At 49.6% G+C, this 72,089-nt stretch overlaps 1 protein-coding gene across 4 annotated transcripts; it reads right to left on the reverse strand.

The window, feature by feature from the left end:
- Positions 1-10,763: 10,763 nt before the first annotated feature.
- Positions 10,764-41,557, reverse strand: LOC138295252 (zinc finger protein 420-like). Of its 4 annotated transcripts, none has more exons than XM_069233444.1 (2): positions 41,414-41,557; positions 10,764-13,889 (listed from the first exon to the last, which is right to left on the reverse strand). In XM_069233444.1, exon 2 carries the CDS (start codon positions 13,466-13,468, stop codon positions 12,116-12,118), a length of 1,353 nt encoding a protein of 450 aa, XP_069089545.1. In that variant the 5' UTR covers positions 13,469-13,889; positions 41,414-41,557; the 3' UTR covers positions 10,764-12,115. The 4 variants fall into 4 exon arrangements, with proteins under 4 accessions (XP_069089545.1, XP_069089547.1, XP_069089546.1 ...); XM_069233446.1 differs by lacking the exon at positions 41,414-41,557 and adding an exon at positions 29,099-29,260; XM_069233445.1 differs by lacking the exon at positions 41,414-41,557 and adding an exon at positions 28,098-28,745.
- Between the last annotated feature and the right edge of the window lie 30,532 nt (positions 41,558-72,089).

The following is a 72,089-nucleotide window of genomic DNA, read 5'->3' on the forward strand; positions in this document are numbered from 1 at the left end:
TCTGTTTCCCCACCCCTTTTTGTGCTCTCCCTGTTCTTTTGTGCTTCAGCATCATCAGGCGGAGGTACAGTGGCACCGGAGCACGAGGGGGCTGCATCCCACATGGCCATGGAGGGCCACACCACGGACTCAGAATACACCAGTGGGACGGAGGGCGAGGGGAGCTTCACGTCGGTCACCCGATCAGCAACCAGCGACACGGACTCGTCCTCCGATGGGAGATCCCTTGTGGTGGCGGCAACATCTGTGCCCCCCACTTCTACAGGTACAGCCGCCACCCCCCCTACCAGCACCGCCCTCCCAGCAGCCCCTCAGCCTTCGCCCCGTGCCCGCTCATCCAGGAGGGTGGGCAGCGCCTTCGCCCCAGGCACCTCAGCCCCTGCCCCTGTCACCCCTGCTGCCCTCAGTGAGGAGGCCATTGACCTCCTCAGGTCATTCACTGTTGGGCAGTCTACCATTGTGAATGCCATCCAGGGTGTAGAAAGGGAGTTGCAACACACTATCGCATTCCTGGAGGGCATTCATTCTGGTCAGGCTGCCCATCATCGAACCCTACAATCTCTGGCCTCAGCACTGATGGCAGCCATTGTCCCTGTGTCCAGCCTCCCCCCTCTAACTTCCTCCACCCAGACCCAATCCCCTGTACCTCTGCCTATCCCAAGCACACCATCAGACCAGCCTGCACACACCTAAACATACAAGGGCAGCTCAGGCAAACATAGGCACCACACATCCCACAGGCACTCACACAAGCATCACCCACATACAGACACAGCAACATCCACTGCCTCCACTGTGTCCCCCTCCTCGTCGTCTCCCTCCTCCCTCCCAGTGTCGTCTACACTCTCACCTGCATGCACTACCACTACAGCCACTAGGACTCGCACCAGAACACCCAGCACCACACCCTGCTCACCTGCACTCACCACCCCCACTACCTTTTACAGGTCCCCTGTGTCCTCTCCCAGTGTGTCTGTGATGCCCCCTCCCAAAGTACATAAATGCAGGCACACACACACCCAACATCTATCCACCTCACGGCAGCCTCCAGAACATGCACCTGCACCCAAATCATCAAAAGTTACACCTCCTACAACCACCTCCTCTTCCTCCACTCCCAGACCCCCTCCAGCTACCCGTCCCAGTGTTCGTCAGAAACTTTTCCTGAGCAACGTTGACCTCTTTCCCACCGCCCCCTCCAATTCATAGGTCCCGTAGTAGCACCTCAGCCAAAAAAAGTCCGGTACCAGTGGTGCCTGTTAGAGGTATGTGGAGTGCACCAGGCACCAGGGCAGCCAGTGTGACACGGAGCCAAACACAGCCAGCCCCCCCCCTGTGAAGCACCAGAAGTTGGACATTGCCCGACGGGAGAGGGTGAAGACTAATGCCGGCAAAGCCGCTCACAAGGGTCCCGGGGGGAGTGTTGAGTCAGCTGTGACTCCTCCCAAGGTGGGGAAGGGGCAGAAGAAGTCGCCAAAGTCTGGGAAGAGCAGCATGGCGGAGAAGGCCGCCATCATACCCGCTGCCCAGGACGCCACCGCCAGCCCCATCGTCACTGGTCCTGAGACCACCGCCAGAGTAGGTGCCCAGGAGGGCAGCACAATCGTCACTGGTCCGGAGACCACTGCCAGAGTCAGTGCCCAGGAGGGCAGCACAATTGTCACTGGTCCGGAGACCACCGCCAGAGTCAGTGCCCAGGAGGGCCCCAGCAGCCACAGCCCCGCTGGGCAATGAGGGACCACCATGGCACACACCGCTGCACAGGTCAGAGACAGCAAAGTCAAGCACCGCTGAACAGGGCAAGCACCGCTGAACAGGGCAAAGACTGCCATGGCAAGCACTGCTGAACAGGGCAAGCACCGCTGAACAGGTCAGAAACTGCAAAGTCAAGCACCGCTGAACAGGGCAAAGACCGCCATGGCAAGCACCGCTGAACAGGGCAAGCACCGCCAACTCATGCATCGTTAGCCCATGTGCGGCAGGGGCAGTGATGGTACTGGGACCGTCACGGGGAGCGTGATGCACTCTGGGCACCAGCCCCCCTCCAGAACCAGTGGAGAACAGCATCCACTACCTGAGTCCTTAACAGGATGAAGCACTCTGGGCACCAGTCCCCCTCCAGAACCAGTGGAGAACAGCATCCACTACCTGAGTCCTTAACAGGATGAAGCACTCTGGGCACCAGTCCCCATCCGGAACCAGTGGAGAACAGCATCCACTACCTGAGTCCTTAACAGGATGAAGCACTCTGGGCACAAAGCCCCCTCCTGAACCAGTGGAGAACAGCATCCACTACCTGAGTCCTTAACAGGATGAAGCACTCTGGGCACAAAGCCCCCTCCAGAACCAGTGGAGACTGTTATCCACTTGAGAGTCTGTGGCTTTGCACTCCCCAGGATGGTACAGTGGGCAACCCACCCACTGCAGAGACTTGAGAGACTGTGGCTTTGCACTCCCCAGGATGGTACAGTGGGCAAACCACCCACTGAAAAGACTTGTGAGACTGTGGCTTTGCATTCCCCAGGATGGTACAGTGGGCAAACCACCCACTGAAAAGACTTGTGAGACTGTGGCTTTGCACTCCCCAGGATGGTACAGTGGGCAAACCACCCACTGTAGTGACTTGTGAGACTGTGGCTTTGCACTCCCCAGGATGGTGCAGTGGGCAAACTACCCACTGTAGAGACTTGTGAGACTGTGGCTTTGCACTCCCCAGGAGTGTACAGTGGGCAGACCACCCACTGCAAAGACTTGTGAGACTGTGGCTTTGCACTCCCCAGGATACATCAATGGGCATGGAGCCCCGTCGTGGATCTGGCGTGGTGCTGTCATCCGGCTGAGGTGCCCCCCCTTCCCTTCCCCGAGGTGCCTGTTGTATTTCTATCTGATGCCCCTGCAGTGTTCTCTCTGTTTCTGGACAGGTATCATGTGTGGGCCTCGCCCATGCATTTTGGGCAAAGTGGTCCACGGACATTGAATGGTGCATACCTGCACTATTAATCGTGATGTATATTTTTGGAATGTGTATATATTTCTGTATATATTTGATTACTGTATTTTGAAACATTACAATGGTTGTATTGATTTCCTTTTGTCTTTGCATTCTTCCGGGGTGGTTGGAGGTTGTTACTGTGATGTTTGGAAATTCATTGGTGTGTGTGTTGTAGTGTGCGAGGGTCGGGGTGGGGGTGTTGCGTGTGTGTGTCCCTAACTTTTGCCTCCCCTATGTCGTAGGTGCAGTACTCACCGTTGTCTTCGGCGCCGGCGTTGCTGATGTTCGTAGAGGACCAGGAACACTATCACAGGGAGTATTTGGAGTTCCGGCTCCATGGTGCCCTCCTTCCTCGTGGAGTGTGTTAAGGTGAGCGTTTTCCCATTGAAATGGCTGTTTCCGCCGTGTTTTTATCCACGGTGAATCCGCCCCGGAAAAGGTGGCGGATTGGCCTGTTGTAATACTGTGGGCGGTACTTTGTCTACCGTCTGTCTGTTGGCGGTGACCGCCGCGCTGCTTGTCTGTACCGCCGTGGCGGTCGGAGTGTTAAAGTGGCTGTCTATGTTACCGGTTTCCGCCATGGTCACAATTCCCTTTTTTTTTTATTGCCGGCCTGTTTGCGGTATTACCGCCGCTTTAACACCATCCGCCAGGGTTGTAATGACCCCCAAAATGTCAACGATAAACAGTAAGAACATAAGATACTAGATAACACACAATGGGGGTCATTACGACCTCAGCGGTCTTTTCAAAAGACCGCCGAGGCCACGGGAGACAGAATACCGCCATTGCCGGCGGTATTTCTGTCTCCCTATTATGACATTTCCGCTGGGCCAGTGGACGGTAACAATGTTACCGTCCGCTGGCCCAGAGGAAATTTCACATCAACATTACAGCCGGCTCGTAATAGAGCCTGCGGCAATGCTGATGTGCAGCAGGTGCAGTAGCACCCGTCGCGCATTTTACTGCCCGAAATTCAGGCAGTGAAATGCGTGACGGGGCTATGCCTGGGGGCCCCTGCACTGCCCATGCCAAGCATGGGCAGTGCAGGGGCCCCCAGGGGCACCCCCAGTCCACTTACCGCCAGCCTTTCCATGGCGGTGTGTACCGCCATGGACAGGCCGGCGGTCGGGGACTCATAATCCCCAGGGCAGCGGTGCTTGCACCGCTGCCCTGGGGATTATGACCGCCAGGCGGAATCCTGGCGGGAAAGTGGAGGGGCCGGCGGTATGGCCGTGGCAATTCCACCACGGTCATAATTGCTGGCGGAACACCGCCAGCCTGTTGGCGGTGTTACCGCCAACATACCGCCGGCCGGCAGGGTCGTAATTACCCCCAATGTCCCCAAAACTGTGGATACGAGCCCTAGTGGGCCCTGCAGAACAAATCCTACATAAATTAGTAAATAGGCAGAGCCAGATCTCATCATTAAGAAGCCAAAATAGTCCTTATACCACAGTAGACTGGGAACAGGCAAAGAAATCTGGCTGTTGCTTTGTGTAACATCTGCATTCTGTCGAAGTTTCATGCTCTCTGGAGTTTGCACATTGTCACCTCTGTGGGAAAGGGAACAGTTGTCCTGGGACCTTTCTGTTCCTTTTTTTCACATTTTGTTCAGGTATTTCATTCCCCCTATTTCTGTGTGCAGGTGTGGCTTTTTGTTGACGTAGCAACTGATGACTGTTTCAAATGAAAGACTTTCCAATCAGTACATCTTAAACCCTGGTAGTCTTTTCATGCCTCAGAGTGTCTGGTAGGAAATGCTCTTTCACATTTATAATATTGAAATGGATTCTCCCTTGTGTATTCTTTCTGATCAATAGTAAGCTATTTCTTTGTAAAGGATGACTTGTCACACTGAAGACAGATACAGTTTCTTCCTGGAATGCATGTAGACACATTAGGTTCCTCCTGTAAAAAAATGCTTTGCAGGAAAAGGTTGTATCTGCCAATATGACTATCTGATCAGCATCTAGTCACATTGATTGCATCAGTTACTTCCCAGCGTGGATTTTTCGATTTTGCATTATTAGTCCCTTTGTAATGATTGTTTTGTCACATTCAGTATATTCCTATGTGGTCGCTCCTGTGTGGGGGACACATATCCCACTAGTAATGACTTTCCATGTTTGTATTAACGTTGCAAAGGATGCCTTGCCACATTGAGTGCAGTGATATGCGTTCTCCATCATCATGACTTTCTCCTCTATCTTGGCTTACTGTTGTATCAGAAGGGCCTTGCAGATAAATAAATTGTCACATTCAGTACATTTATATGGTTCTTCCCCAGGGTGGAGTTTCCGAAAGTACATTGGGTGTGCCCTTCTTATAAATGCCTTGTCACTTTCTGTACATTCATATGGTTACTTCATTAAATACACTTTGCCATTCTACAGGAGGTCACCCCAGGTTCTGCCATGCCACCTCGGACTTCATCGCCCAGCTCGCCACAGCCTCTGAACACTACATATTCTTAGCAGATCTCAACTTCCACATGGACAACCTTAAAGATGACAGCACTGACAACCTTATAGAAGGCATGAGCAACATCAGCCTCCACAAACTAGTTACTGACCCAACACACATCACAAGGCACACATCTGACCCCCATCTTCACCTCTAGTGAAATAATTAATTAACACCTGTAGGAGGCTGGACTGGCTTGTAGTGAGTACCAAGGGGTACTTACACCTTGCACCAGGCCCAGTTATCCCTTATTAGTGTATAGGGTGTCTAGCAGCTTATGCTGATAGATAATGGTAGCTTAGCAGAGCAGCTTAGGCTGAACTAGGAGACGTGTGAAGCCACTACAGTACCACTAGTGTCATATGCACAATATCATAAGAAAACACAATACACAGATATACTAAAAATAAAGGTACTTTATTTTTATGACAATATGCCAAAAGTATCTCAGTGAGTACCCTCAGTATGAGGATAGCAAATATACACAAGATATATATACACACACAATACCAAAAATATGCAGTATAGTCTTAGAAAACAGTGCAAACAATGTATAGTTACAATAGGATGCAATGGAAACACATAGGGATAGGGGCAACACAAACCATATACTCCAAAAGTGGAATGCGAACCACGAATGGACCCCAGACCTATGTGACCTTGTAGAGGGTCGCTGGGACTATTAGAAAATAGTAAGGGTTAGGAAAATACCCCACCCCAAGACCCTGAAAAGTGAGTGCAAAGTGCACTAAAGTTTCCCAAAGGACATAGAAGTCGTGATAGGGGAATTCTACAGGAAAGACACAAACCAGCAATGCAAGAACGATGGATTTCCAGTCGAGGGTACCTGTGGAACAAGGGGACCAAGTCCAAAAGTCACAAGCAAGTCGGAGATGGGCAGATGCCCAGGAAATGCCAGCTGTGGGTGCAAAGAAGCTTCTACTGGACAGAAGAAGCTGAGGTTCCTGCAGGAACGACAAAGGCTAGAGACTTCCTTTTTGGAGGATGGATCCCCCACGCCGTGGAGAGTCGTGCAGAAGTGTTTTCCTGAAGAAAGACAGCCAACAAGCCTTGCTAGCTGCAAGTCGTGCGGTTTGCATTTTTGGGTGCTGCTGTGGCCCAGGAGGGACCAGGATGTCGCCAATTGCGTCTGGGGACAGAGGGGGCATCGAGCAAGACAAGGAGCTCTCTCAGAAGCAGGCAGCACCCGCAGAAGTGCCAGAACAGGCACTACGAAGAAGAGTGAAACGGTGCTCACCCGAAGTTGCACAAAGGAGTCCCACGTCGCCGGACACCAACTTAGAAAGTCGTGCAATGCAGGTTATAGTGCTGTGGACCCAGGCTTGGCTGTGCACAAAGGATTTCCGCCGGAAGTGCACAGAGGCCGGAGAAGTTGCAAAAGTCGCGGTTTCCAACAATGCAGTCTGGCGGGGGGAGGCAAGGACTTACCTCCACCAAACTTGGACTGAAAAGTCACTGGACCGTGGGGGTCACTTGGACAGTCTTGCTGGATTCGAGGGACCTCGCTCGTTGTGCTGAGAGGAGACCCAAGAGACCTGTGATGCAGCTTTTTGGTGCCTGCGGTTGCAGGGGGAAGATTCCGTCAACCCACAGGAGATTTCTTCGCAGCTTCTGATGCAGACTACCCCCACAGGATGCACCACCAGGAAAACAGTTGAGAAGGCGGCAGGATCAGCGTTACAGAGTTGCAGTAGTCGTCTTAGCTACTTTGTTGCAGTTTTGCAGGCTTCCAGCGCGGTCAGCAGTCGATTCCTTGGCAGAAGGTGAAGAGAGAGATGCAGAGGAACTCGGATGAGCTCTTGCATTCGTTATCTGAGGAATCCCCAAAGACAGAGACCCTAAATAGCCAGAAAAGAGGGTTTGGCTACTTAGGAGAGAAGATAGGCTCCTTCAGGTGTTGCTAGCCTATCAGAAAGGAGTCTCTGACGTCACCTGCTGGCCTGGCAACTCAGAGCAGTCCAGTGTGCCAGCAGCACCTCTGTTTCCAAGATGGCAGAGGTCTGGAGCACACTGGAGGAGCTCTGGGCACCTCCCAGGGGAGGTGCAGGTCAGGGGAGTGGTCACTCCCCTTTCCTTTGTCCAGTTTCGCGCCTAAGCAGGGCTGAGGGGTCCCTGAACCGGTGTAGACTGGCTTATGCAGAATTGGGCACATCTGTGCCCAAGAAAGCATTTCCAGAGGCTGGGGGAGGCTACTCCTCCCCTGCCTTCACACCATTTTCCAAAGGGAGAGGGTGTAACACCCTCTCTCTGAGGAAGTCCTTTGTTCTGCCATCCTGGGCCAGGCCTGGCTGGACCCCAGGAGGGCAGAAATCTGTCTGAGGGGTTGGCAGCAGCAGCTGCAGTGAAACCCCTGAAAAGGCAGTTTGGCAGTACCAGGGTCTGTGCTACAGACCACTGGGATCATGGGATTGTGCCAACTATGCCAGGATGGCATAGAGGGGGCAATTCCATGATCATAGACATGTTACATGGCCATATTCGGAGGTACCATTGTGAAGCTACACATAGGTAGTGACCTATGTGTAGTGCACGCATGTAATGGTGTCTCCAGCACTCACAAAATCGGGGAATTTGCCCTGAACATTGTGGGGGCACCTTGGCTAGTGCCAGGGTGCCCACACACTAAGTAACTTTGCACCTAACCCTTACCAGGTAAGGGATAGACATATAGGTGACTTATAAGTTACTTAAGTGCAGTGAAAATGGCTGTGAAATAATGTGGGCATTATTTCACTCAGGCTGCAGTGGCAGGCCTGTGTAAGAATTGTCAGAGCTCCCTATGGGTGGCAAAAGAAATGCTGCAGCCCATAGGGATCTCCTGGAACCCCAATACCCTGGGTACCTCAGTACCATATACTAGGGAATAATAAGGGTGTTCCAGTAAGCCAATGTGAATTGGTAAAATTGGTCACTAGCCTGTTAGTGACAATTTGAAAGAAATGAGAGAGCATAACCACTGAGGTTCTGGATAGCAGAGCCTCAGTGAGACAGTTAGTCATAACACAGGTAACCCAGTCAGGCACACTTATGAGCACTGGGGCCCTGGCTGGCAGGGTCCCAGTGACACATACAACTAAAACAACATATATACAGTGAAAAATGGGGGTAACATGCCAGGCAAGATGGTACTTTCCTACAACACCACGTCACAGAACTCACCTGGACTGACCACTCCATCGTCCACTTCATCATCACAGGGCACAACGCCACGGAAACCAAAGCCAAACCACAAAAGGCACCTCAGCACAACTAGAAGACTGTCTCAGAGGATAACGGAAACAACACACTCCATGCCAACCGGCTGAACATAGTTCCCGACCTGAAACAGGCCATCAGGAATTCCTCAGACTGGATCACAGACTGCGTTGACGGTCACCCCACCAAGTCGACCAAGATCAGAAGATCCTCAAAGAGGGCCAACTGGTTTACCCCGTAACTTCAGAACTCTAAATGAGAATGTCATTGGCTAGAAAGAAGATGGCGCAACAGTAAGGATCCAGAGCAGTACACCTCTTTCAGGACATCGATCAACCAGAACCACCTCCTCCTTAAAGAAGCAAAGAAAAGCGCACTCACACGCCAAATAGGGAACCAGCTCAAACCACAGCAAGGAGCTCTTTTTGCCATCATTATGAAATTTAGCAACCAGGTGGCCACTGAGAATATCATCAATCCCTCCCAGGATATGTACAACATACTCACTGACTACTTTCACAACAAGATCATAGTCATCTACAGGGGCTTCAAACCTCAGCTCTCTGCCAATGACAGCCTCAACAGCCTCACACACTCTGACACTAACCCTGATCTCAGACTCACTACCTGGAACCTCCTCTCCATGAAAGATACCCCCCCATCATGAACTCCATGCACTCTGCGGCACCGACCGAACCATGGCCCCACCTTATCTTCAACCTCAGGAGCAAGACGATCAGCTAGATCACAAACTTCCTGACCACATCCATCGCCATGGCCTCCTTCGTGGAACAGTGGAAATACAAAGAAGTGAAATTCTTCCTGAAAAACCCTTTGGCAGACCCAGAACAACTGAAGAACTACCTACCGATATCTGCTCTCGTTCCCAGCCAAAGTCCTCAAGACGACGATCAACAGTCAGTTGACACCTGGAGCACAACAACCTCCTGAACTCCTCCCAGTCCAGCTTTCAAACCAATCACAGCACTGATACTGTCCTGATAGCAGCTGATGACAACATCAGAGCCCTCTTGGACCTTGGTGAGACTGCAGCCCTCATCCTCCTCGACCTCTCGGCCACCTTCGACGTGGTCTCCCACCAAATCCTGATCAACAGACCCCACCACATCAGAATCAAAGGAGATGCCCTAAAATGGATCACCTCCTACCTTACTGGAAGAATTCAGAAAATCTGATTTCCTCCCTACTCCTTGAAGCCCAGGAACATTATCTGTGGCATCCCACAAAGATCCTCCCTCAGCTCCACCCTCTTCAACACTTGCATGACCCCTGAGCCCCAGCCAACATCATCAAATCACCCGGGCTGAAGATCATCTACTATGCCAACAACACCCACCTCATTCATTCTTTGTCAGAAACCTCACCACCTGCAGAGGCAACTTCTATAGGTGCATGGCCAATGTCGCCGATTGGCTGAAGCGCAACTGCCTCAAACTGAACACAGACAAGACAGAAGTCTTCATCTTCGGTAAGTATGTCTCTCCTTGATGCGACACATGGCAGAAATTGGACCCTCCCTCACCCCTATCAACTACACCTGTAACCTCATTATTGTCCTGGACAACAAGCTCCCCATTAAGAAGCAAATCAACACAATCTCCACCACCTGCTTCCTCATACTGCACATGCTCCACAAGATCGTCAGAAGGCTCCCTGCCAGCACCAGACAAATAATCACCCAGGCCCTTGTGATCAGCTGGTTTGACTACAAGAATACTCTGTACATAGGGTTAACCGCTCACCTCCAGTGACGACTGCAGACAAAACAGAACACAGCAACAAGGCTAGTCCTCGACCTCCCGAAGCAGACCTACATCACGTCCCACCTCAGGAAACTCCACTGTCTCCCAGCCCAGAAGAGATGCAAGTTCAAGATACTACCCACGGTTACAAGGCACTCCACAAGGAAGGACTGGCCTATATCAACAAATGCTTATTCTTTCACCAGACACCTGCATTCCGCCTCCCTCTTCCTCACTTACACTCCTAGAGTCAGACACAGTAAGCACAGTGGTGTTTTGCTTTCCTTATCTTATGACCGAGCTGACAAAACTTCTCTGGAATGCACTTCTTAGTTTAAAGACGACATTTATTATTACTTCAGCACGAGGTTTCTGAGAGACGCGATTAGTAAGTTGGAAGCACACGTTTAAAAGTAGTCACAGCAATGAGAGGAAAATATATCAAAGTACTTCTCAATTGCAATGTATACAGCAAATACATGTGATTATATTATAGCATAACTTCAAAGCAAAGAATAAAAGTCAAAATTCATCACCGTAGGGCCTATCACTGATCGTCATCTTTCTCATGCCTGCAAGTTGATGACTCCTGTTCAACTGCGAGAAAGAGATTTTCCACCCAAACGGGAGGTCAGGCAGCCGACGTCCGCTGCTGACTGAAGTCTTGGAAATTTCCCCTTGCTGCTGCCCAGGGACACCGTTTTATAATTAAAAAAGCCTGCTAACAGGCCCTTTCCTCTAATAGTCAAAACATGAGGAATTGGGAAGAAAACAAGCCATTGGAGGTTGGCCAGATCTCCTAAACCTCGCTCCTTCCCAAGGCGTAGCGAGGAAAACACAAAATATATGCCCTATTATCACGCTAGGGTTTGGTGTGAACACAATATGAAAAACACAGCTTGGTCTACCATGTGGAAAAACACAGCTCATCTGCAATGTCTCAACTGCAATGTCGAACTCCATGATAAAGCCAATAGGCAGCTAAACTGAATACAGAATGTAATGTCTAATGCCACGTTAAAGCTAATATGCAGCTAACCTAAATAACAAATGTAATGTCTAATGCCACGTTAAAGCCAATAGGCAGCTAAACTGAATACAACATGTAATGTGCTACTGATGAACATTGAACAACTAATATGCTCAGTGGTGAAACACAAAGTCAGTGGTCAAACACAATTAATGGCATAACAAGTGGCTTCTTCTTCTCCCACCTGGTCACAAAGATCTGTAACAAACTTCCCCTGCATCTTGGACCCACCTCATCATTGCATCTGTTCAGGAAAGGACTCAAAACTTGGATGTTCAATTCATTAGTCCTTCCGGACACCAGCTCCTCCCCCAGTGCCTTGAGACTGTGACTTGCCATGCTTAATAAATACCTATTGACTGATTCTGCACATTCAGATAGATTTTCCCTAATGTGGACTTTCTGATGTTGTTTTAACTCTCCCTTACTAATAAATGACTTGCTCACTCTATTTCTTATGATTGCATAGTCACATTCAGAACATTTATATAGTTTCTCTTCCATGTGAACATTATGTCATTTTACATTTTGTTTTGTATAAAATCCCTAGTCACATTCTGTACATTAAAATAGTTTCTCCCCAGTGTGGATTTTTTGATGCTACATTAGCTTATATTTCCTGCAGACTTTATAACATTCTGTGCGTACTTAGGATTTCTCTCCATGTGGATTGTCTGATGTTGCTTTGTGAGATTCAATACATTGATATGGTCTCTCCCCGGTGTGGACTTTCTGATGTTGTTTTAGGTTCTCATTTATTCTAAACGCCTTGTCACATTCAGAGCAGTTAAATGGTCTCTGTATAGTGTGGACTTCTGATGTCGCTTTAGCATTCCATTTGCTATAAATCCCTTCTTGATATGGTTTCTCCCCAGTGTGAATTTTCTGATGTCGCTTTAGACCTCCATTTGTAATAAATGCTTTGTCACATTCTGTACATTGATATGGTTTCTCTCCAGTGTGGATTTTCTCATGTCGCTTTAGATTTCTATTTACAGTAAATGCTTTGTCACATTCTGTACATTGATATGGTTTCTCCCCAGTGTGGATTTTCTGATGTTGTTTTAGCGCTCCGTTTCTCATAAATGCTTTGTTGCATTCTGTACATTCATAGAGGTTCTCCCCAGTGTGGATTTTCTGATGTTGTTTTAGATTTCCATTAGTTGAAAATGCTTTCTCACATTCTGTACATTGATATGGTTTCTCCCCAGTGTGGAATTTCTGATGTTGCTTTAGACCTCCATTTGTAATAAATGCTTTGCCACATTCTGTACATTGATATGGTTTTTCACCAGTGTGAATTTTCTCATGTTGCTTTAGGACTCTATTTGTTATAAATGCTTTGTCACATTCTGTACATTGATATGGTTTCTCCCCAGTGTGGATTTTCTGATGTTTCTTTAGACCTCCATTAGTTACAAATGCCTTGTCACATTCAGAGCATTCATAGGGTTTCTCCCCAGTGTGGACTTTCTGATGTTGCTTTAGTGCTTCATTTGTAATAAATGCTTTGCCACATTCTGTGCACTGATATGGTTTTTCACCAGTGTGAATTTTCTCATGTCGCTTTAGCTCTCCATTAGTTACAAATGCCTTGTCACATTCAGAGCATTTATATGGTCTCTCCCCAGTGTGGATTTTGCGATGTTGCTTTAGCTCTTTATTTGTGATAAATGCTTTAACACACTCTGTACACTTATATGGTTTCTCCCCAGTGTGGACTTTCTGATGTCGCTTTAGGTCTCCATTTGTTATAAATGCTTTGTCACACTCAGTACATTCGTAGGGTTTCTCCCCAGTGTGGATCTTCTGGTGTCGCGATACTTGTCGATTGATAGTAAAAGCCTTGTTGCATTCTGTACATTTGTACGGGTTCTCCCCCGTGTGGATTTGTTGATGAATATTTAGCATTGGCTTCCTTCCGAACACTTTATTACATTCTGTACATTTATGTGGTTTCTCCTCTACGTGGACACTCTGATGCTGCATTAGGTCGTTCATTACAAAGAACACCTTTCCACACTCAGTCCCTCAATATGTTTTTTTTCTCCAGTATGAAGTTTCTGATGTCGCACTTGCTCTTTCTCCGACTAATAAATGTGTTGCCACATTCTAGATATTCATACGGTTTCTCTCCTGTGTGTTCTTTCTGATACCAGGTTAGCTCTTCCTTCGTGATGAGCACCTCATCAGACTTGCTTCAGTAGGTCAGTGTGCTATGTCTTCAACGACTATCATCTGATGCTTAAGAGCTAAGTGCAGACCTCATTGGACAGTTTGGGTTTTCTGCTGTAGAAGACGACTTTGGCGAGGCATTAGCCTTGAAGGGAAGAGATTTCGAGGTATTCTGTTTGTACATCACTTGCTACATAAGTAAAGCTTAATGTCTTTAAATTTTCATTTATTAATGTATTTATTTCACCTGTTAAAATAAGAAAAAGAAACACTGAATAAGCTTAAATGCAGAATCCACCACAAAAATCTATTGGCATTTAATGAGACATTTAATTGTCCATATAGACAAGTACGCTGAAGAAATTCTAGATTACACTTTCAATGTAAAGATGCAAAAGGCAGAGAGTAAGGGCATACGATCCTTTCGTGATCTCCTTCTAGCGAGGAGTGTGGACTCAAGGAGTAACCAAGACACCAGAGAAGGTTCAACGTTCAGTGAGTAAGACCCTCTCCCCAACACTCTACAATGTTAAACCCATAGCGACAAGGTGTCTCCCTTCTTATCAATGGAAGGCTTCCTATTATCACACGGCCTAACACATAATACAAGATGGAGCCTTTTCAGTGAATGGACCATGCAACAGAGAGCAATAATGGCAGGAAACATAAGCAACTGCTGCAAGGGAGCCCTTTATACTATCAGAGAGCCTGGGATAGGACCCGGGCAGGTAATCTGAGCATCTTCTACATAGTGTAACTCCAGAGATCTGAGGCTCAGAGCAGAGCTACACAAGAAAAAGGAGGTTTACAACCATTTTAAGCACACATTGGAAAAGTACATAACATCAGATAAAAGAAAAACAAAAGGTGCATTGATGTGGATACTGTTGAATCCTCCAATAGGCATGCAGATGTTTATCCACAAATGTGCAGACCTGCAGAATGACGAATGCACCACTTTCCGTTTTTTGTCTGAAGTTAGGCAAGCCATTTTATTTTGTAAAAATTACATGTACAACATACGCAAATGGGCTTTCAGCTCTCCATCTATTGGTCTGCTGTTGTGCCATTTACATTTTGCTTCCACCCACTACAGAATACGGCACAGGATTCTGAGTCCGCCTACTTCAGCCACTGACTAACTTCACTTTGAGTGACTGCATTTTACTCTTCCAAAAGGAGGTAGTCCCTTCAGTGCCTGTGTTTTGGTTTGTACCTAATAATTATGTTAGCGCTGCCTTTGTGTTTAGAGGCTCGTGTGATAGCAGGACACTTTCTACCAGCTCTTCACAGCAACAGGGCACATTCCACATTTATCAGTTTCTGCCTCCTGACAATGATTCTGAAAATTCCTTTTGGAGCTGCCTTTGTGTATTCGATTGGTGCTATATTAGAGTTTATCAGAAGGTGTCCATTTGCATCTATTCTTTATAAAGTAAGTAACTTTTTAGAATGCACCCAATGAAGTACATTTATACCTGCAATCCTGTATGTATTTTAATTGAAGACTATTGCTGTGCTTGTAAACCAGCTAAATCTGTATGTCTCGCTAGTTTGCTTTCACTGCTTGTTTGTCGTGCTTATATAGATATTTAACTATTATATTCAATACAGTCAACCATCCAGCATTACTGGAGACACTCAATAACCGCACTGGTATCAATGGTAATATCCTGAGATCATTCTCAACAAATATAAATCCACAGCCGTCTCTCGAAGCCTGCACCAGTTCCACAAGGAGTACCTCAATGTTTAATCCTCTCTCCAGCTGCATTTAATCTCCCCTTGCGGCTGACCCTCACAGTTATTCTGACCCACTGTAATGATATTTGTGTTTTTACCACTGACTCCACGTTGCACTTAGCCTAGCAGCACACTGTCACATTAGTGACCACCAGCTTCATTTTGCCTATTGACTTTATTTCAGCATTAGCCATTAAAAGCTGTAAGTAATTTTCCACATTGTACAACGTGCTCATGTTTTTATTCTACTTGTTTGCATGTTCTTTCCCACCACGGGCTTAGGCTGAGAAGAATGTACTAGGACGGTTGTTTTGATTAAGGACACCTTGGGATTTTGGCCAAGTCCCAACATGTTCTTTCAAAGCTGGCCTAAAGTAACCAGCATTTTTTTAATAATAAACTTATGAGGAGGGAGTTTCTGGAATTGTACTCTCTTGTTTGTTCAAAGCATAAGAGGCTGAGACCAGATGGACTGGGGAGAGTGATTCAGATCTCAGACATGCTCAGGATGCTGAGGTGTGTCATCCTTCCCGTAAGGATAATTGATCTCTCTCCTCGATTGTTTCTGGGATCTGGCAATCTGATGCTGATAGGAGGGAGATAAAGCAGATGGGCCCGTGCCTCATGGTGAAGCATACTTTTTAATTCTTGCTATCTGCTTTGCATTGTGATATACATATACATATAGATACATGTATTTGCTATGTATATTGTAGTGGAGAATCATTTGTACATGTTTTCATTTCATTGCTGTGACCATTTTTAAATGTGTGCTTTCAGCATGCAAATCTTCTTTATGAACCTTGCGTAGTGATATAATAAATGTCTTCTTTAGACTAAGAAGCACATTCCAGAGATTTTTGTCAGTGCATGAGTGTTTCAGCTCGGTCATTAGTGAAGCAAAACACCCACCTGGACTCAAATATCACTGGTATGCGGATGACACAACTCTACTACAAAGTAACATCACCCAGAGACACCAGGCATTTAATTCCACACTAAAAAAGATACAAATACCTCAAAAAAAATAAAAATGTATTCCCCCTGATGATCATAAGACCGTAGTACAATCCCTAGTCCTCCCAAAACTTGACTACGGCAACGTCATCATCACTGGAACCCCGAAGACACTTTTCACATCCAAGAACAATTCTTAATGCCAGTACCAGATTCCTCACAGGAATTAAACGGTCCGACAACATCTCACCTGCACTCAAGAGCCTCCATTGGCTCCCCAAAGAAAGGAAGATGCATCTTCAAGACCGCATGTATCACCCACAAAAAGCTTCACACAAAGAACTCCAGATACCAAGAAAGCAAACTATCGAGAGCCGGAAGAGTCCGGTACTGAAAAGCTCCAACTCACTTCTTCTCATACCTTCAAATGTGAAGAGGGAATCCTCCCAGGCGCACTCTATCTCAGGAAATGCTCAGAGGATTTGGAACTCATTCCCTGAGGACCTCCGCAGAAACCCCTCCCTTTTCTTGCTTCAAACAGGACCTCAGATCTTTACTGCTGAACAATTCAACTTGCACACAAGCTGATCCACGTTTCCCAAAGATCCAACCCCCAGCGACACGATCCTCCAATGCGGGCACCTGACTCATGCAGGTTATAATCTGTCACTTACGCCATTACCTTAATGCTGTATTGTTATTTACTTTTTGTCTGACTCCCTTAATGTTGTATTGTTACTTACTTTTTCTTGACTGGGACTAACTTAACCCCTTCGCTGCCAGGCCTTTTCTCCCTCAGGTGCCAGGCCCCCCCCCCCCCTCCCCAGTGTGGAGCCTTTTCTTGGCTGTTTGGAACGGTTCGCGATTAGCCCCTCATAACTTTTTATCCACATAAGCTATCCACACCAAATTTGCGTCCTTTTTTTTCCAACATCCTAGGGATTCTAAAGGTGCCCAGAGTTTGTGGGTTCCCTTGGAGGAGACCAAGAAATTAGCCAACATACAGCTAAAACTTGTTTGGGGGTAAAGGGCCGCAGAAGAAGGCTTGTGTTTTTTTCCCTGAAAATGGCATCAACGAAGGGTTTGTGGTGCTAAAAATCACCATCTTCCGAGCTTTCAGGAACAGGCAGACTTGAATCAGAAAACCCAATTTTTCAACAAAATGTTGCCATTTTACTGGGACATACCCCATTTTTACTATTTGTTTGTGCTTTTAGCCTCCTTCCAGTTAGTGACAGAAATGGGTGTGAAACCAATGCTGGATCCCGGAGAGATAAACATTTCTGAAAAGTAGACAAAATTCTTAACTCAGCAAGGGGTCAGTTGTGTAGATCCTTCACTGTAGATTTTTAAAAGTAATATACTGTTACATCTGCTGAACCCTTCTAGTTGTGGGGGGTATATAGGTCTTGTAGGTTAATCAAGAACCCAAGGTACTCAAAGGAAGTAGGCTGAAGCACAAAAAATAGTAACAAGCATTTGCAATGCAATAAGTCTTGCACTTGCTCGAGTTAGCGTTATTAGCGTTGTAAACTCCTAACCGGACATTTCTTGCCACACAAATTGGAGAAAAAAAATAAAATAAAAAGCAACGGCGCTATGTAAAATGCAGTGCGATTGCGCTGCGTGGAAAATAGAGAAAGTAGTGCAGAAACATGTCTTACATTAATGAAAGCAAGCGATTTTTAAAAGGCAAGCCCATGAACCAATGAAAGTGACAGGCGTGGTTACAAGCCCAAAGAGTCATTACAACAGGGACAGAACGCTCGTGCGCGCAACCCTAAAAAGTCAAACACATAGGGTACAAACATGAAGTCTTGCAACAAGATACTAACAAGCAATCCCGAACCAGCAGTGTGGGTGCACAAGATGCCAGGGTGCAAGGGCAGATCCAGGCCGTTTCTACAGAATGGAAACCCCAGTTCTGCATGAAGGATGCGACCATTAAGTGATACGGAGAACTTCTGATGCAATATGGAAAGGGCACAGACTAAAAAGGTCAATAGTATGCCCGTCACGCATCTAAGCTATGTTTAGCTATAAGGAGTGATTGGCTGAGGTGGGGCGGCCGGTTCTGTGACTCTGCACCTTCGTCCGCCTGTGGGGGGCAGGGAAGGGAATCACAACATGGAGAGGGAGGGAGAGAGACTACGCGACCCAGTGGCAAGAAGCAGCACCAAGCAACACTAAGCGCGAGAACTAACCGAGCATTAGAAACAGGTCACGCTATTCTGGCTGATACACAGTCGCCCCAATAAAAAGACAGTACATCACTCGGACAAGGCATTTCACACAATCCTTCTGAAGGAGGCAAAACTTTTTTAAGGACAGAAAAAAGTCGGCAAACAGATTGGGGAAAGGTAAAAAACACTGCTAAAAGTGCAAGAAGGGAAACACCAGCATTACTGTTTTTTGGTGAACATATGTATTCTTGTTTAGCAAAAATAAATAAATCTTCCCAAAGTGATCCTCACGAGGTTTCGCCCTACCGTGAACAAAAAATACATCCTGTGCCCAAAATATGACCGCAATCAAATACTACATGGCATGTTAAAAGAGTTTGTGGTGGACCAGCATTTCCAAGTGAGAAGACCCTCATTGCAACTTTAACAGTCATGCATTCTCTCTGTGTCGATACTTAATTAGCTATTAAATTACCTTTGAATAATAGCCCATTTGCTGTACCGTGGCTTTATCTGCTGTGCAGTAAAAGTTTCATGTCAGGGGCGGGGCTTACACTGTGCATGTTTATTATTTTGTAGGGTGAGGAGCATATATGCGATGAATGGCTTTTAATGCTGTAGTCATGGCAGTGGCTATAGGTATGGCACGCAGTTACTGTGCCTAGTGTTGATTATTCTGCGCTCGCGTGCTGCCGTCCCTTACACGTCCTGACTCACAAGGCTCCTAAATATGGGTTTCCGAAGCGGAAGTATGGAGAGCAGGCACGTGTGTCATGAAAACAGCGGAGCTAGCCAGGGAGTGCGGGGAAGCCCGGAACTTCGTTGAGGAGAACGGTAAGTGAGCGTGCGCTTCACATACCAGCGTAAATTACTGACTGGACTTTTATTGCCACACAGACTGAAAATAACAAAAGGAAGAGAGCGAGGGTGAGTTGGCCCTGGAAAAGCCCCCCTCTGCTGTTGGTTTATGTTTACAGAGGGAGCTTGTGGGAAGGAGTAACTGAACAAGCATCCACACTGTTAAGGTGAAACAGGCAAATGCCAACAAAAAGTCCCTTACAGAAGAGATGAACAGGACATAGTGTAATTACACAGTACTTTGTGCTGCTCCCAAAGTGAAAAAAGGCAGGACAAAGAGGCAGAACTGACCACTAGCAAGCAAGGATTTTTGAAGGACACTGCAACTAACAAATGAGAATGCTGGAACTCACTCTATAGTACACTTAAAAGTATGCAGCAGGCCGAACGCTAACACTCGACCTAAAAATTGAGTATATCCCAGTAAAATGCCAAAACTTTGTTGAAAAATTAGGTTTTCTGATTCAACTCTGTCTGTTCCTGAAAGTTTAGTTTAGTTTGGGTAATTTGTAAAGCGCATGGCTACCCGAAGGCCTCCCAGCGCTGAAAGGTAAGTGACAGCTTAGAACAGAAAACCCAAGAAAAGAACTATGATGAAAATAAGAAGGTCTTCAATTTTTTTACGAAAAGGTAGTTCCAAAGGTTCTTGTCGGAGTTCTAGGGGAAGGGAATTCCAAAGATGAGCTGCTTTAACAAAAAAAAAAAAGTTACCTCCCCATTGAGATCTCCAGAATCAAGAGATATGCAGGAGAGTAGAAGATCTCAGAGTCCTTGTAGGAACGTAAAATGAGGAGTTTTGCCTAATAAATGTAGGGCCTTTATTATGAAGGGCTTTGTGTGTCATGCATAGGGCCTTAAAGTTAATCCAATGTCTTATGGGTAGCCAGTGAAGAGAGACTAAAGCAGGCTTAGCTGATAGATATCTAGGTAAGTCCATGAGTAATCTTGCGGCCGCATTTTGCATAACCTGCAGTCTCCTTATCACATAGCCAGGGGAGCTAAGAAAGAGGGAAATGCCATAGTCCAGTTTGACAATATCAGGGCCTGGATAAGAATTCTTCTGGCAAAGAAGAGGCAGGAGATTAAGAATTTTCCCTAAGGTTCTTAAGAGGCAAAGGCATGATGAAGCAATCTTTTTAGATTGCTGCTCCATCGTAAGGCCACAATCTAGCCAGAGGCCTAGACTCTTTATATGATCCTTAGGGAGCGGAAGATTATAAAAATCCTCTGGAAGTAGTGCTGGGAAGTTAGAGGGGGCACAGTTACCCACAATCATTACTTCTGACTTTCCATCATTAAGTTTAAGTTTGGACTCAGTCATCCACTTGGCTACATCTGCCAAACAGAGTGAAATGTTTGTATAAGAAGGGCCCTAGACGTTAGAGAGTGACACTACTAACTGTGTGTCATCAGCATATGAGACCACAGAAAGGCCGTGGAGTTCCACGACATTGGCTAAAGAAGAGAGACAGATATTAAAAAGTGTAGGGCTCAACGAGGAGCCCTGAGGGACATGTAACGGAGAGTGTTTTAGACAGAAACGAGCGGTAAAGGACTTGAAAGGTTCTACCTTTCAGGATTGAGGAAAACCAGCTCAGTACTGTGCCTTCTAATCCTATAGCAGAAAGTCTTTGAAAGAGGATTTTCTGGTCTAAAGTGTCAAATGCGGCACCGAGATCTGACAGGATGATGGCTGCGTGCCCACCGCGATCGAACAATTGGCGGGTGCTTTCTGTGACTGCTAGTACCGCTGATTCTGTGCTGTGCTGGGGCCTGAATCCGATTTGAGAAGAGTCCAGAAGTTTATGGTCTTTAAGAAAACATGTCAACTGATTATTGACATGCTTTTCCATAATCTTAGCCAGAATCGGAAGAAGAACAATAGGCATGTAGATGCTTAGCAATGCGGGGTCGATCTTAGGTTTTTTCAGTAAGGGTTTGACCACGGCATGTTTAAGGGATTGGGGTATAAATCCTGAGGTTAAGAAGTGGTTAAGAATATTTGTCAGAGGAGGAGATATTATATTGGAGGCCGGTGCTAGAATAGAGGGAGGAGCAGAGTCAAGGGGAGATCCTGATTTTATACTGTGGAGATAGTTAGTAACAAGCGCCTCTGTCAGAGGCTGAAAGACTGCAAATGGAACCGGTGAAGGCTGGATGCTAATATACGGGTCACCGTCTATTTCGTGGCCAGAAATGACAGGAAAGCAGGAGTAGATATCGGTGATCTTTTCCTAAAATAAATCTGCCAGATTGTTACTATGATCAAAAGAAAGCTGGAAAGATGGTGATTTTAGCACCACAAACCCTTTGTTGATGCTTGTAGGAAGCTGGCTCTGTATATACTATATCAAAATGAGATATAGTGTGCACAGAGTTCAAGGGTTCCCCTTAGAGGTTGATAGTGGCAATAATAGATAATACTGATGCCCTATTTGTGGTAGTGTTACTGAAAATATAGAAAAAGGAGAAGGCCCTCTTTTGCTAATGCATGAATTAGGAGCAAGATGTGCAGAGTCATACATGATCAGAGAAGAATACAGGCCCAGAATGCTCATGGCATCCCAATAGAGCTCAGGACAGGAGGCATGGAGGCAAGCCAAGGACAAACAAACATTTATTCAGAATGCAGCTGCATGTAGAAGGCCATAGAAAGCTTGAGTCATAACCTGATAACACACACACACACAGGGAGGGCACGCATTCCAATCCACATTCACAAGGGAAGATACACCATGGTGGTTTTAGAAAGCGAATATGATAAGCTTTGCTGTTGAAGGGCAGCAGCTGTGCAAGGGAGGCAAGACAGAAATGCTTCCAAGTCTGAAATTAGTCAAAATGTAAGATAAAAGACAGTGTGGTTTATTAACAAAACAAGCTCATGGCAGATGTGTAACCTTCGCTTTTTTGCAAGTGCGTAAGTAGATGCTTTCTCAAGAATAAACGTGCTTCATGCCAACGTAGGTAGAGACACCCTGCACCAAGCAGGCACTTCAATCAAAATGTATGATAAGTGATAAGACTTCAAGGTGTCGTGAACATATAAAAAAAGGCTGTTTGTACTGACAGAGCTGAGTGCGGTATCAGTCACAGAGCTGTGCTGCCCTCCCGGCCGTTATTCAGAAATCTTCATATTATTTGCCAAACAGAGTTGTGTCGTGCTTTTATTCCTGACCCTGAAACAGTAGTGTGGTCAAGCAGTAGGCTTATCAGAGGATAGTGTTAAGCATTTGTTGTACACAAACACAAGCAATAAGTGAAAACACACACTCAAAGACTTAACTCCAGACCAATAGGTTTTTATATAGAATAATATATTTTGTTAATTTATTTCTAGAACCACAAGATTCATTGCAGGTGCAGGTTCTCTGAAGTAGGAGACAGGCCGGTAGGGCTGGGACCCAAGCAGTTGTCTTCCTTCTTCTCTGCTGGGTTTTCAGCTAGGCAGTCCTTCTTCTTTGTAGGTCATCAGGAATCGGATTTCCTGGGTTCAGGGTCTCCCCTAAATACTGAATTTAGGGGTGTGTTAGGGCAACAGAGCATTAGCCAATGGCTACTGTCCTTGAGAGTGGCTACACCCTCCTTGTGCTCACTCCCTATTGAGAGGGGAGCATATCCCTATCCCTATTGGGCTAAATCCTCCAAAACAAGATGGAGGATTTTCTGAGAAGGGAGTCACTTCAGCTCTGGTCACCTTAGGGATGGACCTGGCTGAGAGGGTGACTCCTTGTTTTTCTCATTATCTCCCCGGACTTGGCATCAAACGTGGGGGCTGTGTCCGGGGGGAGGGGCATCGCCACTAGCTGGAGTGCCCTGGGTCACTGTAACACCAGGCTTGAGCCTTTGAGGCTCACCGCCAGGTGTTACAGTTCCTGCAGGGGGAGGTGTGAAGCACCTCCACCCAGTGCAGGCTTTGTTTCTGGTCACAGAGTGCACAAAGGCACTCACCCCATGTGGCCAGAAACCTGTCTGGATGTGGCAGGCTGGCAGAAACTGGTCAGCCTAGTACTAGTAGTTTGGCTAACATACATGGGACATCTCCAAGATGCCCTCTGTGTGCGTTTTTCAATAAATCCCACACTGGCATCAGTGTGGGTTTATTGTGCTGAGAAGTTTGATACCAAGCTTCTCAGTATTCAGTGTAGCCATTATGGAAATGTGGAGTTAGTTTTTCACAAACTCCCAGACCATATACTCCGTATGGCTACCCTGCACTTACAATGTCTAAGAATCGACTTAGACACTGTAGGGGCATAGTGCTCGTGCAGCTATGCCCTCACCTGTGGTATAGTGCACCCTGCCTTAGGGCTGTAAGGCGTGCTAGAGGGGTGACTTACCTATGCAACAGGCTGTGGGTTCAGGGCATGGCGCTCTGAGGGGAGTGTCATGTCGACTTAGTCTTTTTCTCTCCACCAGCACACACAAGCTGAGAGGCAGTGTGCATGTGCTGAGTGAGGGGTCCCCAAGGTGGCATAATACATGCAGCAGCCCTTAGAGACCTTCCATTGCCACACCACCCTTGGTACCAGTTACAAGGGACTTATCTGTGTGCCAGGGCTGTGCCAATTGTGGAGACAAAGGTACAGTTTTAGGGAAAGAACACTGGTGCTGGGGCCTGGTTAGCAGGGTCCCAGCACACTACCAATCAAACTGGTATCAACAAAAGGCAAAGGGTTAGGGAGTAATCATGCCAACAGTGGCATTTTCCTACAATGCCATTTTCAGGGGGAAAAAACAAAACACAAGCTTTCGTCTGCATCCCTTTACCTCCATTTAAAAAAAACTAAAAAAAACAACAAGTGCTTCCGAATGCTGTGAATATTGTAGTATGGTTACTATAATGCTTATAACAGCCGCTAGATGACAGCATAATAAAAATAGCATTTGTAAGAAACATGGCCCTGTTACCATACAGTTAGCACCTAGAGAGCATAACCATATAATTAGCCCCTAGAAGGCATAGTACATTGCACATTTTCAAGGATTGCAAGCCTACCACAATGATATTACAAACAAAACTCTTAAAACAGAAACGAGTCTCAGATGTAAAACAAAAGTTCCAGCCATGAGAGAGCTTAAATAAACACTGAATGTGGGAGGGGTTATTTTGGAGGTCCCCACTAACCTAGTGTGGGGACTCACAGTTGACCTAGACAGAAAGAGTGTGTTGTGCTGAATGTTTTGGTGGTGGCCCCATTATCCCAGAACCACCACAGGCTGAGATATGATGAAAATGGTTTGAAAAAAAAAATAATCCCCCTCAAAGGATTATGGGGCGAGTTACGTTGACTGTAATGCTCAGAACAGCCCCTAAAGAACAAAAAAAGAGGTCATTATCACATGAAAACAGAATGGCAGAAAATAATGCAGAGCAGCCACATATTTAGCCCTAGAGAGCATAGTGCATTACACATTTTCAGGGCTAGTAGGCCTACTGCAAGGATACTACGAATAAGACCCTTAATACAGAATCTACTTTCAGCTGCAAAACAAAACTTCCAGCCATGAGAGAGCTTAAAAACACACAGAATGGTGGGAGGGGTTATTATTTTGGGTCCCCACTAACTTAGTGTGGAGGCCCAGAGATGACCGAGACAAAAAGACCAGGTCGTGCTGAATGGTTTGGGAGTGGTCCCATTGTCCTAGGACCACCACTGGCTCAGATATGGGCAAAAATGTTTTCTAAAAGTAATCCCTTGCAAAGCATTATGGGCAGAGTTTCCCCGAGTGCAGTGGATATTGTAGTATCAGCTATCGGGAGGCAGAGGGAAGCGAGCGGGGAAAGCATGGAGATGGATGAGAGGAAGTGTGGGGGAGAGAGGAAAGAGAGAGAAGGGCAGGAGGAACAGAGGGGGAGAGGGAGCAGTGGGAGGCAAATGGGAGCAGAAGGGACAGAGGGGGTAGAGGAAGGCAGAGGGGAGAGAGGGGGCAGAGGGGGGCAGAGGGGGAGACAGAGGGGAACAGAAATGGAGAGAGGGGACAGAGAACAGAGGGGAACAGAGAGGAGGGCAGAGGGAAGGGAGGGGGAGACAGAGGGGAACCGAGAGAGAGACAAAGGGGAACAGAGAGGAGAGAGAGGGGAACAGAGAACAGAGGGGAACAGAGAAGGAGACAGAGGGGAGAGAGGGGGCAGAGGGGAACAGAGAGGGGGAGAGAGAGGGGAACAGAGAGGGAGAGGGGGAGAGAGAGGGGAACAGAGAGGGAGAGAGAGGGGAACAGAGAGGGGGAGAGAGAGGGGAACAGAGAGGGAGAGAGGGGGCAGAATGTGCAAAGGTGGTAGAGGAAGGCAGAGGAGAACAGAGGGGAGGGAGGGGGCAGAGGGGAACAGAGGGGGCAGTGGGAGGCAGAGGGAGCAGAAGGGGCATAGGGACGGGGGCCTATGTAGCCCAATGCTGCTACCCCTAGGAAGGAGGGGCATGGGCAGAGTCAACCAGGCAGTAAATGGAGATTTGTGCCCGGACCCTTCCACAGAGGGGGTGGGCGCGGAATGTCTGCTCCTGCTAACTGCTTACTTTCTCTCTGAGTCCTCATGGGGGGCATTTTCAGGGAGCTGATGCTCGACCTGGGGGTACTGGGGGGCTTTACTTGACACTAGTTACATTACACAAGGACACATTATTCATTTATTTTATGCAGAGGGCAATTAAGTGATCTGCCCAGGATCACAGGATGTTGAGCCAGCGCCGAGACTGGATCCTGACTCCCCAGTTCTAAGTCACCAGCTCTGGCGAATTTTAAGCAAAGTTGTCAAAGGAGATGGTTAATGTGAGGAGCTGAGATTTCTTTCCATGGACTCGGTTACCTTCCTCCCACCTGAGAAACTGTCCAACAAACTGTGGATTAAACAAGCAGGGCTTTCATGCTGGCAAATCACAGGGTCCTGCGCCCACAAAGGGGATTTAAATGGTGTCGAGGCGCTATCTGCCGCTCTGTACAATAAAGGTTTATGTTGTTAAACTCCCATTGTTCAGGGAAGCTTCTGGAAGTGCAGATGTGGCGGTGGGGGGGGGGGGGGGGGGAGGGGGGACTGAAATGCAGGTGACTCCGCTGCACTTCTAAAGTTTCTTCACTTCTCACCTTACAGGGGCTCCGAGCTCAGGGGTACAACCCACAAAAGACTGATCCTGTAACCCACACACATTTCTAAATTCCAGCCCAATATGCTAAAAATAGCAGAAAGTCATTTATAAAACAGACCAATATTTACCAATCCATAACACCCGGAAAAATGTGGCCCCACTGTGCGTGATGTGGACCAACCTGGCCCCTTCCCAGGACAGAGGTCACTTTTATACCAATATAGACCAGTGTCAGGGGTCACAGGCCTGAGACCCCCGGAGCGGGAGGGGAGAAGGAAACCATTCACCGTTTTTATTCCACTAATTACACTGTAAACAGGAGGAGGGAGCAAACCCCCTCACTCAGTGACTTCCCGGCTCCGACCCTCCCACCCCGATAACTCACCCGCAGCAGATCACACGGCGACAACTCACTCACCTGCAGCAGCTCACACTGCGACAACTCACTCACCTGCAGCAGCTCACACGGCGGCGACAACTCACTCACCTGCAGCAGCTCACACGGCGACAACTCACTCACATGCAGCAGATCACACGGCGACAACTCACTCACATGCAGCAGATCACACGGCGACAACTCACTCACCTGCAGCAGATCACACGGCCACAAATCACTCACCCTCAACAGGTCACACGGCCACGACTCACTCACCCGCAGCAGATCACACGGCGACAACTCACCTGCAGCAGATCACACGGCGACAACTCACTCACCTGAAACAGATAACACAGCGACAACTCACCTGCAGCAGATCACACGGCGACAACTCACCCGCAGCAGATCACACGGCGACAACTCACTCACCTGCAGAAGATCTCACGGCGACAACTCACTCACCTGCAGCAGATCACACGGTGACAACTCACTCACCCGCAGCGGATCACACGGTGACAACTCACTCACCTGAAACAGATCACACAGCGACAACTCACCTGCAGCAGATCACACGGCGACAACTCACTCACCTGCAGCAGATCACACGGCCACAACTCACTCACCCGCAGCAGATCACACAGTGACAACTCACCCGCAGCACATCACACGGCCACAACTCACACACCTGCAACAGATCACACGGCGACAACTCACCTGCAGCAGATCACACCGCCACAACTCACTCACCCGCAGCAGATCACACGGCGACAACTCACTCACCTGCAGCAGATCACATGGCGACAACTCACCCGCAGCAGATCACACGGCGACAACTCACTCACCTGCAGAAGATCTCACGGCGACAACTCACTCACATGCAGCAGATCACACGGCGACAACTCACTCACCTGAAACAGATCACACAGCGACAACTCACCTGCAGCAGATCACACAGCGACAACTCACTCACCTGCAGCAGATCACACGGCCACAACTCACTCACCCGCAGCAGATCACACGGTGACAACTCACCCACAGCACATCACACGGCCACAACTCACACACCTGCAACAGATCACACGGCGACAACTCACTCACCTGCAGCAGATCCCACGGCGACAACTCACTCACCTGCAGCAGAGAACACGGCGACAACTCACTCACCTGCAGCAGATCACACGGCCACAACTCACTCACCTGCAGCACTTCACACGGCCACAACTCACCCGCAGCAGATCACACGGCGACAACTCACTCACCTGCAGAGGATCACACGGCGACAACTCATCACCTGCAGCAGATCACACGGCGACAACTCACCTGCAACCCACCCCCTGAGATCTGTGGTTCAGCCTCCTGTAGAGATGAGTGAACTACCTCCCACACCTGGTGCTTGCACCCCTGTCCTGTCTGCACCCCCACACCTGGTGCTTGCACCCCTGTCCTGGCTGCACTCCCACACTGCTGGTGCTTGCACCCCTGTCCTGCCTGCCCCCCTACACCTGGTGCTTGCACCCCTGTCCTGGCTGCACCCCTTAGACTACAGTACAACTCTTCCCACCAACCTTGGGCCCTTCCCTCCTCCCGACGCCTCTTTCCTGCCCCCTCCCTGCAGACTCCTCCCCCCACACAAATTCCTGCGGGAGGGGCTGTTATTCTTTTCTCCCTCCTCCCTCCCTCTTAGCACAGTCCAGAATCTGGACTTCGTCACCCCCAAATCTGACACAGCCTCGCCCCACGGCCATGTAAACCCTCCTCCTCTGAAGAAATATTCCTCTTGTAAAGCGCTTCACCACCTTTCGGTAATGTTAGCGCTATATGATTGTGCACAAATGTATAAACGAAAACAGCCCTGTAACTGTTCACCTATTCTAACCGCCCCCATGCCCTGGCTGCACCCCTTAGACTACATACAACTCTTTCCACCAGCCCTGGGCCCTTCCCTTCTCCTGCAGACTCCTACCCCCTCCCTGCAGACTCCTCCCCCTCCCACAAATTCCTGCGGGAGGGGCTGTTATTCTTTTCTCTCCCTCCCTCCCTCTTAGCACAGTCCAGAATCTGGACCTCGTCACCCCCAAACCTGACACAGCCTCGCCCCACGGCCATGTAAACCCTCCTCCTCTGATGAAATATTCCTCTTGTAAAGCGCTTCAGCACCTTTCGGTAATGTCAGCGCTATATGATTGTGCAAAAATGTATAAATAAAAAAATCCCTGTAACTCTTCCAGACCGCCCCCATTCGTGCCCCCTACGGACTCACCCTCCTGCCCCCTCCACAAATGCTTCAGTTGGGGGCTGTTAGAGTTATCGTTCCCCAGGGGCTCCTCTCTTCATATGTAGTGCTTCGCAGCGCTCTGCTGTGGGAGGGGCCATCTAGAGGGCATGGGAGGGGGCAGGAGCCCCCACTGAGGCCTGGCTACCCGTGTCTGCATGGGGGTCTCTTGGAACCACTCCCGGCTCTGTTTCTGCCATTTGTAAGCACATAGACGAATGGTAGATGAAACTACAAGTCCCAGAATGCAACTTTTAATAGAAAGGGTTCATTACAAACCATACAATGTTGTGCGTGTATTTTTGAAGACCCACGGACAGCGAAGGATGACTGAAGATGTGGGGTGATGAGTGGCGGGTGGGGGCTCCCTTGGACGTAAGAGACGGGGGTGGGGGGAAGAGGGGAGTATGTGGCCTCCAACCCCAGAGCACACTGCACAATGCACTGCATTTATTCAATACCAGATCTATGTGAATATTGGGAGCAAACTAACTCAGCCGCAGATAAAACCAGTGGAGACAAAACTCCTGGCTTGCCCTGCACTGGGTTTGTAATCACTGTCCTGTGAGTGTTCATGTGATGGGCAGTTTCTTATTGGCTTCATGACAAGAGACACAAACATGAGTGAATCTGGAATAACTGCTCAAAAAACGCAGAGAAAGTCTTACAATGACAAATTTTTTAAGTTAAGCTACAGCTCTCTGGCATACACGGCGCTTATTTACACAGTCATGAGGAATACTCCAGTGTAAATGTGTGTACGTTTCGTATCCCCTTGTGTGTGTACTTTTTGTATAGCAGTGTATGTGTACGTGTGTGTACTTTTCGTATCCCACTGTGTGTGTACTTTTTGTATAGCAGTGTAAGTGTACGTGTGCACTTTTCATATGTCAGTGACTGTGTGTACTTTTCATATGTCAGTGACTGTGTGTACTTGTCATATGGCAGTGTATGTGTGTACTTTTCATATGTCATTGACTGTGTGTGATTTTCATATGGCAGTGTGTCTGTGTGTGTGTGTGTACTTTTCATATGTTATTGACTGTGTGCTTTTCATATGGCAGTGTATGTGTGTACTTTTCATATGGCAGGGTATGTGTGTATTTTTCCTATGTTATTGACTGTGTGTACTTTCATATGGCAGTGTGTGTGTGATTTTCATATGGTAGTGTGTGTGTGTGTACTTTTCATATGTCATTGACTGTGTGTGATTTTCATATGGCAGGGTATGTGTGTACTTTTCATATGTCATTGACTGTGTGTGATTTTCATATGGCAGTGTGTGTGTGTGTACTTTTCATATGTCATTGAGTGTGTGCACTTTTCATATGTCATTGACTGTGTGTGATTTTCATATGGCAGTGTGTGTGTACTTTTCATATGTCATTGACTGTGTGTGATTTTCATATGGCAGTGTGTGTGTGCACTTTTCATATGTCATTGACTGTGTGTGATTTTCATATGGCAGTGTGTGTGTGTGTACTTTTCATATGTCATTGAGTGTGTGTGCTTTTCATATGGCAGGATATGCATAGATTACTTACTTGTAATGTCATTACTTTGAGTCCAGACTTCCCTTTTCCGATCATTACAAAATGAGGCATTCATGCCTCCACAGACGCTTTCTGAAGCCCAAATTCCTGTAAAATATATAGTTAACACAAACCCCACCTCTCCCTCCTGGTACATATAGCTTTGGCTTACCTGGAAACAGCCTGTAATATACCAAGCTTCATAATCATTTGAATTAAGTACCTGAGGCGGGCGGGAGGGATGTAATGATTGGAACATGGACGTCTGAACTCAGAGTAATGACATTACCGGTAAGTAATCCATGCATTACCTCTTCGTCCCCTTCCCTGATCCTCTCATTACGAAATGAGGTACGCCAACACTATGTTGTCAAATGATTATGCGGACCACACCAAACACATCCCGTTGACCAGAAACATGACCAGACTGATGCTTCTGAATTGGGGGTTGGGGCAGTGCTATCACAGCTTAACACTAAGGTCCAGGATCAACCTGTTGCTTTTATTAGCAGGAGGTTGACCCCTAGAGAAAAGCGTTGGTCTGCCATAGAGAGGGCCTTTGCTGTGGTCTGGGCCCTGAAGAAGTTGAGCCCATACCTGTTTGGTACTCACTTTATTGTTCAGACAGACCACAAACCTCTACTTTGGCTTAAACAAATGAAAGGTGAAAACCCTAAATTGTTGAGGTGGTCCATATCCCTACAGGGAATGGACTATACAGTGGAACATAGACCTGGGAGTACCCACTCCAATGCAGATGGACTCTCCAGATATTTCCACTTAGACAATGAAGACTCATCTGGGCAAGGTTAGCCTTATTGTCCCTTGTTTGGAGGGGGTTTGTGTAGGAAAGTACCATTTTGCCTGGCATGTTACCCCCATTCTTACTTGTGTGTCAGTTTGTTTTTGCCTGTCTCACTGGGATCCTGCTAGCCAGGACCCCAGTGCTCATAGTTGTGGCCTGAATGTGTGTTCCCTGTGTGGTGCCTAACTGTGTGTCACTGAGGCTCTGCTAACCAGAACCTCAGTGCTTATGCTCTCTCTGCCTTTAAAATTCTCACTGCAGGCCAGTGACCATTTTCACCAATTCTAATTGGCACACTGGAACACCCTTATAATTCCCTAGTATATGGTACCTAGGTATCCAGGGTATTGGGGTTCCAGGAGATCCCTATGGGCTGCAGCATTTCTTTTGCCCCCCATAGGGAGCTCAGACAATTCTTACACAGGACTGCCACTGCAGCCTGAGTGAAATAACGTCCACGTTATTTCACAGCCATTTTACACTGCACTTAAGTAACTTATAAGTCACCTATATGTATAACCCTCACCTAGTGAAGGTTAGGTGCAAAGTTACTAAGTGTGATGGCACCCTGGCACTAGCCAAGGTGCCCCCACATAGGTCAGGGCAATTTCCCCCGACTTTGTGAGTGCGGGGACACCATTACACGCGTGCACTATATATAGGTCAATACCTATATGTAGCTTCACAATGGCAACTCCGAATATGGCCATGTAACATGTCTAAGATTATGGAATTGTCCCCCGATGTCAAATCTGGTATTGGGGTGCCAATCCCATGCATCCCCGGGGCTCCAGCATGGACCCCAGGTACTACCAAACCAGCTCTCTGGGGTTTTCATTGCAGCTACCGCTGCTGCCAACCCACAGACAGGCTTCTGCCCTCCTGGGGTTTGGGCAGCCCAGTCCCAGGAAGGCAGAACAAAGAATTTCCTCTGAGAGAGGGTGTTACACCCTCTCCCTTTGGAAATAGGTGCTAAGGGGTGGGAGGAGTAGCCTCTCCCAGCCTCTGGAAATGATGCTTTGAAGGGCACAGATGGTGCCCTCCTTGCATAAGCCAGTCTACACCGGTTCAGGGATCCCCCAGCCCCTGCTCTGGCATGAAACTGGATAAAGGAAAGGGGAGTGACCACTCCCCTGTCCATCACCACCCCAGGGGTGGTACAAAGAGCTCCTCCAGTGTGTCCCAGACCTCTGCCATCTTGAATGCAGAGGTGTAAGGGCACAATGGAGACCTCTGAGTGGCCAATGTCAGCAGGTGACGTCAGAAACCCCTCCTGATAGGTGCTTACCTCTCTAGGTGGCCAATCCTCCTCTGAGGGCTATTTAGGGTCTCTCCTGTGGGCTTCTCTTCAGATAACGACTTGCAAGAATTCACCAGAGTTCCTCTGTTTCCCTCTTTGACTTCCGCCAAGGATCGACCGCTGACTGCTCCAGGACGCCTGCAATACCGCAACAAAGTAGCAAGAAGAGTACCAGCGACATTGTAGCGCCTAATCCTGCCGGCTTTCTCGACTGTTTCCTGCTGGTGCATGCTCTGGGGGCTGTCTGCCTTCACCCTGCACTGGAAGCCATGAAGAAATCTCCAGTGGGTTGACGGAGTCTTCCCCCTGCTACCGCAGGCACCAAACTTCTGCTTCACCGGTCCTCTGGGTCCCCTCTCATCGTGACGAGCGTGGTCCCTGGAACACAGGAGCTGGATCCAAGTGACCCCGACAGTCCAGTGGTCTTTCTGGCCAAATTTAGTGGAGGTAAGTCCTTGCCTCCCCACGCCAGACAGTAATCCTGTGTACTGCATGAACTGCAGCTGCTAGGGCTTCTGTGCACTCTTGCAAGGATTCCTTTGTGCACAGCACAGCCCAGGTCCCCAGCACTCCGTCCTGCATTGCTCAACTCACTGAGTTGATCTCTGGCTTCGTGGGATCCTCCTTTGTAGTGTTGAGACGACTGCCGTGCTCAGTTTTCTTGAACCTGTGTTCAAGTGCTTCTGTGGGTGCTGCCTGCTTCTGCATGGGCTCTATGTGTTGCTAAGCACCCCCTATGTCTCCTCATCCAAGTGGCGACCTCCTGGTCCTTCCTGGGCCCGGGCAGCACCCTTTTTCTTCAACCGCGACCTTTGCATCTAGCAAGGCTTGTTTGCGGTCTTTCTGCATGGAAATAACTCTGGATCCTCCAGCACGCCGTGGGACATCTTCTGTGCAAAGGAGAAGTTCCTTGCATCCTCCATTGGTGCAGAATCTTCAGCTTCTTCCACCCAGAGGCAGCCATTTTGTACCTTCATCCGGGGTTTAGTGGGCTCCTGCTCCCCTGGACACTTTCGTGACTCTTGGACTTGGTCCCTTTCCTTTACAGGCCCTCAGGTCCAGGAATCCGTCTTCAGTGCTTTGCAGTCAGTTGTGGTCTTTGCAGAATCTCCTATCACGACTTTAGTGTGTTTCTGGGGAAGTAGGGTAACTTTACTCCTACTTTTCAGGGTCTTGGGTTGGGGTATCTTGGACACCCTTAGTGTTTTCTTACACTCCCAGCGACCCTCTACACACTACACTAGGCCTGGGGACCCTTTGTGTTTCGCATTCCACTTTCAGAGTATATGGTTTGTGTTGCGCCTAGGCCTATTGCATCCTATTGTATTCTACAGTGTTTGCACTACTTTTCTAACTGTTTACTTACCTGATTTTGGTTTGTGTGTATATTTTGTGTATTTTACTTACCTCCTAAGGGAGTATACCCTCTGTGATATTTTTGGCACATTGTCACTAAAATAAAGTACCTTTATTTTTAGTAACTGAGTATTGTGATTCTTCTGATATAGTGCTATATAATATAAGTGGTATAGTAGGAGCTTTGCATGTCTCCTAGTTCAGCCTAAGCTGCTCTGTTATAGCTACCTCTATCAGCCTAAGCTGCTAGAACACTACTAATCTACTAATAAGGGATAACTGGACCTGGCACGGGGTGTAAGTACCATCAGGTACCCACGATAAGCCAGGCCAGCCTCCTACACTCAAGATAACCAATATGTGGGCGGAGACAAAGCCCCTCTCTCGGGTGTTCTTCTTAAAGCTCTTTTTCTGTGGATCACATATGTCCAGGTGACTGTTGCAATGTGAAGCCAGACCTAAAAAGTAAAACTCTGAATTTCAGAAGTTCGGAAACACATCCATTAACTACAGTGCTTTAAAAAACTTGCCCCACAACACCATACAAGTACCTTAAGTTTTCCATACTGGTGCATGGAGTCACGTCAATGGCTGAAGAGTATTTAGTCTTAATCCAGAAGCAGTGCAGTGGTTTTGTAAGACCCTGCTTTATTAAAAATCACATTGTTTTCATTTATTGCCAATGATCTTGCACACTTTCTATGTGCTCCCATCGTGCCTTTGACTCATTGAAATCTTACTAAGGGGGTGACAGTGACTGCGAGGGGCTGGGTAGCGCACACTTGTCCTATTCGGGCAACATTATATTTTTCCTAAATTAATATGGACTCTCTTGTGGTTTGTTCTCTATGTAAATGTTTAATGGACTCTGTTAAATGTGTCACTGCATGAATACTAAACTGATGTATATTTGTGTCTCAGTGTGCAATCATTGAAGTAGACATAGATTCTTTCAATAATAGCCCATGTCTGTACAGCACACACCTACAGGAATAGCCACTGCTCAGCATTTAAATGGGGAGCAGCTTGGATGCTTAGGTTTCTTTTTTTCTGAGAAACAGCCCAGGAGTAGGTAGCAGGGAAAGCTGACTGGAGCAAAGATACCCAATGCTTGCCTTACTTCAGAGGAACCCTGCCCTGTGCCGAGAGATGACTACAGCTGAAGAGCAGATTGAACTCAAGAGACCTGAACATGAGACAGGAGATCTGAACAGGGAGAGCTAACCAGGGGCCTTGAGCACAAGAACAGATCGGCTAGAAGAGTTCACATGAAAGAGGGTCCTCTAACCACAGCACCTGACGTAGCAGTAGGTTAGGACATCCTGCTGCCTTCGTACCACAGTCAAAGGCATCGCTACTTACCCTTGCTGTGTGCCTGGCACACCTGCATTCCTTCCAAACCCTCCAAATTATTTTAGACCCCCTGCTTCCCTCTCCATTGCCCAATCGTTGCTCGGTCACAACTCTAGCAGAGCTGTGCTGTTTACTAGAAAACAAATCATGAAAACAACCACAGTTATTCACTTTTAGCCACGTGACCACAGGTGACTTCATCAAGGTTGCAGAAAGTTTGTAGGCCAGCACCAGCTCCGGCAGACCCATGCCTTGCTCACATATGCAAGAATATCCTCATTAATAGCGCTGTAGCCAATCCATCCAGAAATATCAACAACTCCTTGGCTAAATGTCTATTCCCAAAATAACTCTCTAAATCAAAGAGGCTTTCAAACAAATGCTCCTTCTAACATCTGGTCAATAACCAACTGTTTATAGGCAAAAAGAGTGAAAGATCGGCTTCAGGACAAGTATCTACATTTGCCGAAGAAAGTAACCTCTTGCATTCCCCAAACGGATTCTCGTATGGCTATGGTACAAAGGGGCACTGCCTTCCACACAGAATGAATTAAACACCTCCATGGATTCAAAAGGCAAAACAGACACCTATCCTGGACCTCTCCCTTGCATTTGATTCTTTGCATCTCTACAGGGAATTGGACTGATCTTCCTAAACAAGTAACTTTGTATCTGTATTCTAGCTAGACCTCTTCCACTCTTCCATCGAGGCTGGCACCTCTGCCCATTATGCGCCCTACTTGGCAAAATTGTTTGCCAGCTCATCAATAACAGCCTGGTGCATTCCTCCATGGATGAGGCTCAATGTGCCATGGTAGCAATAACTATTGGATACATATTTACTGTAGCACAGGTGTGAGGCAGTGCAGTTACAGGCAGCAATATTACCAACTCATTGGCACATTATTAACTCAGGAAGAAAGAAAGGTATTCTGGGAATTAAATGGGTGACTTACCCGTAACACTCCAACATAGCGGGTAGTAACCAGTAGGCCTCATAGTTGGAGACCTGTACAGAAGGGCAGCCTTACCGATGAATATTTATCATTGAGTAAACTAAAATTGTACCTTCAGTCATCAATGGGTGAATTTTTCTGGACCTGGTGTGAGGAAAGGCCTCTTTTTGACATGGTTAGCCCCACACTTTTTGCCTGATGTCTGATGTAACCTAGAAATTGTAGTGCCCAGGGTCCCTGCTAACCAGGTTCCCTGGGCCAGAGCTCTTTCCCTAAAACTGTTGTGACACCTTGGCACAATTAGAGGCATGTTTGGCTGCCATCATCAGTCCCTAGTACACGGCACTTAGGTACCCAGGGCAGGAGATACTAAGCGTAGGCCCCTGAGGGCAGCAGCACTGATTGTGCAACCATCTAAGGCCATGCATTCAAGTGCACCCAGTCCTGCCATTGCAGACCGAGTGCCCTGATGTAAACCTAAAATGGAAGCCAGATAGGGCACACTGCCTGTGTGCCCTGCCCACTACACACTGCATACACTATGGGTAAGTTCCCCTCTGGCAGGCTTTTCAGCCCTAAGGCATGGTGCACTATACTGTATGTGAGGGCATTGATGCATGAGCAATATGCCTCCACTGTGTCCTTGCCAATTCTTAGACACAGTAAGTGAACAGAGCAGCCATTTTAATACATGAGCTGGACCCTGGTCAAGACGAGTTTCACAGCTACATCAAGACCACTCTGAACTCTAGGTTGTTTGGTATCAAATAACTCAGAATGATAAATTCAGCCTGGTACCAGTGCTGGATTTATTATAACATGTACCCAGGGGTCACCTTAGAGATGCCCCCTGCAAAAGCTAACTACCCCGGTATGGTTGCTGACTGGTTCTAACCAGCTGCCACCTCCAGACAGCCAATCTACTACCTTGAGGTGAGAGATTCTTCTCTCTGGGTTGCAGACAAATCCCTTCCTGGGAGGAGGTGCTGACAGCACCCCCCCCCCCCCCCTCAGGAATGTGCACTGCCCTGTCGGTGAGCTTCAAAGGGCTTACCGCATTTGAAACATGACTTCCACTCTGCTACTAGTGGCAGATGGCCGCTCCCATTGCAAACCCTGACTTTTGGTGGGAGCAACCACAGGAAAACTACACAAAGGATAGAAGGAGTGGCCCCAACTGGTAAGCACCACCCCTAAGGTGTTCCCTGCGCAGCGGACACTCCATTTAATTTTTTTTTATCTTGGATGGAAGGAAAATAGCCAATTAGATATAGGGATGTGACCTCTGCCCTCTGGAAGTGGTCACTTAGCGGGTGTAGCCACCGTAAATTAGATGACCCATTGGTCACTACCAGGTTAAACCTAAAACACCTCTAAATTTAGTATTTAGAGGGCAGCCCTAGACCAAGACTTCTGGGCCTTTGCGTGGTCCTCCAGTGACGTGGGAGCAACTTCTGTGGTGCTGCGTGGGCTGCTCCTGTGACTTCTGTGTCCCAGTCCTGTGAGACAGCTGTGGGTGCTGCCTCTGCTCCTGTGGGCCCTCTACAATGCAGAGGGTCCCCTGTGACTCCCCCTCCTGGGTAGAGTCCTCCTAGACCTTGCTGGTCCCGGGGGTAGCAGCCCTTTTCCTCTAACTGCGAGTTTGCCTTTGCCAAGGCTTGTTGGTGGAAATCCTTCACCGACACCCATCTGCAATCCAGCTTCGAGCATGGGACACCTTTTGCACACATCAGGAACACTTCTCCAGCTTTGGTGCTGCAGTGCTGACCTGTCTTCCTTCTTCGTTGACCAACTCCAAAAGGTACCTGTGGGTGGGTAGTATCTCCTACTCCCACGGACTCCACAGACACTTCTGGACTTGGTCCCCTCTCTCCACAGGTCTCCATCTATGGTTTTCCACTGCTGGTTCCTTGCAGGCTGTTCTGGGTGTCTTCATTTTCTTCTCTTCATCCTTTGGGGTGGTTTTGGGGAAATCCAGTGTTTACTCCTGCTTTCCTGGTCGCTGGGGGGTACTGTATTACTTACCTGTGTGGTTTCTTAGTACTCCCAGCTCCCTTCTACACGATTTACTCACCTAGGTGGGGGTCCTGTGTTCGCATTTCACTTTCTTAGTATATGGTTTGGACTCCCCCTAGGGTCACTATTGTATATTGCTATTTTACACAGTTTTCTAATCTTTTTATGCCTCTTACTGTATATTAGTGTGTATATATAGGCTGAAACGCGTAGAAATTTTAGTGGAGACAGCGTTATTTCGATTAATAATAAAGCGGATTAATTATATTCAAAGAAATTGGTATCCTCTGCCTTTTTGGAGCCATAATTGACTTGTTGCAGCTGTTCGATTAATAGTTTCTCATTGTTTGTGGAAAATATATATATATATATATATTTATCTTGTGTATTTACCTACCTCCTATTGGAGGGGTGCCTCTCTAGTATTTTCTGATACTACATTCCAAAAATAAACTACCTATATTTTTGTACAACAGTGTTTTCTTTCATGTGTGTGAGTACTGTATGACTACAGTGGTATTGCATGAGCTTTGCATGTCTCCTACATAAGCCTTGGCTGCTCATCCACAGCTACCTCTAGAGAGCCTGGCTCCTAGACACTGACTACACTTCACTGAGAGGGGATTCCTGGACCTGGAATAAGGTGTAAGTACCATAGGTACGCACCACACACCAGGCCAGCCTCCTACACCTACACTCCTTAATTCATTATTTAGGGGTCCCACTAGACCAGAGAAGCTGACTTGTCCAAAAGCTGTTTTTAGGACTCTGCGCGCTTTACCACTGTTAACCGGTGCTAAAGTGCATATGCTCTCTCCCTTTAACATGATAACATTGGTTCATCCCCAATTAGCATATTTGATTTACTTATAGGTTCCCAGTAAAGCGCACTGCATGTGACCAGGGCCTGTAAATCAAATGCTACTATAGGCCTGCAGCGCTGGTTGTGCGTCCACGCTTCGACTGGCGTTTAAAAGTACTTGCCCAGCCTTAAACTCCCCCTTTTCTCCCTTTCCCAAGGCTTGTTGAGTGTCCAATCCTGACACCACCACTAAACCCGACCTGCAGGACGCGGGGCTTCGGAACCGAGACGACACCGAGAGGGATCCCGCAGGCTTCTGCTCGTTCCCTCAAGAAACGTGAGAGCCTCGGACGCAGAGGGGCGGCCGGACAAACGCCCCTGCACCCCAGACCCACAGCCAAGGTGCACCCCAACAGACTGTGCCCTGCTGCCCCAAGGCCTTCACGAGCTGAGCCCCCCAAGTCCTGTTTTCACGGGTCCCCCCTGTAGCGTTCGAGGCTATCACCCGACCAGCACCTCTGCACCCAGACACCCCCGGGCAGTGAACCCAAACTGCTGCTGGGGCTTCGGACCTTGGCCCCCCAGCACCTTAAGTCCCAAAGGGCACCCCGAACTCTGTCCACAAGTACCCCAATGCAGAAACCATTACTGCGTTCGAGGCGCATGCCTCAAGAACTGACAAGTGTGCATTTTAACGTTTTCTTCTAAAATTGTTAACTCCGAAAGTACTTACCTGGTTTTAATGATCCTGGTGTGTAAAATAATATAAAAATGTGTGTTGTTATTAGAAATTAGTCTTCGATTTCCTTCTTGAGTGTGAGCACCATTTTTTTTGACACATCCTTAACACGCCCCTCTGATAAACCTATCCTGCTCGGGGGGTTATTAAAGAAAGCCCCGTAGACCAGAGAGTGGTGTCTGGAGTTTGTGCATAGTGGCCCTTGCACTGGCCCACCCCCCTGAAGTTCATGTCTTGTTTAGCCCCCGGGACGAGAGCACATGCAGTGACCCCCCCCCCCCACAATACCCGTGACGTGGGTGAACCCACAACCACAGACAAGCTAACACCGGAGCACGAACACAACACGTACGTGGTAAATGTGTGTTAAACAAACATCACATTCCATCAAATCCACTGTAAGATGACATCACACCCAATATCTCACCATGGCAACTACTAATATTCACCTCACAAGGATGAGAGGCTGAGACAGTCCCGCTGGTGTCAAAGGCTGAGGACCTGATCACGAGTGACCCCTTTTAGGTGCAATAGTTATTGTACTGGAAAAAAGCAGGGACCGAAGTGTATGTAGAGATGAAAGATAAAGATAGAACATACAAAGGAGAGGAGGAGGGAGGGAGAGGGAGGGAGAGAGAGAAAGATGAAGAGAGAGGGAAGAGGAGGGAAGGGAGAGAAAGAGGAGGCGATAGGGGAGAGAGGGAGGTGGAGGTCAGAATGACCCCCTAAGTGATTTGCCCAGAATCACAGTGTGGGGAACAGGCGCCGAGACTCGAGCCTGGCTCCCCCGCTCCAAGGTCGGTAGCTCCAGCCCTTACACCACAATTAGATCCAAACAGGAGAAAACAAACCCCCTCACTCACCCTCCCACCCCGACAACTCACCCGCAGCAGATCACACAGCGACAACTCACCTGCAGCAGTACACACGGCAGAACACACATGCAGCAGAGCACACGGCGACCACTCACCTGCAGCGGATCACACGGCAAGACCTCACCTGCAGCAGATCACACGGCCACAACTCACTCACCTGCAGCAGATCACACAGGGACAACCCACTCACCTGCAGCAGATCACATGGCACAACACACATGGAGCAGATCACACGGCGGCAACTCACCCGCAGCAGATCACACGGTGACAACTCACCTGCAGCAGATCACACGGCGGGACCTCACCTGCAGATCACACGGCCACAACTCACCCGCAGCAGATCACAGGGTGACAACTCACCTGAAGCAGATCACATGGTCACAACTCACTCACGTGCAACAGATCACCCGGCGACAACTCACCTGCAGCAGATCACACGGCGGGAACTCACCTGCAGATCACACGGCCACAACACACATGCAGCAGATCACACGGCGACACTCACCTACAGCAGATCACAGGGCGACAGCGACATCTCACCTGCAGCAGATCACACGGTCACAACTCACCTGCAGCAGATCACACGGCCAGAACTCATCTGCAGCAGATCACACGGCGCGCTCCCTTCACACAGCACTTCTGGGTGATAATCCACGGTCTGTGTCCATCCAGGGCTTGTGTGCGGCCCCCATCCCTCCTGATCTGTGCTGCAGCTGCTCACAAGACCGGAAGGCGTTAGCAGCATCCTGTAGAAATGTCTTAAGTAACTTCATTTCCTGCCCTGCCCCCACCAACCGAGAACTCTTGCAGCCCGCAGCACCCTGGAACCCACTAAAAGATATGTACTTGGCACAGCCCCCAAGTTCCCCTATGGAGTAACAGCAGATCTCACTCACAGCTCAGTGGTTGCCACATCCACCTACTGATAACGCGCACAGGCAGGGTTAGACCCCGTTTATCTTAACCCCAACCACTGCTATCTCAGCCCCACACTCCCAAAGCATGGCATGCTATTGCAATGTTACATGTATGAAGTGCAAATGCCAACATAACACTCAGATATGTACCTTAAAGTAAACGCCAGACTAATCCCACCCCAGGAACCACTCTACCCTACAATGAATGTCCTTTTACTGCTGTGTCCCGACCTCAAAAGGCTCCTTCAATAAACAGGTTCATAGTTTGCAGGGGTGACTAGGGTGTCCCAGTGCCACCCGCAAGCCCCCACACAGAGGCCGGATGCCTCCTCCCAGCAGACTTTGTAGGAGACGCAGTTTGTGAATTGTTTCTTCTGAGCATCGATGTGGATGTGACTTACTCTGAACCTTCCAGGAACACCCCCCCATGTTATAAGAGACACCCCTGAGCCTGTAGAGGCCGAAAGCTCTTGGCCTCACATCGGATTGTGAAGGGAAGTCTGGTGCTCAGACTCCCTGCTGAAGTATGTAGACTATATGTGTCCACTGGTGTCCACTGAGTCTGTGAAAGAGACCCGAGAGCCGCCAAACTGATAAATAAACAAGCATTGGCTAATCCAGTAGGATAGACGCACATTATCAACAATCACGTTGATGTCAAATATATATCTATGGATCTGTGCAGACACTGGCCCCAGGAAAAATAATTGCCACTGGACCTAGGAAGAGCATTCATGAATGTCTTTAGGCAGCAGAGCACTTCAAATGACCATAGGCGACAGTGACATTCAATGGCCCCAGACACTAATGGGTGAGAGTGTCCCCAAGCAGCAACAGGGCTGACTGCTAACAGGTATTAATGAGAATCAGTGATCACAGGTAGCAATGAGTATCAATAGCGTCAGCCAGTAATGGACTGCAGTACTTAGGAGTAGTAATGAACAGAAACTGCCCTAACCAGTACTGAGCTCAATGGCCCCAGGCAGTAACAGACTGAACAGAAGCTGCTCTAACCAGTACTGAGCTCATGGGCCCCAGGCAGTATCAGACTGAACAGAAGCTGCTCTAACCAGTACTGAGGTCAAAGACCCCAGGCAGTAATGGGTTGAACAGAAGCTGCTCTAACCAGTAGTGAGCTCGAGGGGACCAGGCAGTAATGATCATCATTGGCCTTAGGCAGTAATGAGTGTCAGTGTCCCCATCCATTACAGGCCTCAGTCTCAACAGGTATTAATTAATCTCAGTCTCATAGCTAGTAGTGATAACCAAGGAGCTTTAGTAGCCGGAGACGGTAATGTACATCAATGTCCACAGGCGGCAATAAAGGTAAATTGCCCTAAGCAGGGCTCAGGAAGTAAATAACATTATTTTTGTCATGTGTGAATAGTCCCCAAAGGCCCGAGGTGGTAATTAACCTCATTGACCCAAAGCAGTAAGGTTCATCAATGAACATAGGCGGTAATGAGCATCAACCATTCCAGGAAGTAATGACATTCATTGCCCCAGGGTTGTAGTGAGCATCAGTGACCCCTAATAGTTATGAGCATCATTGTCCTCATGCAGTAATGCGCTTTAGTGGGCGAGGTAGTACTGAACATCAGTGTCCCCAAACAGTAATGATCATACACTATCCTAGGCAGTATTAAGCATCAATGGCCCCAGGCAGCAATGACCGTCAATGTCCCCAGACAGTAATGATCATACACTATCCTAGGCAGCATTAAGCATCAATGGCCCCAGGCAGCAATGACCGTCAATGTCCCCAGACAGTAATGATCATACACTATCCTAGGCAGCATTAAGCATCAATGGCCCCAGGCAGCAATGACCGTCAATGTCCCCAGACAGTAATGATCATACACTATCCTAGGCAGTATTAAGCATCAATGGCCCCAGTCAGCAATGGAACCTAGTGGCCCCAGCAGTAAGACGTCTAAATGGGGACAAGAGAGTAACTAATCTCAATGCCCAGAAGCAATAATGAATCTTGATGCCCCCAAATAGTAAAAACCTTTAATAACCTCAGGCAGTAATTAGCATCAATGGCTCCAGGCAGCAATGAATATCACTGGCGGGAAGTAGTAAAGTTCTTGATTGGCCCCAGGAAGCCATGCACCGCAGTACCCCAAGACAGTAATGGACATCTGTGGCCTCAAGCAGTGATAAACTTCATGTGGGCACAGGCAGCAATGGAAACTGATGGCTCACAGGAGAGGAGCTACTCCCGCGGAATGTGAGGCAGACAGTCACCCCAGGACAGCTGCAGGGAGGGGTGGCACCACAATCATCACCTGGCACTGAGGCCTGGCTACATGTGTCTGCACAGGGAACTAACCATGGATCTTTTGCTGCCATTTTCAAGCCCGTAGACGAATGTTATATGAAACTACCAGTCCCAGAATGCACCTTTAAATGTAAACGGTGCAGTACAAATGATACGAGGTTGTACGTGTATTTTTGAAAACCTACGGGTAGCATAAGGCGGACCCAAGATGGGGAGGAGGGCTCCCTTGGATAGAGGAGCCTGGGGGACCGAGGGGAGTATATGCCCTCCAAACCCAGAGCACAGTGCATAATGCAGAGCACTTAATGTGACTTCTAGAGGTCCGTGCACCGGAGCCTGAGGTGCAGTGAGACACTGTACAGTGAGTGCAGCACCGAACCGCACGTGCTGCTGTCCTGTATGCTGTACATGGGGACAGAAGGAAGGGGGCAGGACAGGAAGGCACAGAACGAGGGCACAGGAGGCAGGGCACAGGAGGAGGGCTGGAGAGGAGGGCACGGGAGGAGGGCACAGGAGGCAGGGCACAGGAGGGAGGGCACAGGAGGAGGGCACAGGAGGCAGGGCACAGGATGAGGGCTGGGGAGAAGGACACAGGAGGAGGGCTGGGGAGGAGGGCAGAGGGGGCAGGGCACAGGGAGGGGGCACAGGAGGAGGGCTGGAGAGGAGGGCACGGGAGGAGGGCACAGGAGGCAGGGCACAGGAGGAGGGCAGGGGAGGCAGGGCATAGGAGGAGGGCACAGGAGGCAGGGCACAGGAGGAGGGGAGGTGAGGAGGGCACAGGAGGAGGGCACAGGATAAGGGGAGGGAAGGAGGGCACAGGAGGCAGGGCACAGGAGGAGGGGAGGAGGGCACAGGAGGCAGGGCACAGGAGGAGGGGAGGAGGGCTGGGGAGGCAGGGCACAGGAGGAGGGGAGGCAGGTCACAGGAGGAGGGCAGGGGAGGCAGGGCACAGGAGGATGACAGGGGAGGCAGGGCACAGGAGGCAGGGCACAGGAGGGGGGAGGGGAGGAGGGCACAGGAGGCAGGGCACCGGAGGAGGGCTGGGAAGGAGGGCAGGGGAGGAGGGCAGAGGAGGCTGGGCACAGGAGGAGGGCTGGGGAGGAGGGAAGGGGAGGAGGGCACAGGAGGCTGGGCACAGGAGGCAGGGCACAGGAGGAGGGCTGGGGAGGAGGGCAGGGAAGGAGGGCATAGGAGGCTGGGAACAGGATGAGGGCACAAGAGGAGGGCACAGGAGGCTGGGCACAGGAGGCAGGGCACAGGAGGGGGGCTGGGGAGGAGGGCAGGGAAGGAAGGCATAGGAGGCTGGGAACAGGAGGAGGGCACAGGAGGAGGGCACAGGAGGAGGGCACAGGAGGAGGGCTGGGGAGGAGGGCAGGGGAGGAGGGCACAGGAGGCTGGGCACAGGAGGCAGGGCACAGGAAGAGGGCTGGGGAGGAGGGCAGGGGAGGCAGGGCACAGGAGGAGGGCTGGGGAGGAGGGCAGGGGAGGAGGGCACAGGAGGCAGGGTACAGGAGGAGGGCACAGGAGGAGGGCACAGGAGGCAGGGCACAGGAGGCAAGGCACAGGAGGAGAGCACAGGAGGCAGGGCACAGGAGGAGGGCTGGGGAGGAGGGCAGGGGAGGCAGGGCACAGGAGGCAGGCACAGGAAGCAGGGCACAGGAGGAGGGGAGGGGAGGAGGGCATAGGAGTCAGGTCACAGAAGGAGGGCACAGGAGAGGAGGGCACAGGAGGCAGGGCACAGGAGGTGGGCACAGGAGTGAAGGGCACTGGAGAGGAGGACACATGAGGAGAGCACAGGAGGAGGGCACAGGAGGAGGGCAGGGGAGGAGGGCACAGGAGGCAGTGCACAGGAGGAGGGCTGGGGAGGAAAGCACAGGAGGCAGGGTACAAGAGGAGGGCACAGGAGGAGGGCACAGGAGGCAGGGCATAGGAGGCAAGGCACAGGAGGAGAGCACAGGAGGCAGGGCACAGGAGGAGGGCTGGGGAGGAGGGCAGGGGAGGCAGGGCACAGGAGGCAGGCACAGGAAGCAGGGCACAGGAGGAGGGGAGGGGAGGCAGGGCACAGGAGCCAGGGCACAGGAGGAGGGCATAGGTGGAGAGCTGGGGAGGAGGGCATGGGAGGCAGGGCACAGGAGGAGGGTAGGGGAGGAGGGCATAGGAGGCAGGTCACAGGAGGAGGGCACAGGAGAGGAGGGCACAGGAGGCAGGGCACAGGAGGAGGGCACAGGAGTGAAAGGCACTGGAGAGGAGGACACATGAGGAGAGCACAGGAGGAGGGCACAGGAGGAGGACTGGGGAGGAGGGCACAGGAGGCAGGGCACAGGAGGAGGGCAGGGGAGGAGGGCACAGGAGGCAGGTCACAGCAGAGAGTGGACTAGAGACAAGAGCACAGAAGAAGGGGCACATAAGACCAGGGCACAGGAGACAGGAGCACGGGTAAGATCTCAGTAGCTTCTGTGTGACAGCTCTTTTATTCGTTTATCTGCATCACCTGGGATGCCACCATGTGGCAGCACCACGCAGGGTCGCGGTTACCTCTTACTGACCTGCTCCCTTCCTAAGTGCGAAGCCCTAAAACTACAGTAACTAGCTAAGTGGACTATGATCATATGAAATGCGATGATCTCCCAAACAACCCTACTATATTCTCCCTCATTTATCTCACCCTGCTACTATGTACTCCCTAACCCCTTCCACAGACTCTTCCCTCCCCCATCCTCCTTTACTCATCCCAAGCCTAAATCCTATTACCATATACTCCCAATTCACACTTCTGGATTCTTTCCTCCTCCACCCCTCCATTACTCCAGTCAGTTTAACTAACAAACTCTCATCTCCGCGGCTCAAATTAACTCATAATAATACTAAAACTGTAATCATATTTCCCTGTACTTATCCATCACAAATTCTTGTTGGGTTCCGGAGTAGCGTGCTACTTGCCAAAAAGCGCTTCGATGCCTCATCAGGGGTAGTAAGTGCTATATAAATTCTATTACTATCAAGAGTCGTGTTTAAATAGTGTGGTCATGCGAGGTGATACGTTCCGTCTGGGAGCACACAGTGCGTACCGGATCTGGGGTGACGAACTGTCTGTTCCCGCTGGACCCTGTGCGGTCTTTGCTAGATATAGGACATACCGCTAAGAAAACTAAGGGCCTGCTGCAGTTTCAAAAGCTGACTTTGATCTTAGCTAAACATTGTATCACCGTGGCCGGGAAGTCAGTGGCTGTGGCGGGCTGACATGCTTGGGTGGGCATGTGTTGAGCTAGCGGACCACAGCTGGCTGTGCACAACAGGAAATGGGATGGACCCACCGGGCTGCTGGGACACCTCTCTGCAGAAGCTCGAAGCGAGCGCAGATGAGCACCCTCCCTTGAGGACACTGCTATAGGTATATCTTTGTGAGACCCTGCCTTGCTTTAGATGTCAGGGATGTTTTTAGGCAGATACGAAGATTGGATGGACGAGTGCATTGGTTTTGGACAGGGGAAATGCATGTGGGATCAACGACTGTGAGAAAGCAGGGCCAATCGAGAGAGTTACACAATCTGCGAAGGAGACACAGGCGGTCTCACACACACACAATGACACACCCATAATTATGAGGACCGGCCATTAACCGTAATGAAGTGTGTATTTACTATTCTAACTCCATGCACGCTTTGACAGTGGGGAAGGTTATAAAGACGACCAAGGCAAATATAACTGCACTTTTAGTTTTTTGATGCACTTGCTCGTAACTACCTAACACACTACGGGGACCGGTCCTTGCAAGGATTGTGTTTGTCTGGAACTGACAGTATTTACACACGATATGAGGACCGAACCGGTCCTCACAGCAGGGGCTGTACATGCCCAAACACCCCCCCTCCCCCCCCACACACACTCTCGTGTTGGGGGAGGGGGTGTGCGGTTGGACTTTGTATTCCTTTGTTTTGCACTGTTCATGTTAAGTTGTACCTGCACCTGCAGCTATTGCCTACGTGTTGATGTGGAGATGTGCTGTTTATCTGTTTTGGGCGAAGGCGCCGTGTTATCCTGCCGGGTACTTTGGCCTCTCTGAGAGACAAGATCTCAAGGGGGTGGGGGGGGGGGGTTGAACCCATCGTATGGGACCCCGATAGTATTCTGGACGAACATGCCTTAAATGTATCTGCCTTCCTTCCTCCATTGCAAAGTGTTGTCAATGTGTGTCAGATGTGGTTCTGTTCCAGGTGCCAATGAAGCATGAATTGCAATAAAGATGTTTACAAAAAAATAGTCCTGCTCAAAGCTTCCGGCTACTGAAAACCATAAACTTTCTTCAGACTTCTTCATCTATCACACTAAGTGAAGCGCCCTGTGACACTATAACCGCACACAGTGGTCATCACACACAACATGGAAACATTTCCCACATAGGATCAAAACGACGACAACACACCCTAAGAGATGCAGCACACTAGCCATGTAGGAAAGCGCGTTGGGGCCCACATAGAGGTAGTAAGCGCTACAATATGTTGCAATAAAGTACAATAGAACATGTGACTGACAAAGAGGAGCACAACTGCAGGTGGCACTGGCAGGAGTGACTGGTCACAGGTGCAATAACACCCTCACTGCGGCCCTTGAAGATGAAACCACATATGCCAACCTCGAGAGATGCCAGCGTCCGGGAGCGGGGTACCAAGCGACTCCATGCCCCAGTCACAGGGCTCTGGCCCTGAGGTTCATCTAACAACTGAATGCATTATAGAAGGTGAAGTCCTCGAGAATTGAAACACACCTGAAAACAAAGATTTGTGAATAAAAAGCCCAGGACTGGAGACCTGCACCTTGGTGACTGAGTCCCTGGTAACCGTATCATGGGTGCGCTCAGGGTCAGCACAATGATGGGTGGCAGGTCTGGGACCCAGAGAGGTGGGGGAGGGCTTGGTCCTGCACTCTTTGTGAACCTGTGGGGGTGGGGTTAGTTGAGATGCTGAAGTGGAGGTTGAGTAGTCGGGGGCTCAAATTGGCCCCATCCCTGCAACCTAACAATACGTAACCTCCTGTAGCCCATCTATTCATCCCATCAAACCATTTCCATCAACTCTCTGAATGAGGAGCTATGCTGTGCATAGAGGAGCTATGCTGCACTTGCAGGAGCTATGCTATGCAGGGAGGAGCTATGCTGTGCAGGGAGGAGCTATGCTGTACCTAGAGGAGCTATGCTGTAATTTCAGGAGCTATGCTATGCTGGGAGGAGCTATGCTGTACCTAGAGGAGCTATGCTGTACTTGCAGGAGCTATACTATGCAGGGAGTAGCTATGCTGTACCTAGAGGAGCTATGCTGCACTTGCAGGAGCTATACTATGCAGGGAGGAGCTATACTATGCAGGGAGGAGCTATGCTGTTCCTAGAGGACCTATGCTGCACTTGAAGGAGCTATACTATGCAGGGAGGAGCTATGCTGTACCTAGAGGAGCTATGCTGTACTGGCAGGAGCTATACTATGCAGGGAGGAGCTATGCTATACCTAGAGGAGCTACGCTGTACTTACAGGAGCTACACTATGCGGGGGAAGCTATGCTGTGCATTGAGAAGCTATACAGCACTTGCAGGAGCTATATGAGTGTATTTCCTCCCCATCTCTGTGAGTTGCAGTACATGAAGGAGACTGACTTTGTGCAGCTGGAGGGCACAGAAGAGGAGCACAGAAGGAGGGCACAGCAGAAAGAGTACTATTAGTGTGCAGTCCTGAATGACAAGTGTGCTGCTGTCCTATGTGCTAAGGGTGCAGGAGAGAAGGGCACAGGAGAAGGGGACAGGAGAGGAGGGCACAGGAGAAGGGGGCAGGAGAGGAGGGCACAGGAGAAGGGGGGAGGAGGGCACGGAGAAGGGGACAGGAGAGGAGGGCACAGGAGAAGGGGACAGGAGAGGAGGGCACAGGAGAAGGGGGCAGGAGAGGAGGGCACAGGAGAAGGGGGCAGGAGAGGAGGGCACAGGACAAGGGGGCAGGAGGAGGGGACAAGAGAAGGGGACAGGAGAGGAGGGCACAAGAGAAGGGGACAGGAGAGGAGGGGGCAGGAGAAGGGGACAGGAGAGGAGGACCCAGGAGAAGGGGAGAGAGGGCACGGAGAAGGGGACAGGAGAGGAGGGCACAGGAGAAGGGGACAGGAGAGGAGGGCACAGGAGAAGGGGGCAGGAGGAGGGGACAAGAGAAGGGGACAGGAGAGGAGGGCACAGGAGAAGGGGAGAGGAGGGCACGGAGAAGAGGAGAGGAGGGCACAGGAGAAGGGGGCAGGAGAGGAGGGCCTAGGAGAAGGGGAGAGGAGGGCACGGAGAAGGGGACAGGAGAGGAAGGCACAGGAGAAGGGGACAGGAGAGGAGGGCACAGGACAAGGGGGCAGGAGGAGGGGACAAGAGAAGGGGACAGGAGAGGAGGGCACAGGAGAAGGGGACAGGAGAGGAGGGCACAAGAGAAGGGGACAGGAGAGGAGGGGGCAGGAGAAGGGGACAGGAGAGGAGGGCACAGGAGAAGGGGAGAGGAGGGCACCGGAGAACGGGACAGGAGAGGAGGGCACGGAGAAGGGGACAGGAGAGGAGGGCACAGGAGAAGGGGGCAGGAGAGGAGGGCACAGGAGAAGGGGGAAGGACAGGAGGGCACAGGAGAGGAGGGCACAGGAGAAGGGGAGAGGAGGGCACAGGAGAACGGGACAGGAGAGGAGGGAACGGAGAAGGGGACAGGAGAGGAGGACACAGGAGAAGGGGACAGGAGAGGAGGGCACAGGAGAAGGGGGCCGGAGAGGAGGGCACAGGAGAGGAGGGCACAGGGGAAGGGGGCAGAAGGAGGGGGCAGGAGAAGGGGACAGGAGAGGAGGGCACAAGAGAAGGGGGCAGGAGAGGAGGGGGCAGGAGAGGAGGGCACAGGAGAAGGGGACAGGAGAGGAGGGCACAAGAGAAGGGGACATGCAGGAAGACACTGTACAGTGTCGGTGCTCAATCTGATCTTAAAATCCAAATCATGGGACGCGCCACTGCTGGACCGGAGGGGTGAACACTGTACCCCCATATGGACCTCCATCCCTGCCTGAGGACGGTCTGAGCGAGCTCCCTGGGACGTGCCACTGCTGGGACCAGAGGGGTGTACACTGTACCCCCATATGGACCTACATCCCTGGAACAGGAAGGGCCCATCTGACCCTGCCAGAGCTCGGAGCCAGGGCCTCCTGCCTGAGGACGGTCTGAGCGAGCTCCCTGGGACGCGCCACTGCTGGGACCGGAGGGGTGTACACTGTACCCCCATATGGACCTCCGTGCTCCATCCCTGGAACAGGAAGGGCCCATCTGACCCTGCCAGAGCTCGGAGCCATGGCTCCTGCCTGAGGACGGTCTGAGCAAGCTGCCTGGGACGCGCCACGGCTGGGACCGGAGGGGTGTACACTGTACCCCCATATGGACCTCCATCCCTGCCTGAGGACGGTCTGAGCGAGCTCCCTGGGACGTGCCACTGCTGGGACCGGAGGGGTGTACACTGCACCCCCATATGGACCTCTATCCCTGGAACAGGAAGGGCCCATCTGACCCTGCCAGAGCTCGGAGCCAGGGCCTCCTGCCTGAGGACGGTCTGAGCGAGCTCCCTGGGACGTGCCACTGCTGGGACCGGAGGGGTGTACACTGTACCCCCATATGGACCTCCATCCCTGCCTGAGGACGGTCTGAGCGAGCTGCCTGGGACGCGCCACGGCTGGGACCGGAGGGGTGTACACTGTACCCCCATATGGACCTCCATCCCTGCCTGAGGACGGTCTGAGCGAGCTGCCTGGGACGCGCCACGGCTGGGACCGGAGGGGTGTACACTGTACCCCCATATGGACCTCCATCCCTGGAACAGGAAGGGCCCCTCTGACCCTGCCAGAGCTCGGAGCCAGGGCCTCCTGCATGAGGACGGTCTGAGCGAGCTCCCTGGGACGTGCCACTGCTGGGACCGGAGGGGTGTACACTGTACCCCCATATGGACCTCCATCCCTGGAACAGGAAGGGCCCATCTGACCCTGCCAGAGCTCGGAGCCAGGGCCTCCTGCCTGAGGACGGTCTGAGCGAGCTGCCTGGTACGCGCCACGGCTTGGACCAGAGGGGTGTACACTGTACCCCCATATGGACCTCCATCCCTGGAACAGGAAGGGCCCATCTGACCCTGCCAGAGCTCGGAGCCAGGGCCTCCTGCCTGAGGACGGTCTGAGCGAGCTGCCTGGGACGCGCCACTGCTGGGACCGGAGGGGTGTACACTGTACCCCCATATGGACCTCCGTGCTCCATCCCTGGAACAGGAAGGGCCCCATCTGACCCTGCCAGAGCTCGGAGCCAGGGCCTCCTGCCTGAGGACGGTCTGAGCGAGCTGCCTGGGACGCGCCAGTCAGTGAGTGCAGAGAGATGCTCAGGGCCCTTACGGTGGAGGCTACAAAGGCAGACGTGGAGCCTGAAACACACCTGTTATTGTGTCAGGGGCCAGTGCACCGAGGGGGAACCCCCTCTAGCAGGAATCCATTTAGGGGTGTTAAGAATCAGACGAGAGCCCCATTCGGCACCACCTGCGATCTCTTCAGTCGGGCGTCATTAATGTTCAAATAAAGGGCCTCGATCTAATCCAACCTGGACCACATTGAAGCAATGCCACGAGTGGGGCATTTCAATGGGCATCAAAGGAAGAATGTTACTGGGCGTCCAGATTAGATGAAGCCAAGTGTTGCAGGACGATTGACCCGAGTCAAAGAGCATTGAAGATGCCCCCAAGGTTTTTAGCCGCTTTCCCTGGAACAGGCAAAGAGCCGCACTCTTCAGGCAATCGAGCTGTGAGCTCCAAATACCAGGACCTCAGTTTTATCTGTCCTTCATCCGGGTGCTTATCCTGTCATGCAATGATTTGCTGCTAGCTAGAGGCAATAGCATCAGAAACAGTAACAATAATTATTGTATAGTCAGCATAGCATAATGCCTGGAAGCCAAAAGAGCAATCAATTCTGCAAAGGGAGCTGCATACAAATTGAACAGAGTGGGGCTAAGGGAGGACCCCTGAGGGACCCCGCAAGGAAGATTGAAAGCCTTAGCGCTGAACCCACCATAGATCACAACTTGTACCCTGTCAGTAAGGAAAAACTGGAGCAGGTCCACAGCCTTCCCACTGACACCCACCTGATTAAGTGGGTGCACTAGGCCAATAGGTGAGAGCATCCCCACAGTCTCTTCGGGCAGTCTACTTGATACAGTGCATAACGGTAGCCTGGAAATACCGCCGTGGTGGCAGTTTACTGCTACCCATACTATAACACACACATAGCAATCCGTCACTATACAGACACACACAAAAGGTCGCCAGCCGAAAGGCCAGTGATAAAATGGCGGTAGCAAAACCGAAAATGTACGCCAACAGAACTACACCTACAGCATTATGACCCACGAATCACTGCGGCGGACATTCAATGATGCTAAACCATTGGTGGTACATACCACTGCGCTCAAAATACACACACACACAAACAAAACAACACCACATTGGACATTTTTAATAACACACACCTGACACCCATACACACACCACACCCACACCACTATAAAACACACATTACCCACAACCCTTTACAACTCAAGAAAATTGATAACTGAGGGAGAGACACACCAAGAGCACCCACAGAACCCGAGCCACAGGAACCATCACCCATACACCATCCACGCACCTCAGCGCACACCCCAACACATCACCCCACACACCCTCACACACACCACTCACACTACACCCATGGCACCACAAAGACACCCCAGGTTCTCAGAGGAGGAGATAAGGGTCATGGTGGAGGAAATCATCCGGGGAGAGCCACAGCTATTCGGATCGCAGGTGCAACAGACATCCATTGCCAGGAAGATGGAGCTATGGTGGAGGATCGTGGACAGGATCAACGCCGTGGGACAGAACCCCAGAACAAGGGATGACATCAGAAAGAGGTGGAATGACCTACGGGGGAAGGTACATTCTGTGGTAGCAAGACACCACATAGCAGTACAGAGGACTGGTGGAGGACTCCCACCTCCTCCCCCACAACTAACAAGATGGGAGGAGCAAGTCTTGGCAATACTGCATCCTGAGGGTCTGGCAGAGGTAACAGGAGGACTGGACTCTGGTAAGTCAAATCTCTATTACTATTACTATTGTGCATGCCATCACAAACCCCCACCCCTACCCTCACCCCCATCACTCCACCACCTCACATACACCCCACCATCACAACCCACCCCTCCCACTACCAAGCCCTGCATGCAACACCAATGCCTGGACACCCATCACAGACCTGCATGGACACCCATCACCAAAGAATGCATACTTGAGACAATCACCTATCCAACCAAATCAACACTCACACAAGCCTAAGCTGCCAGGACAATCACAACCATACAGGGCAACACACCCATGCACAAGATGTCACACGCAGAAACAATAACACTGCATTTACATCCCCACAGGTCCCCCATACAACGTCACCGGAGAGGAGGTGCTAGCAACATCCAGTCCCCCCACAGAAGAGGCCCACAGTGATGACACCAGCTCTGCATGCCTGGATCAAGATGACCAACCTGACCCATAAGGGACCTCTGGATAGTCAGTTACCCTGCCACAGTCCCATACCACCACAGAGCCTCCCCCCTCAGGAAACACCAGCACAGCACCCACCCAGATGGTCCATGCCACTATCCCCAGGACACGTCAATCAGCAGAGTGTCCACCACTACAGGGACCCCAGGCAACCCCACAAACACTGGACAATCAGGGACCTGGGCTCAGTGGCAGTGGGCGCATGGTTCAGGGGACAGAGGCACAGGACAACAGGGAAGCTGGGAGGACTACTGTGCAACAGGGGGAGGACAGGCCCAAGGAACCAACTCTCCAGGAGGCACTCACCAACATCCTGGAAGCATACCACCATTCCCTGGAGACGATGGGCCAGATACTGGCCAAGTTGCAGGAGACCCAGCGGCTGCAGGAAGGACAATAACTGGGGATCAGGGAGGATCTGAGGGACATCCACACCACGCTTGTCACCATTGCAGGGCTGGCAGACATGGCCAACACCATGAGGGAGGCAGTGGCACACGACCAGGCCCCTGACACTAGCCACACCGATGAACAACCCTTTACCTCCGCTGACCCTAGTGGACAGGAGGCCCCGCCACAGGAACAACAGGCTGTCAGCACCCCTCCCCCTGCAGAAGGAGAACTACCATGCAAACGGTCCCTGCAATCCAGGCAGAAGCCAGAGAACATTGCCAAGACCCCCACCAGGAAATAAGACTCTCCTGAATGTCACCCTTGTCTCCCACTATGTCATCCTGTCCATCTTGAACTGCCATTGCTCCACTTCCTATGCCCCTTGGACAGTGCACCTGTGATACAAATATGATGGAACTTTTCCCTGGACTCTCCTCCACCACAACCCCAGCCTCTAGCAATACCCCATCCATTCATTAGCACATAAATAAACACCCTTGTAAAAAATACAAGTATTGAGTCTGTCAATTGATTGAACTATGTATTTATTTAACAATCTGTAAACATTGCAATTCAACTGTACAGTAATGTATACATAGGTATGACCTGTAGGTTGCTGCATTCAACACACCAGGAGCCGGAGTGGGGCACATATTTCTGTAAATAGACATGCCAAAGGGTACAGTAAGTGGCCATAGTAGTGGGAATATCAGCCTGCCAGTAACAATATCCAATACAAAATTGTCAATGGAAGGTGAAGTTACAGTGTCTTACCTGTGTGTCACTGGAAGTACTGTCGAATGATTGCTGTTCTATTGTCCACATCCTCATCCTCTGCCTCCTCATCGTCACTGTCCACAGGCTCCACCGCTGCCACACGCCCATCTCCAGCCTCATCCTCCTGCAGAAAAGGCACCTGGCGACGTAAGAACAGCTTGTGCAACATTCAACATGCCACGATGATCTGGCACACCTTCTTGGGTGAGTAGCACAGGGAACCACCTGTTAGATGGAGGCACCGAAACCTGGCCTTCAGGAGGCTGAATGTTCGCTCTATAATTCTTCTTCTTCGCCCATGTGCCTCATTGTAACATTCCTCTGCCCTTGGCCTGGGATTCCTCACTGAGGTCAGTAGTCATGAGAGATTGGGGTAACCAGAGTCACCTGCAAATATCGCGGGATACCTGTTAGCCAAACACTAACCCTTAGGGCCAACCCCATACCCATACACCAACATATACTGGGTGGGTACCATGGGCTCACCTATTAGCCACACCGGTGCCTCTGGAGTTGAGCCATCACATATGGGATGCTGCTATTCCTCAGGATAAAGGCATCATGCACAGCCAGGATATTTTGCATTGACATGGGCGATGTACTGGTCCGCCATGCACACTATCTGCACATTTATGGAGTGAAAGCCCTTTCGATTTCTGAACACCTGTTCATTTCTCGGGGGGGGGACAAAGGCAATATGTGTACCATCAATTGCCCCAATGATTTTGGGGATATGTCCCATTGCATAGAAGTCAGCTTTCACTGTGGCCAAATCCTCCGCTTGGGGGAAAACAATGTAGCTGCGCATGTGTTTAATCAGGGCAGTCAACACTCTGGTCAGCACTATTGAGAACATTGGCTGAGACATTCCTGCTGCCAAGCACCCGTCACTTGGAAGGAGCCACTTGCCAATAATTGGAGCACTGATAGGACTTGCACAAGAGGGGGGATCCCAGTGGGGTGACGGATAGCAGAGATCAGGTCTGGCTCCAATTGGGCACACAGCTCTTGGATTGTGGCCCTGTCAAGTCTGTAGGTGAGGATAATGTGCCTGTCCTCCATTGTTGCCAAGTCCACCAGGGGCCTGTACATGGGGGATGTCTCCATCTCCTATTCATCTGCAGCGGTTGCAATCTAGGAGGCAAAACGATGAGCATCTTGTCAGTATTCAACATTTCCAAAATGTACAGTGCATTGTATGTTGTGACTGAAACAGTACGTTGTTGTATAGGCCCAAATGGTGCCTATGTGTGCTGTGACGCAGTTAGGTGCCATGGCCTGCCCCCCCCATAAAATGGTGTCCGCCTGTCCTGTGTGGATGGACAGGTGGAAATTAGGTAATGCCGCTGATGTTGTGCGCCGTTGCGGGAGGCGGTCGAGTACTGCCGTGTAACTCCGAATTGGTGGTAATTGGGCCCTATGGGTTACAGTGGCCAATGGTTATGTACGCCGGCAGTGACGGTATGCACCCACACGGAAGTGACTGCCATTTTCTATCTGTTCACTCACTTGCTACCTGACCTTCAACAAAAGAGGACCTACACTGCAAGTGCGGCTGTAACCTATGTCTGGAACCGACCATGGCTCGTGTCACTGGGGAAAGGGCCCCTGCCTTCACCGCTGCAGAGTTGGAGAGACTGGTAGATGGGGTCCTACCCCAGTACCGAATACTGTATGGGCCTCCAGACCAACAGGTGAGTACACTGTGAGCACGATGCATGGGGCATAATTGCATGGAGTGCTGTATGTGAGGGCCTCCTGTAATGGGGGGTGGTTGAAGGGTTCTGGGCAGCATGCTGCATGTATGGTGTGCAATGTCTGTGCGTAAGGGGATGGGAGGGATATGGTGGGCCATGAGTGTAACAGGCTGGACGGTATGACTGATACCTTTTATTACTATGTTTATTTCTCTGCAGGTCAGCGCCCATCAGAAAAAGGGTATATGGCCTGCCATCGCCAAGGATGTGCGGACCCTGGGGGTCTACGGCAGACGGAGCACCCACTGTCACAAACGGTGGGAGGCCCTGAGACGCTGGTCAAGGAAGACGACGGAGGCCCAGCTGGGGATGGCTTCCCAACGAGGAAGGGGTGCCCGTTGAACCCTGACCCCCCTGATGTTCTGCATAATGGCGGTGGCCTATCCAGAGCTGGATGGGCGCTTGAGGGCATCACAGCATCCACAAGGGGGTGCGTACAGTTTTACATTATACTACTTGTGCATGGTGGAGTGGTCTTCGAGTGGGGGATGTGGGCCTGTTGGTGCCCCTAGGCCAGGCCGGACATTGCAGGGTTGGTTCCATGTTGGGCAGGAGCTGATGAACACCACCTCCAACCAAGCTAGTAGGCATCCACTACTGGGCGGGGCTCTGTGGGTTTCAGGTATGCTGCAATTGGCGTTAGGTATTTCTGTCAATGGCCTGGTGACTAGCATTGTGACTGGTAGTGCATTGGCTAGTGCGTAGGGAGGTCCCCTGTGTGTGTGTGTGTGGTGTACGCCAACGGTGGTGTTGTTGCTGCCATTGACCAAGTGTATCCTCTGTGTCTTCCCCCCCTTTTTTTGTCACCCTGTCCTTCTGTTCATTAGGATCATCTGGCGGAGGAGCAGAGGCACCGGCGACGGAGGGAGCTGCATCCCACAGGGTCCATGAGGCCAAATCCACAGACGGTGAGGGCACCAGTGGTACGGAGGGCGAGGGGAGCACCACAGCGGAGACAGGAGAGGACAGTTCTGACAGTGATACCTCCTCTGCTGGAAGATCCCTAGTGGTGGAGGCCACCTCTGTGGCCACACCAACTACAGGTACAGCCTCCATCCCAGTACCAGCACTGCCCTCCCAGGAGCCCCTCAGCAAGTTTCCCGTGCCCGCTCACCCAGGAGGGTGGGCATCTCCTTCGCCCCAGGCACCTCAGGCCCTGCCCCAGTTAGCCCTGCTTCCCTGAGTGGGGTAGCTATTGACCTCCTGCGATCCATCTCTGTTGGGCAGTCAACCATAGTGAATGCCATTCAGGGGCTGGCAGGCCATTTGCAACAAACAAATGCAGGGCATTCACTCTGGCATGGTGGCCCAACAGAGATCAATCCAGGCTCTGGCCTCCTCCCTGATGGCAGCCATTGTTCCTGTCTCTAGCCTCCCCCTCCAACTTCCTCTGCCCAGTCCCATTCCCCTTAACCCCAAACTATCCCAAGCACACATTCAGACCAGCATGCACCCAAGACAACACACAGGAGTGGTTCAGGCAAACACAAGCACCACACATCATCCCACAGGTACTCACACAAACACCATCCAGATGCAGACACACCAACATCTATTGCTTCCACTGTGTCCCCCTCCTTCTCGTCACCCACTTCCCCTCCAGTAGCGTCTCACCTCACATCTGCATGCACTACATCCACTGCCTCCATCACCATCACGCCTATCACTATACACCCTTCACTGGCAGTCACCACCCCCACATCCATGCACACATCCCCTGTGTCCTCTCCCACTGTGTCTGTGCCCCCTCCTCCCAAAGTACACAAACACAAGCACTCAGACACCCAACAGCCATCCACCTCACAACAGCATTCAGCCCATGTATCTGCACCCAAACACAGCAGATAGACACTCCCTCTTCCTCCACTCCCAAACCTTCACCCTCTTCCCACCCCAGTGTCCCTAAGAAGCTATTCCTCTCCGCCGTTGACCTCTTCCCCACCTCTCCCCGACCTTCACGTCAGGCCAGGGTGGTCAGAACCCAGGCTAGCACCTCAGCCACCCAGTCCACGACCACAGTAGTGTCGGCAGCTACTGCAGGTGTGAGAGGCTCCAAGGAACCACTCATCAGCACTGGGCCTGCACCAGCTGCCAAGGGGAAAGGCAAGGATGCACCACCAGCTGGTAAGGACCAGGGCAAGGAGGCACCACCAGCTGGCAAGGAGGCACCACCAGCTGGCAAGGGCAAGGAACCACCAGCTGGCGAGGGCAAGGAGGTACCACCAGCTGGCAAGGGCAAGGGTAAGGAGGAACCACTAGATGGCAAGGGCAAGGGCAAAGGGACTGCATATGCAGACAGGAAGGACAGGAGGCCTGGAGCTGGGACTGATTCTGAGCCCCCACCACCAACCATGGCGGTTCAGCCGTCTGAGGCTGCAGGGGAAGGGCTGGAGCCCCCCCCACCACTGGCATCACCGCCACCAGCACCACCACCTGCACTGCCACCTGCACAGCTGCACGGAGCAGCCCCAGTGGGCAGCCGTCTGAGGCTGCAGGGGAAGGCCTGGAGCCTCTCCCCACCACTGGCATCACCGTCACCAGCACTGCCACCTGCACCACACCTGCACCACCACCTGCACCGCCACCAGCACCGCTGCCAGCAGCAGCAGCAGCCCCAGTGGGCATCCGTCTGAGGCTGCAGAGGACGGACTGGAGCCTCCCCCCACCACTGCCAGCCCCGACACCAGCACCACCACTGCCACCACTGGGCAGCCGTCGCCGCTGGCAGGCAGTGTGTAGTCCAGACATGGACTGTAATGCATCCTGACCCCTGCAAATCGTATGGGTGTGACACCCATGTGAGAGACTGTGACCTTGCACTCCCCAAGACCTGCATCACAGGGCACAAAGCCCCCTCCAGAACCAGTGGAAGAAGGCATCCACTCACCTCTTCCTTGCCAGGATGAAGCACACTGGGCACAAAGCCCCCTCCAGAACCAGTGGAAGAAGGCATCCACTCCCCCTCCTTGCCAGGATGAAGCACACTGGGCACAAAGCACCCTCCAGACCCAGCGGAAGAAAGAATCCACTCACCTCCTCCTTCCCAGGATGAAGCACACTGGGCACAAAGCCCCCTCCAGAACCTGTGGAGAAGCCATCCACTTGAGACACTGTGGCCTTGCACTCCTCTGGACCAAGCAGTGGGCAAACCCCCCACTTGAGAGACTGTGGCTGTGCACTCCCCAGGACCAAGCAGTGGGCAAACCACCCACTTGAGAGACTGTGGCCTTGCACTCCCCAGGACCAATCAGTGCACTCCCCAGGACCAAGCAGTGGGCAAACCACCCACTTGAGAGACTGTGGCCTTGCACTCCCCAGGACCAAGCAGTGGTCAAACCACCCACTTGAGAGACTGTGGCTGTGCACTCCCCAGAACATCACACAGGGCATGTTGCCCCCTCCAGGACCAGTGGTGTTGTACCATCTTCCGGCTGAGGTGCCCCCAACCCCCATCCCCCTGAAGTGCCTGTGTATTTTTAAACTAATGCTTCAGCACTGTTCTCTCCGTGTTGATGCAGGAGTCAAGTGGGGCCTTGGCCTATGTGATGTGGCCCTGTGGCCCACGGACATTGTGGACTGGACAGTGTCCCTCCATTTATATATATGTATATACTGTTTTGATTTCTGAGGACGTATTTCTAGTATTTTATCTTATTACACTCACTTTAATCACTTCCTTTTGTCCTTGCATTATTCCTGAGGAGTACGGGGTGAATATGTAATGTTACTGCATCTGGTTGTGTGTATGGTGTTGGGGGTGTTGCGTGTTGAGTGTGTGAGTCACTCTCTTTTTCCTCCCCCCTCCCTTGTGTGCTAGGTGATAGTACTCACCGTGGTCGTCTTTGCCGGCGTTGGTATTCATGGTGTAGGAGGAGGTAGACCAGCATGGGGATCACCTGCAATTCGGGCTCCATGGCGGCGTGGTTCTTCCCTGAGTGTCCAGAGGTGAGTCATTTCCCTTTTGTGTTCTGTTTCTGCAGTGCTTTTGATGTCATTGGTACTGCCTCGGAAAAGGTGGCGGATAGGCCTGTTGTAAAACGGTGGGCGGTACATTGTCTTCCGCCTGGGTGTTGGCGGTTACCGTCGCAGTGCGTGTTGCTACTGCCGTGGCGGTCGGTGTGTTAAAGTGGCTGTCTGTGTGAGCGGTTTCTGCCGTGGTCATAATTCCATTTTTTTTACCGCCGGCTTGTTGGCGGTGTTACCGCCGCTTTATCGTCGACCGCCAGGGTTGATTTGAGGGACTATATGTTGTCTTTAAATATATTTTTGTAAATATATTGGTTTTGTGTATATTTTAAGTGATTTATATTTGTTACATTACAGCCCTGAAGAAGTCCTCTTCTAAAGGACGAAACACATTGGATGTTTGTCCCGAGGGTCACTCGGGACAAAAGAATGATGAGTGCTGTTGCCATTCCAACAACTGCTGTAATACCGACCACTGAGTTGAGAATTCGCATTCACCGGAACAGGAAGAACTCATGGAGTGCTGAAACTAATCTGCCAAAGCAGACCTTGCATGTAACAGAAGCAGGCGCGAGGCAGGGGAGCCCCACTTCGGAGAGTGATTCAGCCTCATCAGAGCCAAACGTATTGAGCACTTCCAAGGGTCAAGGGTTGGCCAAAAACTACAGTCGCCCAGAAAAGACAGATGAAAACAAAAAAGAGACCAAAGACAATTAGGGAGGATGGTGAGTTAGAGGAACAAGAGCAGGGTGACCTGACTGACACTGTACATGAACTAAACGACGCAAGAGGGAGAGAAAGATCCACTGGACTTATTCAGGTCAAGGCTGGACATACCTTGCCAAATTGGGGTTTGACACTGATGATTGCCTGACAGACATTGACGGGCCCCCTAGAGACAAGTCGATGCAGAAAAGGGAGGCTGTTCACACTGACCATTGACAAACAATGAAAGGACGTTTAGAGAGTTAGGGTAACTGTCAGAGGAGGATATTTCCTTTAGGCCTCCTCCTGACACAGAATAAAAATCACTTTAGGGTAGAGAAGAAAGAGTAATATTTAGGGGACTAACATACGTTTGTAGGATTTCCTTGATCTGATTTAAATCAATTTGGTGCAGCAACGCTGTAATATTTTGTTTGTAAGCTTGGCAGTTGACATTTCTATCTCTATGTTTTGATGGCTGATGGATGTCTATTTGCTGGAAGGACATATCCCTCATGTAACAGTCAATCCTACTTTAGAGCCCTTAGCGAGGCTTACCCCATCCAAAAGCAAGGTGTCACATGTTCCCCAGCATGAAAGTGTGTATATTTATAATGTGTTTAATCAAATGTTAGCTGAATATGTGAGAATTCTGGAGGTGGAGGACTTGTTGGTCTGTTTTAATCTTCCCACTTCTGCAGCTGAGGGAGCAGCCCATTTTCACTTGCCTCTGTCTTATTGCTTTTCTTGTTCAGTGTTCATGAATCTTTTGTATCATCAAGACTCCATCAAACTGCTTTACTATGACTTTGATGTCCCATTATAAGCTGTTCCAATTGTCAATGGGGAAAATCTATATTTGGGGGGATCCTAAACATGTTTCTCACTTTCTCAAGGGGTTTAAACCAAGAGATCAGGTTGAGTATATGATGAAATTCTTTTCTCCTGCTCATGAGTATTGCTGATCAGAGCATGCGTGACACAACCTGCAAAGTTAACCAAGATCAAAGGTATTCACAGAGAAATTGATTGAAAGGATAAGAATAGACGAAGAGAGAGGGGAAGATAAACAAATGCAGAGAACATTATCTGGAAATGTAAAGGAACTACCTCCTAGGCTAAACATTGATGTCCAGAAAAAAGGGATCCTTATGCATTCCACGGCAGCCAGGGGGGAATGAGTGTTGAAAAATTAGGATGGAGTGAATGTGAGCATAATTATTTGGTCCAGGGAAAAACCTTTACAAACTTAGAACCTTGCATAAATTGAATTTAGTGGGCTTATTTCCAGTTAACACACCACTGCACAGATAGTTGTTATGCAGCCCTAGTTTTTCCTAGGATCTATCATATTAAGGAGGTAGACTGCCCTCTGGAGCAATAGTTGAGAAGGGGTAAACGCACCTTTAAACAGTTATAATTTTAGAACACTCATACCCTCCCATAGGAGTGGTAGTGAATGACGTGAAGATTAAAAGGCTATCCACATTAGTTGATTGCCTTGCCACTAACACTGCAGGTGCTTTGAATGTGATGTATATGGAATTGCTTGCAATGAGAGCTATGATCATGCAAAACTGCCTTGCACTGGATTTTCTCCTCATGAAGAAAGGCGGAGTTTGCAAAGTCAATCAGAACTAACTAACTGCTTCACCACACTACCTGGCCTGGGGGACCCACTTTATTTCCTTCCATCACAATCCGATCTGGATTGTAACTGCACTCCCCTTTACAATGCCCTGCACAGTTACAAATTTGATATTGAGTGATTGTTTTACAGCACTTATGTTCCCACCACATTACCTTGACCTCTTCCCATACTTGGGATGTTCCCACCACAGTTCAAGGAGACTCTGGCCCTCATTATGACCCTGGCGGTCGGTGTTAAAGCGGCTGTAATATCGCCAACAGGCCGGCGGTAAAAAAAAGGGATTATGACCCTGGTGGTAACTGGCAACACAGACAACCACTTTAACACACCGACCGCCAGGGTGGTAACGGCCGTTGGGCTGGAGACTTCGGTCTCCAGCCCGGCGGGCGTCACAATTCCACCCTCTGGATTACGACCCGGCCCACCGCCATGGTTTTCGTGCCAATCTTACCGCCACGTAAACCATAGCGGTAGGCACTGATAGGGGTCTCCCCCGCCCTCTCCCCCTCCCCAGAGTCCTCCCCCACCCTCCCACTCCCTCTCCTGCCCCCCACACATTTACACACCCACCCATATACTCACATGCACACACACATACCCACATCCACCCAGCCATGCACACATACATACCCACACACTGCAACACACACCAACATACTTTGTTGTACACACACATTCACAACACACAACATACACGGACACTCACATTCAGTCATTCACGCACTCATTCAACGCGACTCACACCCGCATACCAAAACATAGACCCACACACACACAACAGCCCCAACCCACCCCCTAACACCTTCTCCTGTCAGAGAACCCAAATTACCTGCTTGCAGGGGGTCCTCCAGCTGGAGACGGGATGCGGAGGTGCTGTCAGCAGCAGCGTCCGCCAGCAAAACACTGCCAGGCTGTATCATTGCTCATGATACGGTTGGCAGTGTTTTGCTGGAGTGGTGGTGCTGCTGTGAGCAGCGCCACCTTACCGCCGTCCGCCGCCATGACCGTCAGCGGTATTCCGCCAGCCTTCTGGCGGAATACCGTTGACGGTCATAATATGCGTGGATGGCTGGTAGCCACGGTGGCGGTATGTTAGTGGCCGTTGCCATGGCAGTAGGCGGCAGTTACCGCCAATGTCATAATGAGGGCCTCTGTGCCTTACCCAAGCCCTGGGTCCAATTTGAGTCCTGGGAGCAGAACTGTAAGTCACCTAGTTCCTCTGTTCTGTGCTGTGTTTGGGCTTCCATATAGTTTTCATTAAGGCCCCTTCATTTTGCTTCCAGCATGTTGCTGCAGTATTTCGCACAGTGTTAAGATCTCGTTTACAGATTTGTTCTACCAACAAAGGACCCCTTGTGTGATGCTGATCTCTGGCCTTGACCCAGTCACAAAGGATGTGAGGAACCCTTCCATGTTTTCTCCCAATGGGATACAAGGAGCTGGGCACAGGACAGGGGCACAGGAGGAGTCAGGAGACAGAGATACAGGACAGAGGAGGGCATAGGAGGAGTCAGGAGATAGAGATACAGGATCCAGCAAAGGAAGGCACAGGAGGCAAGGCATGGCAAAGAGAGGCATTGGAGACAAGACACAGGATGAGAGGCAGAGCAGGTGAGGGGCACATGGGACAGGGGCACAGGGTGGGGCATTATAGACAAGGACACAGGAGAAGAAAGCACAGGAGGTGAGCACAGGACACAGGTGAACAAGAGGAGGGCACAGGAGACAGAGGCACAGGAGGCAGAGCACAGCAGGGAAGAGAACAGCATAGCTGCCACGTTTTCAGTTTATAAATGAGTGACATTTTCATACTTTCAGTGTACTTATGTGTGACAACCCAAGGCTTGTGTGTGACATTGTAACTGACAAATTGAGTACACCAAAATAGTTATATTCCGGTAGTAAGATATTTAAAAAGTAATCCCTTTGGTTAATGTAAATACCTAGAAACTGCCTTGTAGCTGTGGCTTCAGAAGAGAGTATGGCAGGTTTGACACTTAAGGTCCTGTTTAATTATTGGCGGATGGAGTATTCTCCGTTGGGCTGGCAGAGGAATTTACATCTGCCAGACTAAGGCTACTCCACCATCCTAATTTATAAATGATTGCTAAGTTGGCAGTCATTTATAAAGTATTGGCAGGATCCACCCTCAAAGCGGTTCCTGAAAATGCATTTTCCTGTTTGCTATAGGACTCCATCAGCAGGCAGAGCACTGTAACAAACAGGTTTCTTTTTATTAAAAAAAAAAATAATCCTAAAATGAGATTTTCTTTTGGAAAATAAAAAATCCAATGCTCCCCTCGCCACAAGAGCATTTAGCAGCTTTCACTGACCCTTACTGCCAGGGTTTTTCCTCGGGTGAAGAGCAATGAAAACTGACCTGTCATTCTGCAGATCTACATTAGGGGTGCGGAATCACAGATCAGCCTCGACGGCTCTTACTCCACAGGACATTGGAGGGGATTAATCGTAGCACAACTGAGCTCGAGTGGTGCTGTGATTAATCCTAAGGTCCTCCTGCATTTAAATGTGGCGGGCGAAGTGCATTCTTGGCAGTAAGGATACTCTGTTGCAATTGTGACCACTGGAATTTCCTTCACCATACAATCCCTATGTTACAGGAACGTTCAGTCAGTGACTTTTGCTTCAGATTTAGCACATTTCATATAATTTGGAGGATTCTCACTTCTAAATCAGTTCTGTAGACTAGTAGGGAGCTGGGATAGTGCCTCTCATGATCTAGCCACAATTATCTTATTACCACTCCTGTAATTGACAACTCCTGACAACTTCTCTCCTTCTTCACTTCATCATTTGCAAATTTTTCTTCTTTTTCTATCTTTGTTCTCTTCTCATCCCAATTTCACTTTCCATGCTCTCCATTTTTAGTTTTCTTCTCCATCTTCTCTCTCGCCTAATCAGCTCTTACCTTCTCTGTGTCTGTGTCTCTGCCCCTAATCTATACCTCTACTTTTCTCTCCTCTCTGCTGTGTATCCTCTTACTACCACCTGACCCCTCTTTTGTCTATGTCCTGTTCTCTCCATCTCCTTTTGTCTCTCTTCTCCCATTGTGACTCTTTCCCTACTTTAATCTCTTTCCATTTCCTTTTTGTGGCTTTAGAAAGTCTCCTATGCAGCAAAAAACCTTGTTTAAACTTTCTGGTGTTAACGCTTAAAAACAGAAGCTCCCACCATCAATGATGCAAACATTCAAAGTGCATCTGTGACCATTGACTAATTAAGACAGCAATTACTTATTCTGGATCATTAGGTGTTCTCAGGGTTGGATTGGGAAGGGGGCATTCGGCCAGTGCCAAAGCCAGATGTGGAGTGGCTTTTTTTCGTACTGAGCTGCAGCAGCCCCTCCCCATCCCAGAACATACTACTCTTTTGTCCATTGTCATTCTGTTTGCGGCCCATTCCCACATACAGAGTGACAATGGGTCAGCCCCAGCAGGTACAGCATGTGCTGTGCCTTCTCTTGTCCCCACCTTAACACATGACAGGAAGGCTTTCCCTCAGGAGGTGCTGCCTCTGAGCAGAAAAGGTCACACTCACCTCACAAGGGATATTCTACTGTTATTCAGGGGTACAGCTAGCATTGCTGCAGCCTGTGTGAAGTGCTTGAGACAATAGTTTTTCCACCCAGCCTGCAATGGCTATTACTTTAGCTGCGACCTTACGTTGGCTGTGGAGTTCGCTATGGGTTGTCAGACAAATGATTCAGCAATGGGTGCTGATTCACTATCCAAACATATGATAATTGGCAGGATCAAAGAATAAAATGGGATAATGCAACACCAAATTATTGTCTGGGTAGAGTGAGTTACACTTCCTATGTACATTTGTCACACAAATCTGCTGTCTTACAACACGCCTACAGCAATTCCAGGTAAATATGTGAAGACTGATGTACGGATGTATGTCCTAGGTAGCAAAGGGTTTGCTAGTACCAACAATGGTTGACATGTGTCAGCATGGTTACCTAGTATGCTCTGTATAACATCACATAGCAATACATACCACTCCTTATCACTCACATGCCAGACCAAGAGCCAGGTACCAACCGTTACAAATGATTCCAAACATGTGTTGGGCTCCAGCATGGCAATCAGGGGTGGGACATGCAACTATGCCCAGCAATATCCAAAAATGTCAGAGACCTAGGCATTAAATGAATGGGAGTAGAAGTAGCCATATATGTTGCATTTAGCTACTGAAAAAAGCAGTACTGAGATGATTTCACACATCAACATCATTCAGTCATGGTAAGAGTTACATAAGTTGTGTCATGCAGGAATAAATGCATACCCATGTTCAATGGAGGATGTGGATGGAGAGCTGAGAGATACCCACAGATACTTTGAAATACAACATGTGCAGTCACTTTGAGATGACACAAGTGCTGTGGCTGGTGTAATGTCATGTGTGTGTGGCACTCATTACATCTCACAAATACCAGCAATGGGACGGTAACTATCATGTAGCCAGTAGTAAAAGTGTTCATATACAGTTTACACAAGTCACGTGTTGCATCCTGTCCATGTGTGACCAGACAATGTTGCTGTTGAAGATGTGTGCAAAGTGAAAGCAGCCTAAAGAAAGGGAGCAATGTAGGAAACAAAATATACTTTATAAGTAATGCGGGAAAACGTGGAGAACGAACACACAGACCAATACTGACATGTGAACACCCAACATATGTACAGAGAGGGTGGCTACGTTAGTACATAACCCTGTCATGTTTGCCACTACCATAACTTGGTAGTTGCCCATCACATGCCAACATGACAGGAAGAAGTGACAGATAACACCTTCTATCCCCTGGCACGTTCGCAAAATAGAAGTCACAACAGAGATACAACCCCTAACCAAGCAGCCCATGGAAATTACTAAGGACATCAAATGATGAGACATGTCTAACGTGCAAGTAGCCAGTCCTCTGAACATGATAGAAGAAGGCTGACATCAAGTACCACAGAGGAAAAAAATTATATCTCAGTCCATTGGATCACAATTGTGCTTGAGTCTGTCTGCAGGGTAATGTGCATTGCTCTGCTGATTAGCAATCACGAAGAGGCTAGATCCCTGCTCAAAAACACCTTAACACCACTGCTGAGGCTACTTAAACTTATGACATTGTCAGGGGCCTGATGCATGTGCACAGTGGACTGAGTAGTCTTGAGCTCCATTAACCTGCCCCTTCACATACAACCATGGGTTTGTGTTGGCATAAAAAGTCCCTCAGTCGTGATGAAGAGTAGGCTGCCATCTATGTAAGACTGCAATACTGCTACACAGTGGTATGCCATTGTATTTGACAGTCACTACAAACATGATGTGGACGGATGTGAGTACTTAGTTGGTAGCATGCACACATATAACAGATATCTCAACACACATGTACCACTGAAATGGCTCAGGCATGGTAATGTGTATTGCAGTCTGAACAAAAGGCATCATACCACAAATGTAAGTGCATATGTATCACAAGATCATTGATAGAAATAAATTACCTTCACATGTGTTCCCACATACAGAAAAATAGCTGGCACTGATGTGACCACACAGGCATATGTCAAAGTCCAACATGTGTCCATGCAGGAAGATAGATATGTGAGGTTTCATATCCCATGAACACACCATTGTGGCATGTAGCAACCTTCACTGAGACATGTGCTTAGACCATCTCCCGCAACTAAGATGCATGGGGAACTATATGTCACAGGTGTAGTAGAGCATCGTGCAGGCTAAACCAACAACACACCACAGAGTGGAAACACATGCACACGCAAATTGCCAGGGGTAACGTGATGTCAACCCAGTCCTAGTCCACTGCATCCTCTGAGTACAAATTGTCATAGCTGTCACATGCCTTACAATGTTTTGGACATAGGCCATCTTATCTATTGACTGATCATAGGTGTTTGACAGTTGGTCTGATCTACCACTAGGTTGACTTTCTCATTCAGCCTACCAAGTTGATATTAAACAATGTCGTCCTTTAACAGAAAAAGTCCAAATATCACAAAGCTATGTTTTTCTTCCTGTATTGCAGGTGGACCTCCATTCTACATGTTAGAGAGTTCGCCAGATTTGAAGACCCCCATTGCAGCCAGTAAGTGTCACCTTGTGCGTCATGTGTGGCAATCCACGGTTTGGTGTGAGTCAGTCTGATGTTTGCAATGCTATGAATTATAGTTTTGCCTGACCAATGCTATAATATCATTGGAGTTAGGAAGGTGACATCATGTCTGTTGGAGTGTTGATCATTGAGAATGGCTTGATTGTAGCACAAGTGGCAACGTGTTCTGTGATGGAATTGTGGGTATTAGGAAATGGAATGCATGGCAACATATTCACTGATGTCTCTTATGATAGGTCTCAGAGCAGCTGTTAATGTACATAGCATGCATGTTGACAACAACTTTGTCACAGCACTATTGACAGCACTGTGTGCCACACATAGCTTACAGTTACTCAAAAAACTATACAGATGAAGGAAATGTATGGAGGCCTCTAGGGGGCTTATGTAGGAGACACTTGCAACAGAGGTGCCTCAGTACCCTTCAGATAACAATTGAAGTCGCAAGAAGCCATATTGTGCTGGACAACAGTCAGTAGTGTACACAATTAGTAGACAACTCAGCTCCAGATGGCTGTGGGAAAAGTCTGTGGATTGTCCCAAGCTAGATCGCAGCAGAATTACCAACATAGTCCTGCCACCATGATATTTGTGAGTGATCTTGGTCACATAACATGTGCATATGATTTGAATGCTGAGTGCGTATGTGGTACTTTGATAATGTCTGACATGCATGTGCACATGATGTTCAATATATAAGAATGCTGTAGCAGCACCCAGTGCAGTGCCAAGCTCACTGTGGCACCCATATTGCCACCATGTGTGTGCCATTTTACATATTAAGTACAACATAGCACAGGGTAGGGGGCATAAGTTACTTAAACTGTAGACAACTTTGATGTGCTGGTCATGCATTGGCCAAACCTAATGGGGACAAAGCATAATTTGTACAAGTGGGCAAATCATGAGCAATGGTGTTCCCCCTTGTAACATATGCTCAGAACAGGTCTTAAACCAGGACACATGAATGAGGCTTTGCAAAACCTTACATTAGCTGGTGGAAACTTTCCAGAACCCATATCTGATGACCCCCACCTTGCATGCATGATGCCTGGGCAAGCCCTGATGTAGCACCAGGAGTGTCAAGGAGGTGGATTGAATAAAAAGCCCCCCATATTGAAAGGACTCAATAGGGCAACGTGATCCTGACAAGTTTGTTGATACATATGTTGAGCAAGGACGCATTGGTCCACTCACCTCTGGGGCCTGATGGTCAACAATGGATAGCCTTCATCCCAAAAGGGAAACAGAAACAGTCACCCAAAATATTGCCTTCTTCAAGACGTTCAGAAGCCCAGAGACCCGGCAAGAACCTAGATAAGAGATAATTAGATGGATGATAACTTTGAGGAAGAGGTTGATACAAGCATGAAGGCTAGAGGAGAATCATTGCTGCAGGATAGCAGTACAGAATTCAGGCAGGTCACTGAACTGACTGTGATGTGGGGGGTGAACAAGACCCAACCCCATCACTTACCAATGCAATGGGATCTCTGAATTCAAGAGCGGAAACCCATCAATACAATTTGAGAACTGATCCTATACCGTCCAAGAAGTACAAAGACTTTTTGTTTTAGTAACGCGTCTATATTTTGTGTTTTGGTGTTTTTGTTGGTCCATGTTATTTGTCTTATTTGAATTTAAGGACGAATGTGGTGGTGGGTGTTTTCAACATGTGGAGTGAAAAGTGTTTAACAAGAATGCGCCTACAAGGTGCGGAGTGATGATGCCAATTAAACAATAAAAGTGTGCTGTAGTCCCGCGCAGGGACAGAGCCAGTAACAGCCTCTACTGAGTGTGAGTGTGTTCTTTGCAGCATTCCAGTGCCTGTGCCACAACCCCACACTGCTTAGCTCTGTGCTGCTGTCATCACAGAGGTTGCCTTCCTCTGTGCATGTTGGGCCTGGGCTCTGGTAAAATCCTGAGGCTGGTGCAGTACTTAAACTGTGCTCCTGGCTGAACCAGACAGAGACAGAACTGTGCTGGGCTGGAACATATGAACAGAAGGTGCCAGATGGTGAGGGTTAGGCATAGAGCTTGTTT

This window comes from Pleurodeles waltl, chromosome 5 (assembly GCF_031143425.1).
Source record: "Pleurodeles waltl isolate 20211129_DDA chromosome 5, aPleWal1.hap1.20221129, whole genome shotgun sequence".
Classification (NCBI taxonomy): domain Eukaryota; kingdom Metazoa; phylum Chordata; class Amphibia; order Caudata; family Salamandridae; genus Pleurodeles; species Pleurodeles waltl.

Excerpts from the sequence above, each read along its gene's own strand:
- LOC138295252 (XM_069233444.1), bottom strand. The coding sequence starts at position 13,468 with ATGAACGACCTAATGCAGCATCAGAGTGTCCACGTAGAGGAGAAACCA.